The 64825-nt window shown below is 42.0% G+C and overlaps 1 protein-coding gene across 2 annotated transcripts; it reads left to right on the forward strand.

Moving 5' to 3' along the window:
* The first annotated feature begins 34277 nt into the window (after positions 1 to 34277).
* On the forward strand, positions 34278 to 60639 carry LOC128847051 (cytosolic phospholipase A2 gamma-like). Of its 2 annotated transcripts, none has more exons than XM_054046379.1 (16): positions 34278 to 34448; positions 36198 to 36348; positions 37497 to 37613; positions 38563 to 38705; positions 42073 to 42271; positions 43600 to 43717; positions 45749 to 45889; positions 47768 to 47821; positions 48983 to 49039; positions 49503 to 49559; positions 50896 to 50958; positions 53941 to 53985; positions 55390 to 55485; positions 57077 to 57231; positions 58320 to 58488; positions 60106 to 60639. In XM_054046379.1, the coding sequence occupies exons 2-16, from the start codon at positions 36325 to 36327 to the stop codon at positions 60276 to 60278; spliced, it is 1611 nt and encodes a 536-aa protein (XP_053902354.1). In that variant the 5' UTR covers positions 34278 to 34448; positions 36198 to 36324; the 3' UTR covers positions 60279 to 60639. The 2 variants fall into 2 exon arrangements, with proteins under 2 accessions (XP_053902354.1, XP_053902355.1); XM_054046380.1 differs by lacking the exon at positions 34278 to 34448 and adding an exon at positions 35589 to 35740.
* Positions 60640 to 64825: the final 4186 nt, after the last annotated feature.

The raw sequence follows: 64825 nt of genomic DNA on the forward strand, positions 1-64825 counted from the left end.
ACCGACGAGGGGGGAGGCCATTTTGGATTTGGTTTTAGTAGTGAGGACCTCGTTGAGGAAGTGGTTGTAGGGGAGAACTTGGGCTCCAGTGATCATGAGCTAATTCAGTTTAAACTAAATGGAAGGAGTAACACAATTAAATCAAAGACTAGGGTTTATAATTTTAAAAAGGCTAATTTTAACAAATTAAGAGGACTGGTAAGGGAAATGGATTGGGCAAACATATTATTGGATCTAAAGGCAGATGATGCCTGGGATTACTTTAAGTTAAAGCTGCATGAGCTGTCGGAGGCCTGTATCCCAAAAAAGGGAAAAAGATTAGTAAGCAAGAGATTTAGACCGAGCTGGATGAGTGACCGTCTCAAAGGGGCAATTAGGAAAAAAACAGAAAGCGTACAAAGAGTGGAAGAGGGGAGGGATCAGTAAGGAAATTTACCTTAGAGAAGTCAGAGAATGTAGAGATAGAGTGAGAAAGGCCAAAAGCCATGTAGAGTTGGACCTTGCGAGGGGAATTAAAAGCAATAGTAAGAGGTTTTACAGCCATATAAATAGGAAGAGAGCAAAGAAAGAAGAAGTCGGACCGCTGAAGACTATAGCCGGAGAGGAGATTAAGGATAATCTAGGCATGGCACAATATCTCAATGAATATTTTGCATCGGTGTTTAATGAGGCCAATGAAGGGATTAGGAATACTAGCAGCATGACAGAGGGGGATACTGGAGGGGGGATTACCGTATCCGAGGTAGAAACAAAACTTGAACACCTTAATGGGGCTAAGTCGGGCGGACCGGATGATCTTCATCCGAGAATATTGAAGGAATTGGCGCGTCAAATAGCAGGCCCATTAGCGATAATTTTTAATGAATCTGTAAACTCAGGGGTGGTTCTGTTAGACTGGAGAATAGCTAATGTGGTTCCTATTTTCAAGAAAGGGAAAAAAAGTGACCCGGGTAACTACAGGCCTGTTAGTTTAACATCTGTAGTGTGCAAGGTGCTGGAGAAAATTCTGAAAGAGAAAGTAGTTGAGGACCTTGAGGTTAATGGCAATTGCGACAAATTACAACATGGTTTTACGAAGGGCAGATCGTGCCAAACAAATCTGATCTCCTTCTTCGAGAAAGTAACAGACTTATTAGATAAGGGAAATGTGGTGGACCTAATATACCTTGATTTCAGTAAAGCGTTTGATACTGTACCGCATGAGGAATTGTTGGTTAAACTGGAAAAGATGGGGATCGATATGAAAATCCAGAGGTGGATAAGGAATTGGTTAATGGGGAGAATGCAGCGGGTCGTATTGAAGGGTGAACTGTCAGGTTGGAGGGAGGTCACCAGTGGAGTTCCTCAAGGTTCGGTTTTGGGACCCATTTTATTTAATCTATTTATTACTGACCTCGGAACCGATTGCAGGAGTGGGCTGATAAAGTTTGCGGATGACACGAAGCTGGGAGGCGTTGCCAATTCGGAGGAGGATAGGGATATTCTGCAGGGAGACTTGAATGAGCTTGTGAATTGGAGTATCAGAAATAGGATGAAATTTAATAGTGAAAAGTGTAAGGTGATGCATTTAGGGATGACTAACAACAATTTTAGTTACAAGCTGGGGACGCATCGGTTAGAAGTAACGGAGGAGGAGAAGGACCTAGGGGTCCTTGTAAACCGCAGGATGACTATGAGTCGACAATGTGACGTGGCGGTAAAAAAAGCCAATGCGGTCTTGGAATGCATTAGGTGATGTATATCTAGTAGGGATAAGGAGGTGCTGCTTCCGTTGTATAAGGCGCTGGTGAGACCTCATTTGGAGTACTGTGTGTAGTTCTGGTCTCCCATGTTTAAAAAAGATGAACTCAAACTGGAATGGGTACAGAGAAGGGCCACTAGGATGATCAGAGGAATGGAAAACCTGTCATATGAAAGGAGACTAGAGGAGCTCGGGTTGTTTAGTCTGACAAAACGAAGGCTGAGGGGGGATATGATTGCTCTCTTTAAATATATCAGAGGGATAAATACAAGGTAGGGAGAGGAATTATTCCAGTTTAGTACCAATGTGGACACGAGAACGAATGGATATAAACTGGCCGTGGGGAAGTTTAGGCTTGAAATTAGACGAAGGTTTCTGACCGTCAGAGGGGTGCAATATTGGAACAGCCTTCCGAGGGAAATGGTGGGGGCGAAGGACCTGTCTGGTTTTAAGATTAAGTTAGATAAGTTTATGGAGGGAATGGTTTAATGGAAAAACATGATTTTAGCCAAAGGAATACCGTGCCATTGCAGGTAAATAGAATAATGGGTAACAAGGGGCAGGCTGGAGACTCTTACCTACGTGCTCGGGGGTTTTACTGATCGCCATATTTGGGGTCGGGAAGGAATTTTCCTCCAGGTAGATTGGCAGAGGTCCTGGAGATTTTTCGCCTTCCTCCGCAGCATAGGGCGGGGATCGCTAGCAGGGGGGTTCTCTGCCAATTGAAGTCACTAAGCCACAGGATTTGGGGACTTCAACAGCAGAGTCAAGGGAAGGGGTAGGGACGGCTTTGTGGCCTGCAGCATGCAGGGGGTCAGACCAGATGATCATAACGGTCCCTTCTGACGTTAAAGTCTATAAGTCTATGAGAATGCCCCCCCCTCCCCAAAGATTGAACTCAAAACCCTGGGTTTAGCAGGCCGTTGATTTCACGGAGGGAGGGGGAAGCAAATGAATACAGAACAAATCTGGTCCATCTATTTTTTACATCTTAAGCTAGCAGCAGATGGTGCAGCATGACTGACAGCCATCGGCATCTTCTGGGTGCTTGGCAGAAAATGCTGTACTACGACTGCTAGCCATCATCATCAAGATGGTTCAATAGGTCTGGAGACAAAACATGTCTGCCGAGGTGCCTCTGATTGAACTCACTGAGGAATATGACGATGATGGATACCAGTTGTAATACACCATCCACTGCCAAAGGGCAAGGAGTTGCTGCTGTGTAGCAATGCAGCCCCACGTCTGCCAGCACCCAGATAGCCGATGACGGCTACTAGTCATACTGCACCATCTACTGCCAAAAGGCAATTAGCTGCTGCTGTGTAGCAATGCAGTACCACGTCTTCCAGCACCCAGATGACATATGGTGACAGTGAGCTGAGCTGAGCTAAGCGGGCTCCATGCTTGCCGTGGTATGTTGTCTGCACAGGTAACCCAGGTAACCAAGGTAAAAAGGCGCAAATCGATTGTCTGCTGTTGCTTGGTTGGAGGGGGAGGGGACTGACGACATGTACCCAGAACCTCCTGCGACACTGTTTTTGCATCATCAGGCATTGGGATCTCAACCCAGAATTCCAATGGGCGGTGGAGACTGTGTGAACTGTGGGACAGGTACCCACAGTGCAACGCTCCAGAAGTCGACGCTAGCCTCGGTACTGTGGACGCGGTCCACCAATTTAATGCACTTAGAGCATTTTATGTGGGGACACACACAATCGACTGTATAAAACCAATTTCTATAAAACCGGCTTCTATAAATTCGACCTAATTTCGTAGTGTAGACATACCCTAAGATGTCTATTAGATTTCCCCTCTATGTTCCCTCTTGTGTCTCCTTTGTTCATGCTGTGATGTCCCATGTTTCCCCCAGATTCCAACCCTTCGCCCAGGTCTCCATGTTCTGGACTACCGGTGGGATTTTGTTTCCTGCCCCCTTCAAACTTAGTTTAAAGCCAGCCTCACTAGGTTAGCCAAACTGTAGCCAAAGATACTTTTTCCTTCCTTCAATAGATGGACCCGAACTCTGCTCAGCAGCCCTTCTTCTCAAAACAGCATCCCATGGCTGAGGAAGCTGAAGCTCTCCTGGCGACATCATCTACGCAGCCAGGCATTCACCTCATGGATGTGTTGGTCTCTGCCTGGGCCCCTATCCTCATCCGGGAGGATGGATGAGAACACGCCTGCACCCCCAAATCCTTTACACTCACATCCAGAGCCCAGTAATCACAGCTGGTCTGCTCAGGGTCATACCTCACAGATACCATTACTTCCTACATAGATATAGTAGTAGTAGGCAGAAACTAACACTTCCCAGAAACTAATTGTGTACTGAGTATTGGTTATCCATTACAATAAATATTAATACTCATATTCTCTGTTTGAAACATGATGTCTCAAGAAGAAGCCATTTTGCAAATATATATATTTTGTATTTATTTGTGCTAATCAACCAAGCAGACCAGGTCATTTGTTTGTTTGTGTGTGTGTGTGTGTGTGTGTGTGTGTAAAAAAAATAGCTTTTGATTAAATGGAATGCAATCAATTAAAAAATATAAAATTTCAGTTTTCATTTAAATTTTTGGGATTTTCATAAAATAATCCCTGACAACCCAAACTCTCCAGAACCTACTTTTGCAGCTAAAAACAGTTTTGTCAGAAAACTTTCCAACAGCCCTAGTGCTGATGTCGTCAATATTGCCAGAGAACGAGGAAGATGATATAGGTGTCAAACTTGGACCGACCAGGGGCGGGATTCATGAATGTATTGAGGAAGAAGATGCAGTAGTTGATAGGGGAAATTATATACTTTAGACACTGATTTTAGCCATGTGGACACACAGAAAAAGATATTTTTTGATACATTGAAAGGAAAAGAAAATGCAAAATATGGAGACATCCCCGATTAAAGGAAGGAGAAGGAAGATTTTATTCTTCAATATTTCAGCTAATGTTTTTGTCCTTGGGTTTCTGGAGAATATATTCAATGTAATCTGAGTGTTCTTTCTCAGGGCTTGTCTACACTACTACAGATGCTACAGTGGCACAGCTATAGGGCTGCATCTGTGTCACTGTAATGACTCATTGTCAATATTTCCTACAGGGATGGAGGGGTTTTTTCCATCGTTGTAGTTAATCCATCCCCTCAAGAGGTGGTAGACAGGCTGATGGAAGCATTTTTCCATCAACCTAGGGGTGTCTATGCTAGGTCCTGGGGCTGGTTTTGTTCAATATCTTCATTAATGATCTGGCGGATGGCACCCTCAGCAAGTTTGCAGATGACACCAAACTGGGAGGAGTGGTAGGTACGCTGTATGGTAGGGATAGGATACAGAGGGATCTAGACAAATTAGAGGATTGGGCCAAAAGAAATCTGATGAGCTTCAACAAGGACAAGTGCAGAGTCCTGCACTTAGGATGGAAGAATCTCATGCACTGCTACAGACTAGGGACCGAATGGTTAGGTAGCAGTTCTGCAGAAAAGGACCTAGGGGTCACAGTGGACGAGAAGCTGGATATGAGTCAACAGTGTGCTCTTGTTGCCAAGAAGGCTAACGGCATTTTGGGCTGTATAAATTGGAGCATTGCCAGCAGATCGAGGGACATGATCATTCCCCTCTATTCGGCATTGGTGAGGCCTCATCTGGAGTACTGAAGCACTGGAATGGGTTACCTAGGGAGGTGGTGGAATCTTCTTTCTTAGAGGTTTTTAATGTCAGGCTTGACAAGGCCTGGCTGCGATGATTTAGTTGGGGATTAGGTCCTGCTTTGAGCAGGGGGTTGGACAAGATGACCTCCTGAGGTCCCTTCCAACCCTGATATTCTATGATTCTATTCTAAGTTAAAACTGAAATTCAATGTCATATGAGTGTTATAAACCATATTGATCCCAGTGATTTCCCATATGTCACATAGAAAGGCTTTGGTAAATCCAGGAGTAGAATTGACTTGAGTTAATTCCCAATCCACTGCCTGATATTGACACTTGAATACTGTGTCCAGATTTGCAAATAGGACATTGAGACATTGTAGATGGAAGCAAAGGAATGTCACAAAAATGTATTCCACGTCTTTTACAGTGAGGAATTTAAGGAGCCCAGACTTTTTAATGTATGAAAAAGAAGTCCAAGAGGTGATTAGATTATGGTGTTTAAGTACCTTCACAGTAAGGAAATGCAGGCATGGTCTTTAATCTATCAGGGGAATGGCATAAAAAGGAGCAGTGGCTGGAAGTTAAAGTCAGGCTAATCAAAATGAGAAATAAGGCAGTTAGGATTAAGGATGAGGATGATTAACCATTGGAACAAAGTCCCAAGAGAAATGGTGGATTCTCCATTTCTTTATGTCTTCAGAGTCTGATTGGATGCCTTTCTGGAAGAGATGCTTTAGTCAAACCCAAGTTACTGGGCTTAGTGAAGAGTAACTGGATGAAATTGTGTGACTCATGCTATACAGTAGATCAGACTAGATGATTAATGGTCCCTTCTGGCTTTAAGCCATATACACCTCTACCTTGATATAACGCTGTCCTTGGGAGCCGAAAAATCTTACTGCGTTATAGGTGAAACCACGTTATATTGAACTTGCTTTGATCCACTGGAGTGCGCAGCCCATCCACCCCCCAGAGCACTGCTTTACCTTGTTATATCAGAATTCGTGTAATATCAGGTCGCGTTATATCAGGGTAGAGGTATATATCTTTACAATTGTGTCTATAGAGGAGCAAAGCTTATAGGCTTTTGCATTCTAGAGTCATATGCTTTTCTCTGTGACAGTGGCATATATTGGAAAGAGGAAGTCATTGTAGTTACTATAGATTTACCCATCAGTAAATTAGGGAATAACTTAGCTTATTGCATTTTGCACAGTTCTCTGGATGTCATCTCTTTCAGTCCTGCAGAGCAAACAATAATTCTCACCCTCATTGTCTCTAGGTGACACATCTAAATCTCTATTAACACAGTTCCTGATGTTTCCTAGGACCAAATATCACAGCACACTCCCACAGCTTTAAAGTCCAATGGGGTTTTGTAGAGATTTCCTGTACTGTGTGGCAGCCACCACTCAGTAATTGTGAGTTCCTGGAAATAAACACAAACTCCTTCTCTGTGGGGAGGTGGAATTGTCATTGTCTGGGACACTACTTCTAAAATATTTAGGAAGAACTTTCTTTGCACACAGATAATATGTACTCACAAAGCACATGGCAGGAGTGTGGTAAGCAAGAGAGAAGAAATAATACTTCCGCTCTACTCAGCACTAATAAGTCCTCCGCTGGAGTACTGTGTCCAGTTCTGGGCAGCAAACTTCAGAAAATATATGTACAAATGGAGAAAGTCCAGAGAAAAGCATCACAAATGATACAATAGCTAGAAAACAGGATCTATGAGGGAAGATTGAAAAAGTTCACTTTATTTAGTCTGGAGAAGATAGGACCGATGGTTGTCAGGACAACTGTTTTAATGTGCATAAAAGGTTGTTATAAAGAGGAGGGTGATAAATTGTTCACCTTAATCACTGAGGACAGGACAAGAAGTATTGTTCTTAAATTGCAGCAAGGGAGATTTAGGCTAGACATAAGGAAAAAACTTCCTAACTCCCAGGGTAGTTAAGCCCCGGAAAAAATTCCCTAGAGAGATTGTGGAATCTCTGTCACCGGAAGTTTCTAAGAACAGGTTAGATAAACACCTGTCAGGGATGGCCTAGATTAGTGGTTTTCAAATTTTTTTCTGGCAACCCAGTTGAAGAAAATTGTTGATGTCTGTGACCCAACGGAGCTGGGGATGAGGGATTTGGGATGTGGGAGGGGCTCAGGACTGGGGCAGAGGCTTGGGGTGCAGGGGTGAGGGCTTCAGGGTGGGGCCAGAAATGAGGGATTCAGGGTGTGGGAGGGGGTTCTGGGCTGGGGCAGGGGGGTAAGGTGTGGGAGGGGGTCAGGGCTCTGAGCTTGGGGTGCAGGCTCTGGGGTTGGGCTCAGGATGAGGGGTTTGGGGTGCAGGAGGGGGCTCCAGGTTTGGGGGGAGCTCAGGGCTGGGGTACGGGCTTACCTCCGGTGGCTCCTGGTCGGTGGCGCAGCCGGGGTGCAGAGGCAGGCTTCCTGCCTGCCATGGCACTGCAGATCATGCTGCACCCCAGAAGCGGTCAGCAGGTCCGGATCCCAGGCGGAGGCATGCAAGCAGCTCCACGTGGCTCTTGCTGGCAGGCACCACCACACCCAGCTCCTGGCCAATGGGAGTGTGGAGCCAGTGCTCGGGGTGGGTGCAGTGGATGGAGCCCTGTAGCCCCCCAGCCTATGAGCCGGACCTGCTGCTGGCTGCTTCTGGGTAGAGACTATTAGTTTTACTACTTGTTTTTACTGACTGGCCGCCAGGGTCCCTGGGTACTGAGCAGGGCAACCCAGTGCCTTGCATTCCACAACCCAGTACTGGGTCACAACCTGAACTTTGAAAGCCACTGATCTAGAACAGGGATGGGCAAACTTTTTGACCTGAGGGCCACATCTGGGAATATAAATTGTATGGTGGGCCATAAATGCTCACAAAATTGGGGTTGGGATGCTGGAGGAGGTGAGGGCTTTGGTTGGGGGTGCGGGCTCTTGGGTGGGGCCAGAAAGGAGGAGTTCAGGGTGCGGGGCGGGGCTCTGGGGTGGGGCAGGTGGTGAGGTGTGGGGGGTGAGGACTCTGACTGGGGGTGCGGGCTCTGGGGTGGGGCTGGGTATGAGGAGTTTGGAGTGTAGGAGGGTGCTTCAGAGTGGGACCAAGGGATTTGGAGGGTGGGAGGGGGATCAGGGCTGGGACAGGAGCATGGGATTTGGGGTGATGAGGGCTCCGACTGGGGGTGCGGTCTCTGGGGTGTGGCTGGGGATGAGGAGTTTGGGGTGTAAGAAGGTGATCCGGGCTGAGACCAAGGTGTTTGCAGGGTGGGATGGGGATCAGGGCTGGGCCAGAGGCTTGGGGCATGAGGAGAGGCTCAGGGGTGCAGACTCAAGCGGCTCCTGGAAGCAGTGGCATGTCCCTTTCCCGGCTCCTACATGCAGGCACAGCCAGGCGGCTCTGCACATGGTCCCGTCTGCAGGCATTGCCCCTGCAGCTCCCATTGGCTGTGGTTCCCGGCCAATGGGAGCTGTGGGGGCAGCACTTGGGGTGGGGCAGCATGCTCCTACGCATAGGACCTGGACAGGGGCCATGCCGCTGATTCCGGGAGCCACGTGGAGCAGCCCCTCTGGAGCACTGCAGCAGAGCAAGCCCCAGACCCCGCTCCCCAGTGGGTGCTTGAAGGCTGGATTAAAATGGCTGGCAGGACGGATCTGGCCTGCACACCTTAGTTTGCCCACCCCTTGCCTAGATAATATTTTGTCCTGCCTGAAGTCATGGAACTGGACTAGATGACCTATTGAGACCCCTTTCTGTCCTACATTTCTATGATTCTACGTAAGTAGCCAGGGCTAAGTTTGACTTTCCAGTAGAGTGAGGGTAATACAGGAGGAGGGTAATAGAAGAGGAGCAACTGAAATGAGACCTCCCTGTACAAGGGCCAAAGTTCTGTGTATTTCCTTTTTTCCAGACCCATCTACCTCAGAAAGCTCTGCCAAGGCATAAGGGAATGTTCTCAGAAGGGTGAGTATGATTTTCACAAGTTATTTCCAAACAGCTCTCAATGAGCACAAAGTGGCTCTGGACAACAAGAGGCAAGCATTCCCCTGTTGCTTCAACTTGCCTCTATCAGGTCCTTAGTGAATAGGGTTCATAGTGGCAGGGTTTTCAAAGGACCCTAACAGAATTAGGTATCCAAATTCCATTGGGATTAAATGAGATTTGAGCACTTAACTCCCTTTGAAAATCCAAGCTGGTGAGTATAGTTTCATTATCATTGTCTGGACTGGAAATGGTCATGGTATCTTTGTGCTATGGCAGCCATGTACCAAGTGAGATTTCTGCTTCTGGATTCCCTAATCCTGTCCAAGTAGTCAATGATGAATTTGTGAGGGGCATTGGAAAAAAAGGAAGAGAATTTTTGTTTCTGTAATATGCGAGGCAGCTGCAATGGAGAGATTCAAGGAGGGCAACTACGAAACAGAACCACAAGCAAAGGAAGGTCATTTTAGCAACTGAAATGGGGATGGATTGGAATGTAGTGGGTGCAGACACTCTCTGTGCATTAGGGAAGCTCTAGAGAAGCTCACAGTGACTGCGAAGAGAGATGGTGGAGACTGGGAAAAGGCTTTTAGGAAAATGGTAAGGTTAGAAGGGATACACTGTAGATATATTATGAGGAAGAAATTGGCAAGACATTGACGCAGCCTAGTACAGGAATGGAATCTACTATATATTAGATTGTACATTTCTACCACATCTTTACTTTCTTATGATACTTACAACCTGCAGGAAATGTTAACTTGGCCTTAATCATTGTATCCTGAATGTTGTGTCCTAGGTGATTGCATTATTGTCCATGAGAGTATGCAGTGACTAATAATCCAAATATATTTTTCAGATACTAAAAACAAGTCAATTACTGAAAACATTAAAGGCAGAGTAGGTAAATCATTTTAATCCCCCATGCATTGAGTTTGAATCTCCTCTTGCATACTGGTTTCATAAGGAGTTATTGGCATCTTTGTGAGAAGAGACTTTAGCCCAATCTACTTCAGAAGTAAACAAATCCTTCAGCTCTGGTTCACCCTGCCTCACAAATAATAATTCTTATGTTGTCCTTTTTTGACAAATGTCTGCTCTGGACAAAGCCATTCGGGACTAGCCCTATATATGCTCAGGGTTTTCTGTCGTGCCCTTTATGAAAGTTTCTGAGCCCCTTCACCAATATTGTGTAACCCCTTTGGGGTTTAGAGAGCATGGCCCTTTAAATCTTTTTCCTAAGTGGGAGGGGGAGAGTAAGAAAAAAGGAGGGAAACTCCAGGGGGCAGCGCTGGAGCTCCAGGGAGAGGGAGAGGCAGCCTGCAGGCCCTTGAAAAGTGAAGCAGCAGAGAACCTGCCTGAAGCCTGGGAAGGACAGGGCTGATCGGGGACCCCCCAGCACAGGAGCCAGGAGGAGCACTGTGCCAGGGAGGAATCACCCGAGAAGGACAGGCCGGAGCTGGACCCAGTATCACGGCTGCCCAGAGCTGCATAGGGCTGTGAGTACTGGGGCTTGTGACTCTGCATGGGGGACAAGAAGGGAGGTTGCTAGCTTGTTAAGTGGGGAGGTGGTCGCTCTGTGTGGCTTTGCAGAGAGCTGCAGAAGAGGGCACCGGAGGGGTTTGTTGGGGGGAAGTTCACTGGCGCCGAAGACGACCAGGAGCACCCAAGACTCACCCCTGGACTGGAACTTTGCTCAGGACTCCTGAACTCTGTGTGCAGACACATTGCTCAGTGTCTGCCCTTCCAGACTGTGCTACCACTGGGTCCGTGGGGCCTTGGTTTGGATGCAGCCCTGTCTTACTGTTGCCAGCACAGAGTGCCCGAGGCAAAGCAACAGCGGGTTCGTTTCCCGGTGTGCTTCGCGTCAATAAACACACCAGGTGGAGAAGCAAACAAAGTTTATTTGGGATCCCAAAGCGGTGCAAGGAGACTGGCAAGTCTCAAATCAAGCACATTAACAGGAACAGTTTTTCTTCTTTTATACATTTTGCAGTTAAGCCTCCCCCCCCTTTCCCCTCTAGCCCTCCCTTTCTCCCCCCCATTCCTCCCTCTACCCCTCCTGTCCCTGGTAATAGTTAAGTCGTTCTTGGCAGCTATAAGCCTAGCTTGTTAGTAACTTCTTTAAACCGTTATCTTGTCCTTTTTCCCTTCAGCCAGAAACATGCAGGCCTCATTATTACCGCTTGAGCAGGAGGTTGCACACAGATAACTGGTTGCTTACATATTCCAATTGCACCTGGCTTTTGAGGTTGATTAGAGTTTAAACATGGAAGGATAGAGTTTGGTTCACTTAGGCCTAGTGCAGGAAGGCTTCATTGACACTTAGGCCTTGGCTACACTTACCCGGTAGTTCGACGGCTGGAAATCGAACTTCTGGGTTCGACTTATCGCGTCTAGTCTGGACGCGATAAGTCGAACCCGGAAGTGCTCGCCGTCGACTGCGGTACTCCAGCTCGGCGAGAGGAGTACCGCGGAGTCGACGGGGGAGCCTGCCTGCCGAGTGTGGACCAAGGTAAGTTCGAACTAAGGTACTTCGACTTCAGCTACGTTATTCACGTAGCTGAAGTTGCGTACCTTAGTTCGAATTAGGGGGCGTAGTGTAGACCAAGCCTTAGTGGCCTTCCACCCTCCCGAGTTACCTAGGGTGAGGCTTAATGACGTCAACATTACTGCTCCCCCTATATTTCCCCTTGTTGTTTTTCTCCTCTCATCCCTCTGTAAATAAATATTTCCCTTGTTATATCCACTGTACTTTTCCTGTGGGTGTGTGTGTTCACTCTGGGGGTTTTGGAACAGGTGCACCTATGGTGGAAGGAATTTCTCCTGCTGCATTCCTGCGCACGCCTTCTCTTGGCCAGAGCTGCCTGCAGAGCAGACTCCATGTTGGCCACCAGGTCGCTAAAGTTACAATTAATTAATGTGTTTTCAGAATGTCCATTTCAGCTGGGGCAATGTGATTATTCCTGACTTACAGATGTGGATCTGAGGCACCATGACAGATGTATATGTTTTCAAAGGGCTTTTAAAGGAGGTCAGATAACAATCCCTGTTGACTTGCAGTGGGATTTATGTACCTAAATCACTTAGCACCAGATTTGTAAATGTATCTAGGTGCCTAGTGGTATTTTCAAAAGCACTTAGGCATCTAAAACCCATTTTGTATTGACCAAAATGTTTAGACTGTCTCAAAATGACTATTTGTGGGTCGGGTTTATTTTGATTTTGACCATTTCAGGTGTTCTGGCTCTGTCGGAGAAAAACAGAGTTCTCACTCTTTGGTTGGGTGCAGCAAAGTCAGATACTTTATTATCTCTAGCAATTGCCTGGAGGGAGAGAACTAAACAGGTCTCTCTACAGGTAAACAATTACAGCAAGCATTTATACCTTTTGTTACATACAATAATAAGCAACAGCTGCATTTTGTTTATACATAGATCATCCTGATATCTTATTTTTCTCACTTCTATTTAGACTATAGTCTACATTCCATATCTAACACAAGGTCGCAACAACTTCTCACACAGTTCTTTCCCATTCACCTCACACAATCCTTGCTGCTACAAGTCTCGCATTATTAGGGTTACAGCTAGCCTGACTCTTGCTCACAGAAGGGACTGTTTGCATTGAAATCCCCTTCAAATCCCTGTCAGGCCTTGCTCTACTTCCACAGCTGTGTGTGTGTGTGTGTGTGTGTGTGTGTGTGTGTGTGTGTGTGTGTGTGTGTAGAAACTGGCCAGACTTAAAAATGAAATGCCGTTTCAGATCAATGGATTGAAATGAAATATTTTGACTTTTTCAAAATCATACAACCTCAATAAAATATTTTGAAATGGACAAAATAAAATATTTCATCTCTTTACATTTTTTCCCCAAGAAAAACTATTTGCCAAATTCAATCTGAATTCAGCAAATAATTTGGGGCCATGAAAAATACATTTTTCAATGGGGGAAAAAAACTCAAAATTTGCTGTAAAATGTTTGCCGAGCTCTATTTAGGAGTCTTCTTCCTCTAAGCTAACACAGCTGACCTTTAGCAACAGCTCTGTTTCAATTCACTTCTCAGTAATTCCAGTAAGTATTGAGTCGTATATGTGGGAGAGTCTTCAAAATTTCCAAACATCTGTGATAATTACTGATAACAATGGAAAGCTCTGTTTCCTCAGTTCAATCCAATTCCAATGGGAGTGAAGGGAACTCAGCACTAGAAGTGGGTGAAATTTTTCAGAGGATTTTTTTATTCTTGAAAAATGTAGATTGGCTCAGCCACAACATTTCATGAATATGTGTTGAATTTGCTGAAACAACTACAATTTATTTACAACAAAAACAAATTAGGGGGAAAAAAACCAAAACATTTCATACAGAAATTTTCAAAGTGAAAAGTTTTAATATTTTGGTTTAAAATAACTTTTAATTTAGAAATTTAGTTCAATTTCACTTAAAAAAATAAAAACTCAAAATAAAATGCAATGTTTCATTGTGAGTCAAACCAAACATTTAATTCTACCTATTTTTTTTTAATTTTTCTGTTCACTGAAATTTTTTAAAAAATCATTTGGGGATTTTTTTAATTTATAATTTTTTATTTAGCCATGGAACCAAAAAATCAGTTATTCACACAGCTCTACTCAGCAGCTAAAAGAACTGGGCCACATAGCTCACATGGTGTAATGTAGGAAATGTTTTATGACTTCCATCAGTTGTTCTGTGCAGGGGAGAACTTGGCAGCTGACACATCTCAATCCAGAGAACCACGTGGGGGTCATTCTGTGGCATAGTGGGGGAATCCAGGATGCTGAAAGTATCACAGCTTCTGTCTGACTCTGTCAAGGCTGTATCCCCACTTTGAACTTTAGGGTACAAATGTAGGGGCCTGAATGAAAACTTCTAAGCTTAACTACCAGCTTAGCTCTGGTCCCGCTGCCACCATTTCCAATGGATTCCCTCCCTGGGAAGCCTTGAAAAGCCTTCACCAATTCCCTGGTGAATACAGATCCAAACCCCTTGGATCTAAAACAAGGAGAAATTAACCATTCCCCTCCTTCCTCCCACCAACTCCTGGTGAATCAAGATCCAAACCCCTTGGATCTAAAACAAGGAAAAATCAATCAGGTTCTTAAAAAGAAGGCTTTTAATTAAAGAAAAAGGTAAAAATCATCTCTGTAAAATCAGTATGGAAATTAACCTTACAGGGTAATCAAACTTAAAGAGCTCAGAGGACTCCTCTCTAGTCTTAGGTTCAAAGTACAGCAAACAAAGATAAACACTCTAGTAAAAGGTACATTTACAAGTTGAGAAAACAAAGGAAAACTAACACGCCTTGCCTGGCTATTTACTTACAAGTTTGAAATAGGAGAGACTTGTTTAGAAAGATGTGGAGAACCTGGATTGATGTCTGGTCCCTCTCAGTCCCGAGAGCGAACACACTCCCAAACAAAGAGCACAAACAAAAACCTTCCCCCCCCCCCCCCCCCCGAAGATTTGAAAGTATCTTGTCCCCTTCTTGGTCCTTTAGGTCAGATGCCAGCCAGGTTACCTGAGCTTCTTAACCCTTTACAGGGAAAAGGATTTTGGAGTCTCTGGCCAGGAGGGATTTTATAGTACTGTACACAGGACAGCTGTTACCCTTCCCTTTATAGTTATGAAAGACTCAAGTAAAGAATTCCCTTTACTTTCCTGACAATCAACTTTGCTTTGCAGTTTTTGCTCCATTTAGAAGACACACTGGGATTTTCCGCACAGCTCCTTGTCTGCATTAGCAAATAAGAGATAAGAGAAACTCTGCTCATTTTCAGAAGTTCTTGAACATATTTAAGTATTTAGATCTGATATTTTAATTCTGCATTGTGCCCTCTAACAGGCTTGGCAGTGGATTTAGCTAGGATGTGGCAAAAAACCACTCAATATTTCTTGAACTGGAAGTGGGGAACCAACAGTAACTTTCTTTATGAATGTTGTAAGTAAAATACAGGTTTGTGAGTCTGTGCTGTGCATGTCTCCTTTTCCTAAGGTTTTGTTTTGCCAACAAATACATCATACAGAAACTTATGGGAAAGGTATACTTCCTATACAGTATTTTTAGGATGGAAGGATTCAATTTTTTAATTTTGACAGACAATATCAATGCTTATTTTAAGCATTTTAAAGATTTGTTTTTAATTTAAAATTTCACAGTTGCATGGAATTATCATTTTAACCATTTTTTATTTATTTTGATTTAAATCTGAACACTTAGGGGAGAATCAAATGATAGTTTGATGACAGCAGACACTGAGAGTCAAAAAGTTAAACTTTAGAAACCATTAAAACACAAATTGTCAACATCACATGTCAAAATATACAAATTAAATATCCTTAAATCAACAAATCATAACTGTTTTAATATTCATTCACTAGTCTATTTTATAACTACCCTAATTCAAAAGGCTAAGTCACTGAATTTTGACTTTTATTTCTCAAGAACCATTTTTCTTATTTTGCTCATCAGTGACTTTTGATTATCAGTGGAAATAGTTTTTCATTGGTTTCACTATATAAGTGAAATCCCTGTTTACTGATCAATAAAAATATAATACATCCAAGCCAAAGTATTATGTACTAAATACTATGTTACGATTGCAAAGGCAAGCACTCAAAGGTCAGGACAGATCCGAATTAAGCTTCCCCATGAAACTGTCATAAAGATGCCTTCATAGGCATTATGATATAGCTTTAATTACTTGATTACTCATTTCTTCTCCACAGACTCATAAGAAAATTGAAAACAGGATAATGGGAAGTGTTAGGCAACGTTAATTATAGGTATTGATTCCAGTCGTGCCTATAATTATGGCCCATAGATGAAGGCAGAAGCTCAGGAATGAGAAAGTTGTGGTTGGATGGATCAAGAATAAGATGGGGTGAACTATACAGTATAACCATCATTAGGAGCAGCAGTGAGTGAGAGTGAGTGGTGGGAAAGGGGCAGTTATACTGTATAATAGGCATCAGGGGCAGCAGAGAGTGGGGGTGGGAAAGGGATGGCTATATTGTGTAACGGGCACAGGATACAGCCTCTTTGCGAAAGCACAGCTGCAGTGAATAATGTTTATTAATCTTGTCCATGTGTCACTGGTCAGGTGCAGATTCTAACTAGAACTCTATTTGTGAATACATTCCTTTAGCTGCTTTTGACTCCACTAAGCTGAATAAGGATAAAGTAATCTTCTTGGTTGATGCTGGAATAGCCATATACTGTGCTTACCCCTTGGTTCTCTGCCCAGACAGGAAAGTGCAACTCCTTTGACTATAGCCATGCAAAACCATTTGAGGTAATGTCTATCACTGATCCATTTTTACAGTTGCTCCAGTTAGGACTGAGAGCCCATTGTGCCAGGTCATGTTTGAAGGCAGAAAAACACATTGTCCCTGACCCCAAGAGATATGAGTCCAACAAAAGAATTTAGAACCTTTAAAAAACAAACAAACATTATTTTCTTTACTTCATTGCTGGAGAACAGATCAGGACAAGAAGGGTGCAAGGAATCCCAGACCCTTCTAACCTGCTGGGGAAATGTTTAATAGGAAGTTGGTCAACACACTTAAGTCAACCCTAATCCTTTTGTGAGGTGTCCAAGGGCCCAATGGATCTCTGCAGGAGGAGATTTTCAAATACACAACGGACAGTTTGGTGCCTTTATCAATGGAAGGTGGGCAACAAATTTCCATGTGTGCCTTAGAAAATCCACCCCATAGTGATCACAGTGAAAGAAATCTGTTTTACGCTTTAACTGAAAGATGAAACTTTGATGTGTCAAAGTAGCAGGGTGAATATTGACTCATAGAGGAAAATGTCTCGTACTGAACCAAGGTGGTTATTGGACCGACTATTGTTGGTGCAAGAGACAAGCTTCTGAGCTTATGCAGAGCTCTCCTTTGGGTCCTACTGAACCACTCAGATCTATCCCTATTGAACAGATCTGGGCTGCTTTGAACCTTCTACCTTTGAGCTGGAGTATTGGACTCAATGTGCTATGTTTGATCCATGGTTATGTCTGTGGGCTGAGATTTTTAATTGCGCTGAAGTGAGTTAAGTGCCCAGCTCGTATTGAATTTTCCAGGGAGGTAAATTCATGCTTCTTTAAGCTTCTTTGGAAGTCACAGCGATGGGGTGCATATGTAGATAGGCATGGGTTGCTACACAATTATTCTTCCTATCCCAAGAGCAGAGGATATGGTTTCCACTGGAGTTTTTCTGCTTAGATAATTTAGTAGCGGACTCAGAGAGAAAGTTAGATTTTTTTGTGTTTTTGAGCTACCTGATCTTGAGTATTTGATTTTCTGTGGACAGCAGTTCTTTTAAATAAAATAATCATGATTCTCCCTCATTCTTAGACACTCAAGAAAGCTGCCAAATATTGTAAAGAAAACTGCATCCCATTTCCTGAGATAGATGAGAAATTGCTCCAAGAGCCAGATAACCCCTCCGACTGCTACATCTTCAGAGGAGAGGGTGCACCTACCATCAAGCATTTCCCACTTTTTAACACAGTGAATTGCCTGGGTAATTTTAATTTCATGCCAACATTCTTAAAGACTCCTGACCTCACTCTCATTTCACTTGCACAGGTGACTTAAATACAGCTGAGTCTGGTTTGCTCTGGGGTAAGATAGCAAAAGGGCACAGGGATTGAGATAAAACATCAGATCGATCTAGTTCAGTGTCCTATGTTAGAGGGTACCCAGCATCAGAAATTTAAAGAGGAAGTTGGGAGAAATCACAGAATAGGTAGATATGGAGTTATTTGCCCATAGAGGATGTTTGTTAATGGCCTCTGGTTTTTGTTTTTGTTTCTTGTTTTGCTCTGATTTGTAAACAATTTTAAAAGCTATTTAGGTGCCTACAGATGCAGGTAAGATATCCTTCTCACGACTGCCTGGGAATCCTAGAATGTAATCATAATAATAGTACTAGTTGTTATTGACACTACATTAGTAATATTAATATCCGCATCCTAAAAATGTATTCACATCTTTTCTCTCTTTGCTTTCAGCCTATGTGTGTGAATGGAGATTTAGATTCAACATTGTTCACTTTTTCTACCATGAGGGAGATGTCCACAAAAACCTCCAGTCAGCCAAACTGAATGTGTCAAACAACAAAGACAAGATCCTGCAGGAGATCAAACACATTGTGGCTCGTGCCAACAAGAAGGCAAGGTCTTAGGAAGACACTTTTATCTATGCCCTGCATATGTTAAAGCCACCCAGTAGATTTTGCAAACTACAGAATTGTCACTTGGTTGGAAAATGTCATCATTTGGGATCACAGTGAGGAGGGGAGTCTTAGCTTCTGCTATGAAAGCACTAGTACCTAGCTCATGAGTTAACCCCATAAATGGACTGCACTTTACTTCAGCAATTCTGACTCTTCTCATGAGTCAAAGAAAAATTCTCTCTTGGTATTCTTTGCTTGCTGTTTTGAATTATTGTTCAATCTGTCTCTGCTCTGTGTGATGCCAGATGCCTTTGTCTCCTGATGCACAATTCATGTTCAATCAATAAAGCCTATAAAATCACATCATTTGCACACAGTGTCTCCAGCCTAGAAATAGTCTGCAAAAGCACAAACACATAAGATCTGTGGTAAAAGCCATCTGCCCTAGCTCTTATCACACTATAGTTTTGTGTGTGGGGGGGTGTTTGCCCAGAGGGAAATCCTCTGTGGTTTGAATCTGATTGCCCTGTGAGATTATCTTCCATTCTAAATTTACAGAGGTGCTTCTTCACCATCCTTAGAGGTTTTTAAGGCCCTGCTTGACAAAGCCCTGGCTGGGATGATTTAGTGGGTGTTGGTCCTGCTTTGAGCAGGGGATTGGACTAGATGACATCCTGAGGTCTCTTCCAACCCTAATATTCTATGATTCTATGAGTCTTTCATAATTAATAAACTTCTAGACTTTGACAATGATTCTAGAGAAGGGGTGGGCAAATTATGGCCCGGGGGCCACATCCATCCCTTCAGACATTTTAATTCGTCCCTCTAGCTCCAGCTCGGGAATGGGGTCCTGGGCTTGCCCCACTCCATGCATGCTGGGGCTCCACCTATAATTAAGTCAGTACAATATTTTGAACATTACACATTTCCCATGCATTACACATACTGGGTTGGATTTCCAAAGAAGTCTAAGGGAATTTATCATCGCTCACACTGAATTTCACTTGAAATTAGGCATTAATTTCTTTATCCCATCCATTAGTTAGAGTGAATCAACACAAGAGGATAAAATCAAATTGCTGGCTATTTATTATCCTGAATGCATGGCAACATTTTTAGGATATATGACAAAGACTTGTTGAAATTCTTAATATTTCAATCTGTTATTATTCATATGGGAAACCACCAGACACCAATTTATCCATCAATTCCTTTATTAAATCTAAAGGCCAAATGGTATTTTACACAATTGTTCTTAACATGCGCACCCACCTAAAAATAAGCAGTCACTACCCCCAAACAGTAAAAAAAATATTTATAAGCATTTGACCTGTATTGGTCAGCTCCAATGTGTTTGTGAGGGTAGTGGCAAGAAGCCTTTAAGAGTTGAGTTTTTATACCTTTTAACAAACAAGGGATGTAATTCTGACTTCAGCTAAAAAACAACTTGAGACAAAGCACACTTATTTCCAGACTTAAGAGAGAGAAGATTTACAACCTCCTTTCTTCCCAAGACCTTTCCTTCCTATCTCCTCCCCTTCTTCTTGCTTTCCTTTACCCTAGGGTTCATGTAGTCCCTGATGTTTGAGATAACATTAGTATGTGGAGGGGGAAGGGACATGTTGGCTCATTTTAAGACCAATTCTTTTTGTGTTATTTAAAATAATTTGCATCCATGCCAACCTGTCAGAGGCCTTCTTTTTAGAAACTGCCCTTTATTTCATTAGTTAATCTTTGAACCAGAAATCCTCACTATTTCATTCCTTCTGGCCTTACAATGTATTATTTTCAAGGCCTTCCTTCTACTGGCTAGTCAGGGCCTCTCTTTACAACACATATTTCTTTAACCAAGCTTACACTAACTCTAATTCTTTAATTTCATAATTATCCTACAAGAGTCATACAGTTTAAGGCTAGAAGAGACCACCACATCATCTTATCTGATCCACATGCATATCACAGGCCGTCACTCAGCACCGGCACATGAAACCAAACAACCAAAATCCGACTAAAGTATCACAACCCTCAACATTATTGTGTGCCACAGGCAGCGAATAGGCAGACCATAGGAGGGGATTTTATGTTAATTTAGTTGGAATATATGGGCCCAAAGAGTCAAAGATGTTAACATAACCCTGTAAATAACCGACATTAAACAGTTTTTAAAACGTTCAAGGCTTGGTACACAGAGACATCAACCTGCTTAGCATCATCGCAAACTCACCATTAAACATTCCCTTAACCCTTTATTAAAGATTTGGAAAAGAAGGAAAACCAATTAAAGTATTTTAAATGTAAAGTATTAAATAAGGCTTTCATGCTAACAACATCTGTTGTTCCCTTTCCTTTTAGCTATAAAGAGAGTTTAGTAGTAAAACTCCTAATCTGACATTCTTTTAGATGCTACTTAAGATGGTAATAACTAAAAGAGAATAAGTTTAGTTGAGGTGGGCTGGGACTGTCATGGCAGCTGTTTTTAAAGTGTGATTCCTTTTCCGAGAAACCAAACATGACAAATACACACATAAGAGGAGAGTGAAAAACAGCAAACGGAGAAAATGCAGCTTCTCTCTGTGGTGTTGACGCTCCCTTGCAATATTACTGCTGGAGAAACACAAGCCCAGCATGTGGACTTATCAGCCACTTTCAAACAGGGCAAATTTGTACCAGGTTGTACTGTTTGGATCACTGCTTTTAGCTGCCTCTTTCTGGTCATAGGCTCACAGCAGTGTTGCAAAATATACATCCTGTGCTGGCTAAGCCAGATTCTTGGAGAAGGAGAGAGATAGGAAAGAGAAGAAATAAGGCAGGGAAGGAAAAAGGATGTAGAGGGGAAAAGGGGAGTTGCAAATTGTCACATCCCAGGTGGTGGTAGGGATTCAGCCAGAGCTGACAGAGGTGCGGTGTTATCTGGATCCCTCTTTCTGGCCTGGTTTCATCAAGACTTCTCTCAGGTTCATGATGACAAAGGCCCAGCAATGTCACAGTGCAGCCTAAAGTCCCAGGAGATTGTCAGGGTGGCCGCCATGATGGTGACACTCAATCCTCCCCCCTTCCCCCCATTTCAGTCAGCACTTTTTGCTCTCACATTTCTCTCCAAAATCTTTTTTTTTAAGGACGCCAAAAGGGACTGATGGGTGGAAAATTTCACTCTTTGGTTATTTACTTATGTCCAGCATTTCTTAAGCCTATGGCCTAATATAGCTAAGCTAAAATCTTACAGGCCTCAGCCTGTGGGCCTTGCATTTCAGCCGTGATTTACCTAGCCGTGCTTTACTAGATACCTAGTGCATACTTATCACTTCTAAATACTTATCAATCTTATCCTTCTATAATCCAATAACTTAAATGTATTTAGCATACAATGGTAATATATGACATACCATATGAGTTGATTATAGCATCTAACAACACCCTGTAAACGAATATTAAAATAAATGTAATTGGCTACAGCTTCCCCCTAGACAGGGTGGTTATTATGAAACAAATGAAGCATAATAAGAACCCAGTCACGCACATATTACCTAATTATAAACAGCAAATGTAATTTGTATAATAATAAAACATATATGTAACTTAAATCTATGTGTAACTTTATTGTTTTATACTTATTAGGGATTAGTTATTTCTCTAGGGATCATGTTAAGTGATGGCTCTATTGTTTCCCTGGACATTGGTGCAGCTGCATATGCAGACTTTGGAACTTGATGTGGGTTTATGCAATACATATCCTCATAAAGTGTTTAGTCTCTTACCGCAGTTCTATTTGATACTGGTGAGTTCCCTGTAGATAAAAGGACCATGGAAATAGGTTGGACTGAACAAGACTGGGCTTGACCCTTTATTTCCTTATGGTTCTATGTTTTTCTGTATAAGATAACATAAAAATAATACCCGCAGTGAGGATACTATGGATAACAATCCATTCCTTCCATCCAATTTCCATCCCTCTAGGAGTCGTGAATATTCCATTTGAGCTGCTACTCCCCAAATTTTATGTGCTTGTCTGCCTTATTCCTGTCATCACTAATTTCAATTTAATGTGAATTTCTTCTGTCTAACAACTGTTTTAGCTATAAAATTAACGGTGGTATAAATGCACGAAACACTGGAGTACTTTGTTTGATAAGATTTTGATAATTCAGGTTGCTAAGAATAACCGTTTCATTTTCAAAAAACAGTACTGGGAATTATTGTTGTGTGCCTAAAAATTGTAGGTACTTGTGGTTTAAAACAAACATTTGGATTTATGACCACACATCTAAATTGACCATAATAAAATTACTTCTGATTTGATGCTACACAATAGCGTTCCTGTCTGTCATAGGTCTCCCGTTACATACGGGATCTCCATTTGGTTAGTTGCAACTGGACATGATTCCAGAGTTGTGTTGACTTACAGGAGATTCATTTGGTGCCTTTCCAGCTGGCTACATCGGGGAAGTGTTACCTCAAACACATTGCACCTGCAGATCCACTGAAGCCCGCATTGAGAGCAAGAAGTCATCTGTGGGACTTTCTGTGTTTGGGCGTTGTGATGATATATCACCAGCGGAAGTACTGTCATGCATTCTCTGTAGATGTTGTCTTTTAGGTGACCCAGGGAATGGACAGCAGCTAATTGATTAAAGCGACAAAAAGTCCTGTGGCACCTTATAGACTAACAGAAGTATTGGAGCATAAACTTTCGTGGGTGAATACCCACTTCGTGTTGACATGCGTCTGATGAAGTGGGTATTCACCAACGAAAGCTTATGCTCCAATGCTTCTGTTAGTCTATAAGGTGTCACAGGACTCTTTGTTGCTTTTTACAGATCCAGACTAACACGGCTACCCGTCTGATACTAATTGATTAAATACATCCTTATTTGGATCAAACATGGGTAATGATAATTTGAACGAGACATATAAGGATTTTGAAATAGCACAGGTTTTCTTTAAATAACATGTCATGATTTGGATGTGGTATCCCAGATTCCAAATTTTAAATTGAACCAAATGATATTTTTTTAACATTTAATTTGACATTTGACTTTTACTTCTCTGTGTTTTTGAATACTGATTTGAAATCTATTTACCTTTAATTAATTCTGGTACTTTTCTTAATTTCAAGAATTATAAGGTATTATCAATACTGTTTATTACATATTCACCATAAGCTGAACAAATGATTTCTTTTCCAAAATAGTTATTTTTTCCTAATCATTATTTGATTGTATTTTATCAATTGATTCATCTGATTTTGAGTTTTATTAAACAATTTGGTTATTTCATGCATGTAAATCGTTCTTGAGTTGCTAAATCATACATTTCTTTCAATATTGAGTCAACTACTTGATTAGTTTCTTCCTCAACCACATAATGGATATGTCTCTTGATTTTTTCAACAACCACCTTATTTCATATTGACATTCCTGTACCAAAGAAACCTGTAATATTGTTAAAATTCCAAAAGGATTAAGCCCTCATTTTCTTCTGGGAACTGAAAGGTTGTATTTATATTGATACTTAAATAGGTAATATTTTGTATTTGTTGCTCATAAAAAGTAAGCTTACTTATAAGGAGTACTAGGAGTACTGAAAAGAAAAATCCAACTTTAGTATCCTTGCAATAACTGAATTTATTCATTTGCCAATTAGATACATTTCACACATCAGTGATATGCATAAATTGCACTTGTTTAATTAGTACCCCTGGTATAGACATGGCAGTAAGAACACTAACAAGGCCTTCTTGTAGAACTGGACATTCCACAGGACCAGCTGTTCAGCAACCCATAGTCATTTTTCACTACTATTGCCTGTACCTCTATTTTAAAATATTTGTTAATAACTTTTACACTACTCAAAGACTTAATTTGGATACAGGTTTCATATTCTCCTTTATTTTTATATTCTAAGTTATATATGGTCAATGCTCCATTTTGTTTACTGAGCTTTGGCATTTCGTTTTGTTTTTCCATGATCCATATGGGATTTCATCACTTGTTGGTGAAGATTTATCTTCAGTTGTAACATATGTTTTATAAGTTTCAGAGTAACAGCCATGTTAGTCTGTATCCGCAAAAAGAAGAACAGGAGTACTTGTGGCACCTTAGAGACTAACAAATTTATTAGAGCATAAGCTTTCGTGGACTACAGCCCACTTCTTCGGATGCATATAGAATGGAACATATAATGAGGAGATATATATACCCACATACAGAGAGCATAAACAGGTGGGAGTTGTCTTACCAACTCTGAGAGGCCAATTAATTAAGAGAAAAAAAAAAACTTTTGAAGTGATAATCAAGCTAGCCGAGTACAGACAGTGTGATAAGAAGTGTGAGAGTACTTACAAGGGGAGATAGAGTCAATGTTTGTAATGGCTCAGCCATTCCCAGTCCTTATTCAAACCGGAGTTGATTGTGTCTAGTTTGTTTTATATCCTCCCCGCTCTGGATTGCTTTTAAGGGAGAGATTTTTCCTTCAATTTACCAAAGTCGTTTGATCATTTTTTTCTATGTCATATTCAAGAACAAGTTTCTCACCTATTACTCCTTTAACTTTTGATTACATTTGTTATGAGCAGTTGGAAGAAGTGTTTGACCAACTACATTTTTTTGGAAAGTAATTTACATAGCTTCCTCCAAATTTCTGGACCTCCAATGGAAAATCCTTCCACAATATAAACTTTTACTCATCTTTCAATGCTAGATGTACTGCTATCTATACAGACTTGACAAATGAGTTTGCACCTTATGTATTTTTTAAAGTTGTACCATTAGTCCATGCGGTAAACAGTATTTTATCCCAAGTCTTAGTTATAAATTGTTCTTGTGCTGATTGATATCCCATTCAAAGAAAATTTCAGTTGAAAGGTGTGGTGTAATCCCGTTTAGTCCTTGAGGATGGAGCTCAGCTGTTCTGAGTAGTGGCAGATGACAGAACAAGGAGCAATGGTCTCAAGTTGCAGTGGTGCATGTCTAGGTTAGATATTAGGAAACACTATTTCACTAGGAGGGTGGTGAAGCACTGGAATGGGTTACCTAGGGAGGTGGTGGAATCTCCATCCTTAGAGGCTTGACAAAGCCCTGGCTGGGATGATTTAGTTAGTGTTTGTCCTGTTTTGAGCAAGGGGTTGGAGTAGATGACCTCCTGAGGTCTCTTCCAACCCTTATCTTCTATGATTCTATCTTGGTGTATTCGTTCTTGTCATAACTATAAAGGGAAGGGTAACAGCTGTCCTGTGTACAGTACTATAAAACCCCTGCTGGCCAGAGACTCCAAAATCCTTTTTCCTGTAAAGGGTAAAGAAGCTCAGGTAACCTGGCTGGCATCTGACCTAAAGGACCAAGAAGGGGACAAGATACTTTCAAATCTTGGGGGGGGAAGGCTGTTGTTTGTGTTCTTTGTTTGGGAGTGTGTTCGTTCTCGGGACTGAGAGGGACCAGACATCAATCCAGGTTCTCCACATCTTTCTAAACAAGTCTCTCCTATTTCAAACTTGTAAGTAAATAGCCAGGCAAGGCGTGTTAGTTTTCCTTTGTTTTTCTCAACTTGTAAATGTACCTTTTACTAGAGTGTTTATCTTTGTTTGCTGTACTTTGAACCTGAGACTAGAGAGGAGTCCTCTGAGCTCTTTAAGTTTGATTACCCTGTAAGGTTAATTTCCATACTGATTTTACAGAGATAATTTTTACCTTTTTCTTTAATTAAAAACCTTCTTTTTAAGAACCTGATTGATTTTTCCTTGTTTTAGATCCAAAGGGGTTTGGATCTTGATTCACCAGGGGTTGGTGGGAGGAAGGAGGGGAATGGTTAATTTCCCCTTGTTTTAAGATCCAAGGGGTTTGGATTTGTTTTCACCAGGGATTTGGTGAAGGTTTTTCAAGGTTTCCCAGGAAGGGAATCCCTTGAAATGGTGGCAGCCGAACCAGAGCTAAGCTGGTAGTTAAGCTTAGAAGTTTTCATTCAGGCCCCTACATTTGTACCCTAAAGTTCAAAGTGGGGATCCAGCCTTGACATGGTGGATAGCGGTGGGATCATTTTAAACCCAAAAGCCAGTGAGATTTTTTTTTCCTTCTAGCTGCTTGGAAAGCCGAGCTGGAAGTAGATAGATGCATATCTTATCTCTCCTTGCCTGAAGGCAGAGGTGTTAAGTTTTTTTTAACAGGTCCTTTGTTAAGAGAAGGGTTCAATTAGCAAACTTGACTGGTAAAAAGACTTTACAAGCTGAATTGTTTTTTTTTTCTTTTTACATCCTCGGGAGTAGCTAGTTAGAAAGTCTCTGTTAACTCAGCAGCAGCCAGAGCTGAGAGCTTCCCAGTTTCAGTCAACTGCAGAGGGGGTGTCCCAGCACAAGAAAACAGGAAAATGACTACCAAAGAAGTAGCTAAAAAAATAAAACTGGCCAAACTAGAAGCACAAGAAAATGAAAGAAAACATCAGAGACTGCTTCAATTAACAAAACTCGAGACAGAGCAGAGAGAAAGAGAAGAAAAGGCCAAAAAGGAGGCCCATGAAAGAGAGATGGAGCTGAAAGAAAAAGAGATGAAGATGAAAGAAAAAGAGATGGAGGAGAGAGAAAAAGAAAGGAAGCATGAACTGGAAGTAGCAAAGGCTAAGCAGGATGCACCAGCCAATGCTAACAACCCCCCTCCAGGTACCACTTCCCATCCCAGAAAATTCCCCACCTACAAGGCAGGCGATGATACTGAGGCCTTCTTAGAAAATTTTGAAAGGGCCTGCCTTGGATACAGCATCGTTGCAGACCAGTACATGGTACAGCTGAGGCCGCAGCTCAGTGGACCCTTAGCAGAGGTGGCGGCTGAAATGCCTAAGGAACACATGAACAGTTATGAACTTTTTAAAAACAAGACCAGACTCAGAATGGGGCTAACACCCGAGCATGCCCGTCGGCGGTTCAGAGCCCTAAAGTGGAAACCCGATGTGTCATTTACCCGTCATGCCTACCACATTGACAAAAATTGTGATGCCTGGGTATCAGGAGCAAATGTTCAATCTCTGGAAGATCTGCTTTCCCTAGTAAAAATGGAGCAGATTTTAGAGGGTTTTCCTGAGGAAATAGAAAGGTACATCCTAGATAGGAAGCCCAAAACTGTAACTGAGGCGGGGGAGATTGGAGCCCAATGGGTGGAGGTGGCAGAAAAGAAAAAAACTAGTAGCAGTTGGAGCGAATATCAGAAGGGGCAAGCCGAAACAAAACCTTACCACCGGGGACAACCCAAGGCCCCACCCACATCCCAAGGGAAAGCCCAGACGCCTTCTCACCCCACCACACCAGTCTCCACCAACCAACATCGTTCCGGTGATACCTTAGCAGGGCGATGTTTTAAATGTAATGAACTGGGACATATAAAGGCTCACTGCCCCAAGAACCCCAACCGATTACAGTTCATTACACCCCAATCACACCAAAGATCCCCAAACCCAGATGCCTCTCTCATACCCTCAGAGCGAAGGGAAACCTTGAGAGTGGGCGAAAAGAAGGTTACCGCTTGGAGGGACACTGGGGCTCAAGTGTCAACTATCCACCAATCCCTAGTGGACCCCAAACTCATCAACCCGGAGGCTACAGTGACAATTCAACCCTTCGTGTCACAGTCTGTAACCTTGCCTACAGCCACGTTGCATGTCCAGTACAAGGGCTGGTCAGGAATGTGGACTTTTGCAGTCTATGACAATTATCCCATTCCCATGCTGCTGGGGGAAGATTTGGCCAACCATGTGAAGGTAGCCAAGAGGGTGGGAATAGTCACCCGCAGCCAGGCTAAGCAAGCTTTCACCCCCATCCCTGTTCCTGAGCCGTCCACCAGGGCCCCGTCTGTGTTACCGGAGACCCAGACAAAGGTGGTGGAACCGGATCCCCTGCCAACGACTGCAACAACCGTAGTGGATCCAATCCCAGAGACCCAGCCAAAGCTAGTCCCAGAACCGGAACTGGCAACGCAACCAGCACCAGAACCATTGCCAGCCCTGAGTCCAGCGCTTGCAAACCTGTCTACAACTCCAACGCCAGAGGGCACCAGCGAGCCTGAACTGGCAGAAGCAGCAGATAACCCTACCCAAGAGGCTCAGCCAGAGCCTGAGATACCACATAGTGCACCAGCGGACAGCGGTTCACAGTCAATGGAAACAGCCCCAGCACCTGCATCGCTTCCAGAGGGACCAAGCCCCAGTCCACAGTCCAAGGAGGAACTGATGTCTCCAGCATCAAGGGAACAGTTCCAGGCCGAGCAGGAAGCAGATGACAGCCTTCAGAAAGCTTGGGCGGCGGCGCGGAGCACCCCACTGTCTCTCAGCTCTTCTAACCGATCCTGGTTTGTTGTAGAACAAGGACTTTTATACAAGGAGAGTCTTTCTGGTGGGCACCAGAAAGACTGGCATCATCAAAAACAGTTGGTAGTTCCCACTAAGTATCGGGTAAAGCTCTTGAGCTTAGCCCATGATCATCCCAGTGGCCATTCTGGGGTGAACAGAACCAAAGACCGGTTGGGGAAGTCCTTCCACTGGGAGGGAATAGGCAAGGACGTTGCTAAATATGTCCGGTCTTGTGAGGTGTTCCAACGAGTGGGAAAGCCCCAAGACCAGGTTAAAGCCCCTCTCCAGCCACTACCCATAATTGAGGTCCCATTTCAGCACGTAGCTGTGGATATTCTGGGTCCTTTCCCAAAGAAGACACCCAGAGGAAAGCAGTACGTACTGACTTTCATGGATTTTGCTACCCGATGGCCGGAAGCAGTACCCTTAAGCAACACCAGGGCTAAAAGTGTGTGCCAGGCATTAACAGACATTTTTGCCAGGGTAGGTTGGCCCTCCGACATCCTTACAGATTCGGGAACTAATTTCCTGGCAGGGACCATGGAAAACCTTTGGGAAGCTCATGGGGTGAATCACTTGGTTGCCACCCCTTACCACCATGAAACCAATGGCCTGGTGGAGAGGTTTAATGGAACTTTGGGGGCCATGATACGTAAATTCATAAATGAACACTCCAATGATTGGGACCTCGTGTTGCAGCAGTTGCTTTTTGCCTACAGGGCTGTACCACATCCCAGTTTAGGGTTTTCACCATTTGAACTTGTGTATGGCCGTGAGGTTAAGGGGCCATTACAGTTGGTGAAGCAGCAATGGGAGGAGTTTACGCCTTCTCCAGGAACTAACATTCTAGACTTTGTAAGCAACCTACAAAACACCCTCCGACATTCTTTGGCCCTTGCTAAAGAAAACCTAAAGGATGCTCAGGAAGAGCAAAAGGCCTGGTATGATAAACATTCCAGAGAACGGTCCTTCAAAGTAGGAGACCAAGTCATGGTCTTAAAGGCGCTCCAGGCCCATAAAATGGAAGCGTCGTGGGAAGGATCATTCACGGTCCAGGAGCGCCTAGGAGCTGTTAAATATCTCATAGCCTCCCCCACCTCCAACATAAAGCCTAAGGTATACCATGTTAATTCTCTTAAGCCCTTTTATTCCAGAGAATTAAACGTTTGCCAGTTTACAGCCCAGGAAACAGATGACGCGGAGTGGCCTGAAGGTGTCTACTACGAAGGAAAAAAGGATGGTGGCGTGGAAGAGGTGAACCTCTCCACGACCCTTGGACGTCTGCAGCGACAACGGATCAAGGAGCTGTGCACAAGCTTTACACCAATTTTCTCAGCCACTCCAGGATGGACCGAACGGGCATACCACTCCATTGACACAGCTAATGCTCACCCTATTAGAACCCCACCCTACCGGGAGTCACCTCATGCCAAAACTGCTATACAAAGGGAGATCCAGGACATGCTACAGATGGGTATAATCCGCCCCTCTAAGAGTGCATGGGCATCTCCAGTGGTTCTAGTTCCCAAACCAGATGGGGAAATACGCTTTTGCGTGGACTACCGTAAGCTAAATGCTGTAACTCGTCCTGACAACTATCCAATGCCACACACAGATGGGGTATTGGAGAAATTGGGACATGCCCAATTCATCTCTACTTTAGACTTAACCAAGGGGTACTGGCAAGTACCACTAGATGAACCCGCTAAGGAAAGGTCAGCCTTCGTCACCCAGGCAGGGGTGTATGAATTCAATGTACTCCCTTTCGGGTTGCAAAATGCACCCGCCACCTTCCAAAGACTTGTAGATGGTCTCCTAGCGGGATTGGGAGAATCTGCAGTTGCCTACCTTGATGATGTGGCCATTTTTTCTGATTCATGGGCAGAGCACATGGAGCACCTGGAAAAAGTTTTCGAGCACATCCAGCAGGCAGGACTAACTGTTAAGGCTAAAAAGTGTCAAATAGGCCAAAACAGAGTGACTTACCTGGGGCACCAGGTGGGTCAAGGAACTATAAATCCCCTACAGGCCAAAGTGGATGCTATCCAAAAGTGGCCGGTTCCAAAGTCTAAGAAACAGGTCCAATCCTTCTTAGGCTTGGCTGGATATTATAGGCGATTTGTACCCCACTACAGCCAAATCGCCGCCCCGCTGACAGACCTAACCAGAAAGAAACAGCCAAATGCAGTTCAGTGGACTGATGAGTGTCAAAAGGCCTTTAACCAGCTTAAGGCAACACTCATGTCTGACCCTGTGCTAAGGGCCCCAGACTTTGACAAACCGTTCCAAGTAACCACAGATGCGTCCGAGCGAGGCGTGGGAGCAGTTTAAATGCAGGAAGGACCGGATCAAGAATTCCATCCTGTCGTATTTCTCAGTAAGAAACTGTCTGAGAGGGAAAGCCATTGGTCAATCAGCGAAAAGGAATGCTATGCCATTGTGTATGTGCTGGAAAAGCTACGCCCATATGTTTGGGGACAGCATTTCCAACTACAAACAGACCATGCTGCGCTACAGTGGCTTCATACCGCCAAGGGAAATAACAAAAAACTTCTTCGGTGGAGTTTAGCTCTCCAAGATTTTGATTTTGAAATACAACACATTTCGGGAGCTTCTAACAAAGTGGCTGATGCACTCTCCCGGGAAAGTTTCCCAGAGTTAACTCGTTAACAATTGTTCTTGGAATGAAACATATTCTTAGTTTTTATATAATCAGTAGTATGTCTAAAGGTACATGCGTCTTATTAACTTTGTTTTCTCCTAGAACTCCAGGAAGAAATCACAGCCAGTGCGGAACCGAACGTCCAACACTATCTGTGATTTGGGGGACGTGTCATAACTATAAAGGGAAGGGTAACAGCCCTCCTGGGTATAGTATTATAAAATCCCTCCTGGCCAGAGACTCCAAAATCCTTTTCCCTGTAAAGGGTTAAGAAGCTCAGGTAACCTGGCTGGCATCTGACCTAAAGGACCAAGAAGGGGACAAGATACTTTCAAATCTTCGGGGGGGGGGGGGGAAGGCTGTTGTTTGTGTTCTTTGTTTGGGAGTGTGTTCATTCTCGGGACTGAGAGGGACCAGACATCAATCCAGGTTCTCCACATCTTTCTAAACAAGTCTCTCCTCTTTCAAACTTGTAAGTAAATAGCCAGGCAAGGCGTCTTAGTTTTCCTTTGTTTTTCTCAACTTGTAAATGTACCTTTTACTAGAGTGTTTATCTTTGTTTGCTGTACTTTGAACCTGAGACTAGAGGGGAGTCCTCTGAGCTCTTTAAGTTTGATTACCCTGTAAGGTTAATTTCCATACTGATTTTACAGAGATAATTTTTACCTTTTTCTTTAATTAAAAACCTTCTCTTTAAGAACCTGATTGTTTTTCCTTGTTTTAGATCCAAAGGGGTTTGGATCTTGATTCACCAGGGGTTGGTGGGAGGAAGGAGGGGAATGGTTAATTTCCCCTTGTTTTAAGATCCAAGGGGTTTGGATTTGTTTTCACCAGGGATTTGGTGAAGGTTTTTCAAGGTTTCCCAGGAAGGGAATCCATTGAAATGGTGGCAGCCGAACCAGAGCTAAGCTGGTAGTTAAGCTTAGAAGTTTTCATGCAGGCCCCTACATTTGTACCCTAAAGTTCAAAGTGGGGATCCAGCCTTGACAGTTCTCATGCCCAGATCCCTGTTATCTTTGGATCCTGAGCCTCAAGAGGCAAGTTTGAGGCTTGTCCCAAAATAATCCTCATTTGCCTTGGCGGTTCTTGTTTTACTGGCACAGTCTGTGGTTGTTTGGTTTGAAGTGCAGCGTTACAGCGGTAATGCAGCATCAGTGTTGTTATGACATGCATTTTTTTTCTTTTCCTGCTACTAGGCTGTCTGTTTCTAATCCTCCACTTCCTCTTTTGCAGTCAATGTCTCTGGTTCCTCTGCCTGTGGAAATATATTTCTTTTATGGTACAATCTTAAGTGATTAGCATGATAGAATGTATTCACCTTTCTTTTCTCTTTTGTGATCCTAATTCTGAATATAGAGAGGAACTGAGTTTATCCATAATATAGTGTGGCCCAGTTCATTGGTTACATAAATTGCATTCTGGTACAACATATGATAGGAGCATCATCTGATCTCCAATTTTCCAAGTGTTCTCTCTTTCGCCTTTATCAAAGTAGCCTTTTGTCTTTTGTTTGGATTTTCCCAATTTAAGAGCTACCGGCAAGTGAATCTGATTAAATGTTCCTTTAATGATTGCAGATAGGTCTCCAGTTTGACTCCCTCTAACTGTGTGCCACTGGCATGCCTCAAGAGATGCTGCAGCATTCACATGGTTGGCCCAGTCATTACCTCAATGGTTGTATGGCCTGTGGAGGGAGTTGGATTTGCCCTGAGTGTCATTAAAATGAGTGGAATTAGACTGTCGCCATTGCATTCAGTTGGAATCTACCCAGTTCCACAGCATTAGTTTCATGGTGCAATTTGTTCACTCTACCATCCCTGATGATTTAGGCCTATTTGGAATGTGCAATTTTTTTGCACTCCCAAGAACTGCAAACCCATTTGGAAGACTTGCGCAGTAAAATGTGATCCTTTGTCTGGCTCTGCCCAAGTGGGGAGTCTCCAGTGAGAGAAGACTAGTTCCACTAAGATCGCTGTTGTGGCTAAAGCAGCATTTGCCTTAAGGGGAATTCATCCACCTATTTAGAGAGTGGATCAACAATAAGGCTATATTTTAGTCACAGGTGTTTTTAGTAAAAGTCATGAACAGGTCACGGGCAGTAAAAATAAATTCACAGACCGTGACCTGTCCATGGCCTCTACTATATACCCCAGACTAAATCTTGTGGGGGGTGACAGTCCATAGGGCAACACGGCTGCTTGGGTGGGAACAGCCTGGGAACCCCGGTGGTTGTGGACGGGGTGATTGGTGCGGTTGGCAGGCTCCCTACCCAGCTCATCGTGTCACTCCCTGGAAGCGGTGACATGACCCTCCCTCCACACGCTGTCCCTACACCAAGTGCTGTCTCCACAGCTCCCATTGACAGCTGCAGTCACTTACCATTAGACAATATAGGTCACAAAACCAGAGCTGAGCATAGAATGAGGCACAGCCACAAAGTGTTTCTAGATGGAGCAGGCCAAGTAGAAGGTTCTCAGGGTTATTAAAGGTCATTAACAAAAAGTCAAGGGGTTCCAAGCTAGCGCTTTGACAAAAAGCTCATTAGGGAAGCTCATAGCTCTTAAGGAAACAACTGGAGTAAGCATGTGGGAAATGTTGACAGTATCCAAGGATGAGCTAATGCCTGACAGTGAGCATGTGTTATCTAAGGTTAAGAATAGATCGTATAAAAGAACTGAAGGCTAGGACAGTATAAAAGGTAGACCATCGACAGGCAGAAGACAAGCAGGTGCTGGCCAGAAGAGCTCGTAGAAAGAAGTTAAAAGCTGCCGAGAGACCTGACTGCAGACAGAGAAGCAGAGCTGACAGGCCAGAGCTGACGAGGAAGAAGCAAACGCTGCAAGCAGCAGACAGCAACAAGCAAATAATACGGCAAAGCCAAAGGACAGAGTAAGCCTGCTAGATTTTAATTATAGTATTTCATGAAAGTTAAGAACTGCTGTCTGTGATTTGTTATGGCCTGGCCATCTGTGCACCGCTTAGAATCATTTAACCTGTGCACTCTTGTGGTCCAGGTGCTCTTTAATTTACAATAAGGGAATTTTAGATTACACTGTAGTAGGGATTATTAGATACATTAGGTTGGCTTGAAAATCGTAGGATGAACTATCTATCTATCTATCTATCTATCTATCTATCTATCTATCTATCTATCTATCTATCTATTTTCTGCTGTCTCTCTGTCTGGCTTCTATTTATCTATCTTGTATCATCTATATCTTCTATCTATGTGTTTATTTATATTTCTTTATAATTAACTTTAAACAAATTGAAGGTGTGTGAATGTAGACATTCTATGTTCTTTTGTAGCAAGAGGGCAATAAATTACTAATATGGCTAGAATTTTCTGCAGAACCATGAGAGTTGGGTGCCCAAATCCGATTGAAATTCAAAAGTAGTTGGGTGTCTGAAAAAAAATTGGCTGCCTTCTACATCCCAGGATCTCTCTCTCTCTCTCTCTTTCTCTCCCTCTCTTTTCTATCTCTCTATCTTCTATCTGTCTATTTTCTATTGTAGACAACTATTTTCGTTTATTGTTCATTTATTGCGTGATGTTATAATTAACTAACATATTATATCATATATTATCATTATATGCTAAATTGAGTTAAATTGTAGGATTATAGAAGTATAAGATTGATTAGTAGTTAGAAGGGATAATTATGTATTAGGTATCTAAGTAAGTAGGGTTGAAACAGAAGGCATGTAGGCTCAGGCCTACAAGATTTTAGCTTAGCTATTTTAGGCATTGGAGCTAAGAAATGCTGATATAAGTAAGTTACTGAAGAATAACCCGATGCCCTAAGGTTATGGGGAAAGAGGAACCAAGTGGTAATGTTGCAAAACATTACCTGGAAGATTAATTTTATCTGTTTCCGACATGCCTTAACCACAGGATACAGGTTGTGCGTCAATGCTAATGAGAATAAAGAGAACCTACACAACCATAGAAATCAGGGTCCCTTAGGTTTCTAGGGGTCATCAGACCAATAAGGAAAAAGAGGGTTGACACTTTTATGGACATGCACAGAATGTAAGTATAGACAGACTCATGTTAGAAAAAAGAGGGTGCCAACAGCAGGAAAATTCAGCTCCCTCTGGGAAATTCCAGCATGAATCAACCCTCTACTGATGATCAATCCATGAGACACCCACCAGACCCTAACACTATTGTTAAGACTGTGAGTATAACTATATTTGTAACTTGTGCATAAGTCTGTATAGAATTTCTATATGCTTGCGTAGTCATAGCTTTACTTGTAACTTTAACAAAACTTGTAAAAGAGACTAGGCCTTGTACTTGTGAATGTCTGTGTAGTCACTACCGTTGGTATTTATGTGTTCCTAGAGACTCTAAATCTCAAGCAAGTAGCAGAGGTGACTTTCACTCTCTTAAGCTTGAAAATGTAGCCACTCGAGCCATTACCACATTACAAAAATAACTTTAAATAAAATAAAAGACTTCTCTCTCTCCCCCCCCATCTATCCCCACACACTCTGAAATACTCTGAAATACATCTGGTACTGACCAAGGTCCATGGTAGCAGTCAGAGCTAGATGGACCTAGAGTCTGATCCAGTACTTCAGCACTTCCTATGTCACTATATTAAATGTTCATTTACTCTTGTATACTTTAAGGCAAGGAAGAATAAATTAGATGTTGGCCTGAGCTTTTGGAAGTCCTGAAAGAGGTGGAGTTTTCCTTTTTCACTGACGGAGGAATTTGAAATCACAGGGCATCTCACAGAGAAACAGGAAAGCAAAAATGGAAATATTTCATAAACACAAGGTATACCATTCCTCTTACATTTTGCAGTTTCACTTCCTATTGTTACTTGGAAATGCTGAAATGCTTCATAACACTTCATATTAAAGGTACATTCACAAACAGTTTATAAAAAGTTCATAAATGATGAATAAATTTTGTTAATAAATGGCTACTCAATTATTATAGGGTCCAGCAGCTCAACAGGTTGTTTTAGTCATAGGGTATAAGCAACGATAATATCTTTTACTGATGTGCTTATCTATAATGTGTCTATAATGCCCACTGCTCCTGTCTGCAATGAGCTTATAACATCTATTAACCATTTATTAACTAATTATAATATGAAAGGTGACCAAGCAATTTCATCTCCAGCTTTTTTTGTGCAATTTTTTCTGAAGTTCATGTGTTCCATTTACTCAACAACAATGCCACATTGCTTCATAGCAGCTATGTAATACAGACTCGGGCCCAATCTTGCTGTATTTGGTGGCACCTAAAATACATCTTAAACTCTGAACAGTAGGGTTAACCTTGATCAATACTTATTTCCTATTTACCCTCGGTGATGGGGTGTATCAACCCTGCACCGGCAATGCAGGAGTTAAGAAACTGCTTTGGGCCCAAGAGGCTCCACCCCTTCACCCTTGCTGGCATGCTTCCAATGAAGGGAGCATATAAAAGGAAGCAGCTCAGCTCCCTCTGGGTTGGCTGAGGAGAGATCAGGTGTTGGAAGGTGTCCATGAGTTTCTCAGCTGTTTTCATTGTAGTTGTAGCCGTGTTGATCCTAGGATATTAGATTTTGAATGATTGCTTTCAACATGTGTTAACTCCTTATGCTTAACAAGCTGTTCCACCTTGTATTTAGTTGTGACACTCTGAGTACTGTTCCCAGATCTGAAGAGGAGCTCTGTGGAGCTTGAAAACTTGTCTCTCTCCTCAACAGAAGTTGTTCCAATAAAAGATACCTTCTCACCCACTTTATCTCTCTTTCTCCTCATAGAGTTTTCCCCCCTGTTGTTCCAGTGTAGGAGAGATGTGTGAAATCTTTCCGAACAGGCTTTGGGTTGCCCCTTGAGTATGCTTTAATGGATTGTCTGGATCTCTGTACATTGTCCATCCCTGACAGATTTTTGAGAGATGATACATTCTCTTGACGTTTTTTTCCCCAGGGTGAAAGTAAAATCCGAATTTCCCGTGAACTCTCAGAAGGGGAAAAATTAGGAACAAGTAACAGAAAGGTGCGGGTGAAGAAATGCCTGGATAGCCTTGGGATTCCCTGTAATCTGGTAAGAGTCTATAAATGTCTTATAGAATTATAGAGAAACATACAGATCATTGACAATGGTAATGATTACTTATGCAGAGCTGGTGAAAATGTGCTCATCAAAAAGGTTTTTTGTTTTCTGGGTTTTTTCAAAGCTTTTAGAATAAAACAAACTGAATCCAATGGGACATAAGTGAATGGCTAAAATTAAGTGCATGGTTAAGTGCTTTGCTGATTTGGGATGAACTTAAATACATGTTTAAATATAAATGTTGGAAAGAACAGGTTCTGAAAAATGAAGAAAACATTTTTTTTCATTTATGTAGAATTTTTTCACAATTCTTTTAAAACTTCAAACCTGATTTTTTCTGTTTCCTAAAATCACATATATTGTGGTATTGAGGTCTCTCTCTCTCTCTGTGTGTATATATATATATATATAATCAGTTTTGATTCTTAAACAATGATTTTTTCCAGGTTTTGGGGAAACCCCTAAAAATATCAGTAAAAAAATTCCTTTTAAACCAAAAGTTGTTTTTATCACCAAAATCCCCCCACAAAACAAAAGGAAACAAAAACCCTGATGAAATATTTTCCAGCATTTCTGATAATTAACAGTATTAATGCTACATGGATTACATAATTCATACAAATATCATATATTATAGCAGCTATTGGAGTTATTCTTTAGATGAAGAGGTAAAATCAGGCCTCATTACTGCAATCAGGAAAGCTTGTGAGTAAAGTTACTCATGGCAGTTGTCTCATTTCAACCCGTAGAAATAAAGACACTTACATGGGTGAATGCTTGCAGAATTGGGTCCTACAAGATATTCTTTTAAATTACATGATGGGCGATATCCTAGGTGAGAATGGCAGGTGTTTGACTGCAGGTACCATGAAAGTAACTTAGACGAGCAATTCCTCAATAATCCCAGTTTATACATTGTCATCTCTTTTCCTTTCCTCAGGATGATGTGCCCAATATCGCCATCCTGGGAGCTGGTGGAGGTCTTCGAGCCATGATCGCCCTTCATGGAACCCTGCAGGAGCTACAAAAGCATGGTCTCTTGGACACCATCATGTACTTGTGTGGGGTCTCAGGTTCAACTTGGTAGGCACTTGTCAAGAGTGAATGAAATTGTGCCCTTCTATAGAACTGACAGCCAGGGGAAATTATTGCTCTTGTTATTATTAACAAAAGACATGCTGAGTACTTCATCTCCAATAGGAAAACACTGTCTGTCCATTTCCTGAGGAGGTGAGAATACACGTTACCAGCACAATCTAGGGCACCCCACCTTTATCCTACCATGGGCTCAAGGCACAACCCAGTTAATTTAGTGACCCCACCCTTTCCTGGCATGGGCTCGGGGCATAAGGCATTCACCCTTACCAGTCCTGGGCCCAGGATGTAACCTGCTGGGGGTTCATGGGCTCTTTTATGAGTAAAAGAACCTTACACAGTAATATCCTTAACCTCTATTTATTAACAGTTACCAAAACAGAATACACATGCTACATATACAATTCTCACTACTCCTAATAAGGCAGATAAACTTTACTCAATGGCCAATCAAGATTAGATCTTCCAGGGCTCCAGCTTCTGCATGGTATTTTTGCCAGTTGCTGAGGTCTGGCAGCTCTGATCTTGAGCTGTGTCTTGGAGTGAGGATCCAAAGAACTTCCCTTTGGACTCGAGTTTATATAGTTAAAACTGGATTCTACTTAGCTATACCTTAATCAATCATTTTAAACTAAACAGTATTTTTCACCAATCCTAGCCCATTATGAAACAATTCTTTAACCAATCACACTTCAACACCTTAGCTGATTTAAATCTTGCAGAAATTATTTATGCAATGGACAGAAACAATAAAATAATTACACAGGGACCATACAAGCAATAGAGAAGTAGGGGCCATAATGGCAAATCAATAGAACTATAGATTTAACCATCACAACTGTTGATAAGTGGTTTCCTTGCAAACAGAATACTATCAAACAAAATTGTCTATAAACATCCTAAGATCTGTTTCTTTATCTGGTGATGGTGGGTACTATTAGGACAGGAGTGCCTTCTTAACAGCCTGATATTATATTGTTTTGATGCAAATTAGATGGGGACGTTACTCCCTGCTTCTTAGCTCCTGGTGGCTATTGTCCTATGGCTTTTGCTTCTTACTGCAGAAAGGCCTTGGCCTGCATACATTGCAATGTAAATCCAAGGTTCAAACTCAGGCTAAAACTCAATACCTCTTCCATCTACACACAAATCATGCAAACCCAGAGCTTAGACCCAGGGTCCCAGGACTCCATGAGGGTAGAGGGTCTGAGCCTGAGTCAGGCCAGAACCCAGGGTTCAAGATCTATTGCTTTGCAGTGTAGACACAGTCCCACTGGACTCATGCTCTGGGAGTCAACCAAAGATGTCCCACGGGTTGATGTCCTTTTTCCTATTGACAGTCAAGTTTTCCCACACTGCACCACAAACAAAGGGCTAATGCAGCCACATTTTGGGAGGGCTCTAGAAAGTCTGGGATATGGGTGGCAGAATATGGTCCTGCATAATGCAGTGTAAACTCTGGTGCCCCAGATTGGGACCCAGAGTTCAACAATTCCAAACCTGAGGTTACAAATGAGTGTAGATGCTCAAGTCCTAGGTTAGCAGACCCAGAGCCTGCTAACCTGAGTTCTACTAATCCTGGGCTTACATTGCTGTATGGACATGCCTTTTAGGTCTGACCCTCCTAAGATTTCTACATGAGCAAAAATAATAGGGGCCAAGCCCTATACTTCTAACTTAATATTTATAGATCTTGCAGTGTCATTGTGAATTGCTTGATATCTGGTATTTCCCTTAAAGGCCAAAATCCTTCAGTCATGGGTCTTTTGTGAGTTTTATGGCTTATTTACCCTTAAAACGCTACAGCTGCTGCAGTTACGCCGCTGTAATGCTTCATTGTAGACACTAGCTACACCAGTGAGAGGAGTTCTCTCGTCAACGTAGGTAATCCATATACTTGAGAGGCAATAGCTAAGGCAGCAGAAATATTCTTCCATTGACCTTGCATTGCCTACTTAGGGACATAAATCAGCTTAACTATGCCACGCCAGAGTGTGGATTTTTCACACCCCTTGAGCAACAGTTATGCTGGCCAAACAGTCTAGTGTAAAACAGGCTTTAATTATATTATGAAGCGTAAGTGTCTAGCTCTGGTGGTTGTGGAGAAAAGCTTGGAAATGTGAACCCTACCAGCTCAAATGCCAGAAGGCAAGTAAAAAGAACCCATGTTTTTAAAGGTTTCAGAGTAGCAGCCGTGTTAGTCTGTATCCACAAAAAGAACAGGACTACTATTTTAAAATAAATCTCATGATTTTTAAGCCAAACTCAGGATCTTCTGTGACCTGACCTGTGATCTTTGGCACACTTGTTGTTGGCATTAGTGCTGAAAGCAGGATAGCAGAACGGTGCCTACTACCTTCTGTTGTCCCTTTCTCTCCAGTCGAGGGCCAGCTATGTTAGTTGTCGTTAAAGAGGGGCAGAGTGTGTACAATGGTTTGGGCCATGGGAATAGTGAGAAGTGGACATAACTGGGGTTCGGTAAACTGGAACAAGTGACAGGGTGTAACACCAGATGGGGATATCCAGGTGGAAAAGAGACAATAATGGTTGCAAGGTTGCAGGATAGGGTGGAGAGTTAGTTTCTCAATGGAAAAGGAGACTGTGTCCTTCAGAACATCCAGCTAATCTGACAGGGCCACATACTGATAGCCTTATTCACAGTGCGTAGCAATTGACACAGGAGCCTAAGGGAGTTAGGCACTCTGATGTTGATGCAATTCAAAAGGAGACTGATACCAGTGGGCGACTTCCTAATTATCGTAGTTACTTATCTGCCTCACATTAACATAGTATCTGAGCACCACTGCATTTATTTTCAGAAAACCCCTGTGAGGTAGGAAAGTGTCTGTATCTCCCTTTTCCTATGGAGAACCAGGGCTACAATCTCTGGGAGAGCAGGGAGTGGAACCCACATTTCCCAAGTTCTAGACAAGTGCCCTAAGCACTGAACCATCATTCCCTTTCCAATCTTTCTGCACAAATAGTCCCACCGAAGTCAATGTTAGGGCAGCAGAGTCATGATGGGCTGGGCAGATCTGTGGATGTTACAAATGTCCTGAATGTAACCAGAGCTGTTCAAACTCGGTATCAAGGACCCTGTGTATTGCTAATGGAGATTCTCCATTTGCTCAGCCTGGTAAGGACCTGGGGGATTTGGATTTTATCTCTGCTGATGCTGTGACTCTCAACAGCATCTATCCAGCCAGCCATGTGATCCTTGCGGGTTACAAATGCATTGCAATGATGGAACTATGAGTGAGAATATTCTAATAAATAACTATGCAGATATTGAAATGGCTGGGGAAATAGCCCATATCCTGTTCTCCTTACCATCTGTGTTTTGTCTCTGTAATAGGTGTATGTCGTCTCTCTACAAAAATGGGGACTGGACAGAGAAATTGCAGGCCTTGGAGGAAAGTATGTGTGCTAGACTTTCCAAATACACCTGGAGTGTCCCAAAGGCAACAAAAATGCTTCTCGAGGCAGCTAAAGATGAAAATTACTCCCTGACTGAGTTCTGGGCCTACACTGTGGTCTATGGAATGTTACATGAGGTGGGTGAAAAACTTTCCCTTTTGTAACTTTCTAAGGTCCTTGTCTGGCCCCACTCACCAAAGTACCAGGGTGCTTCCTTATCTTTTACTGTGTTTAGCCTCACAACATCTCTGTGAAGAGGGGAAGTGTACAGAGGGGAAACTGAGGCACCGAGCACCCAAAGGCCAGATTTTAAAGGTATCACCTTGTGGGATGAGCATGCAGGCACCTAGCACCCATTGATTTCAATGGGATTTAGGTGCCTACATGCTTCTGAAAATCCACCAGGGTGCCTAAATAACTTTAAACAACTGGCCCTGCTTGATTTGCTCAAGACCACATATGGTATGTCTACACTGCATTGTAAATCTGGGTCTAGTGTACCTGACATTTCCAAGCCTGGGCTGGAGTGTCCACACTGCAGTGTAAACCTGGGCAAAGAATAACCTGCAATGCTGAGTCTCAGGGCCTGGATCAATTGACTTGGACTCATGGAGCTCAGGCTTCTGGGTTAAAAATAGTAACATAGGTTGGGGCTGGAACTTGGGCTAGAGCTGGGCTCTGAAACCTGGTGATGGGGGTGGGTCTCAGACCCTGGGCTCCAGCCCACAGGAGAACGTCTATACTGCTGTGTTTAGCTCCACCACTCAAGCCCCATGACCCAAGTCAATTAACCCCAGGCTCTAAGACTTGATGCTGTGGGTTTCGCTTTGCAGGGCAGATTTACCTACAGCTGCTGGACTAGGTGTCACAGCCATGCTAATGTGGTCCTATTGTAGTACCCAACCTTCTGACTCGAGACTGTGGCTTGATTTGAGTCCACACAGGAAAACAAGAGGGCTTGGACCCAAGTCGCTGTGGGACACTGGCTCTGACCCAACCCTCTATTAAGGACCTAAGACCTTGGGTCCTGAGTCCATGCTGAGCCAAGTCAGACTGATTTGTGTGTGCACAGAAACAGGTCTTGGGCTCACACCTGATTCAGATGCCGGGCTTAGTGTAGAGTGTAGACATACCCTCAGGGAGTCCGCAGGGGAAGTGGGGATTAAGTCTTAGGCTAATGGCTTGACCACTTAGTCATAGAGGAAGTTTGGTCTCATAAATAAATAAATGCTGAGTGGCTCCACTGAATTCTGCAGAGTTACTTGAGTTACTTCATGTATACCCCTGGGTGACTGAGGGTCAACTCCACATCTGTCTAGCTATCATCTCAGCATGTGGATATGTATTGGCTCCTTGAGCTCAGGCTTGGACTGAGCTGTCAGGGCAGGGACTATAGGCAATGTTACAATCATAGTTTTAAATTAGGAGTGTGTTTGTCTGAACCTATAAAATCTTGTCTTTACAGCTGGACAAGGGACACTTGTCTGAGCAGCAGAGTGCTTCTGAGAATGGAAATAACCCCTACCCCATCTATGCAGCAGTGGATGAGCGAAGTTTTTCCAAAGTAACTGAATACTCTCCAGGTAAAAACAAACAGCCAAATCTGCAGGTAATGTCAGTGGAAAGAAGCCTGACATTTATTTCATCAACATGCAACTCCTCGAGCCAGCAGAGATGTAAAGGTTGTCTTTAGAGGTGACTGAAAATGAAAAAACAAATTGTGAAAAAAATTCAAAACATTTAAATCTTTTATGTTCAGCAGGATTATTAATGGGCCCCTTTTTCACATTGCATAACATTTTCTTTAATATTTGTTTCCTGTGTTTCCCCTAGAAATTTTATCTAAAACATATTTTCATTTGATTTTCTTTAGCAAAAATCTTGATTTTCAGTAAGAAAGGAGTAAGTGAAACAAAACCTTAAAAAAAATCTTAAAATATCAGTAAAACTATGGCAGAAAATTTCACAAAACATGGAAAATCCAGGTAAGATCTACTACTGCTGGGAATAAGTTTTCTTCATGCAAAATCTTTTTTTTTTTTTGAGAAAAATTCAAACTCACTATTGTTTTCTTTTCCCCTTTGTCCTAGTTTAGTCTATCCTTTTAGGTGGAGGCACACTTTATTTATTATTTTATTTACTTATTTAGATTTAACAATATAAAATTATGCATCTTGAAGCTAACATCATTAATAACACAATAAAATTCCTGGAGCATGAAAGAATAATTTCACAAGAAACTCACCAGCAATCGCTCCATTCACTTTTAGCTATAACTTGAGCTGATCAAAAATGATCCAACAAAGTAAAAACTTTCCATGAGTATAGGTTAGTTTTGACCCCAAGAAAATCATGTAGAAAAATACCAAAATGAAGCCTTTCAACTTTTAGTTTGAAGAAGACATTTTGCTTCAAAATTAATTTTACAAAAAATAAATTAACATGAAATAAAAAGTCAAAATCACAATGAAACTTTTTTGATTGACCAAACTAAAATTGTCTTGAACACTTCTTTTTGCAGGGAATTTTTCATTTTGTTTTGTTTTCATTCCAATTCAGAACAAAACAAGATTTCACAAATGTGGAGTTTCCCTCCAAATGGGAAATAACAGCTTCTGCACAGCCCTAGATGTGCCAAGAATTACTCTTATAATTTGGACATGGTTTAGAACCAGGTGGTAGCTCACACATTTTGGGGAGGTGCTAAGGGACTAAGATGCGGTGAGAACCAAATGGAGGAATTGTAGATGAATTAGGGGATCACATGGGCCTTCTGGAACACTGAGAGAACTCTGCATGATGGGGCATCCTGGAAGATAGCATGAAGTTGATAATGGGAGAAGGTAAGGTAGGAGGTGAGGAGGTAGGAAATTCAACGGTGGAGCAAAGGGGATGATCAAGTCAAGCTGGGAGAAATATTTTCAATAAATAGTTTTTTTTTTCACTAAAAATGCATTTTCAGACCCCTTTTTGTTGAATTCTAATATAATGAATAGTTTCCGTTGGGGAAACAAATGTTAAGTGTAAAGCATTTTGTTTTTACTGTTTGATTTCAAATGGTCTTTTAATTTCAAATGTGGTCATTAAGAAAAGTGAAAACCGATTAATCAAGGAGGAAAGAAATGAGTCAACTAAAATGTTTTGAGGGACTTGAAATGAATAAAACAAAACAAAGTTTCATTTTCTGTCAACTCAAAATGATTTATTTATTTACTTTTTAATTTGGTGAAAAATTAGGGTTGTTTTTTTCAGTTTGAATCAAACTGGATATTTCTCCAGAGTTTTTGGTTCAGCCACTGAATTAAAAATTACATTATTTGCTCAGCTTTAGTGGTAAGAACTCTGAACGGAGACACAGGTGGTGTGGTGTTGTAGTTGGAGCCTGGGAGGTTAGGACCAACAGCTTTATACAGAATGTGAATAGGAGTCAAGGATGGATGTGAAGATGCGACATCATGGATGGAAAGAAATATTATTAATGTAGACATTGTTTGAAGCACGCTCACATTCCCCTGAGTTATGCATACCTCATGCCACCCTTTCCTGCTGATTCATCTGCCACCTCAAAACTGTTGCTGGGCTTTGTTTCCAAACTCTTTCTTTTTATTTTTCAGCAACCTGGTTTGAGTTCACCCCCCATGAAGCCAGCTTCCTTGGCTATGGAGCAAGTGTACCCATGGAATACTTTGGAAGTGAATACAAGAATGGGGAGCTAAAGAAGCAGAAAGAAGAGAAAAGCATGAGTTACCTACAAGGTGAATGATCATACCCCTGTTCCTTAGCAGATGGAGACAACTGAGGGTGGTTAGATGCATAGATATCAGAAGTAAACCATGGAATTCTAAAATGGAGAAATATTTACACATATTAGAGAGCTTTTATGTAGATAGTTGAGCGGGGTAAAAAACAGTTTTCATAAGCCATAAAAGATTTTGAGTTATCAAAAGAAATTCCTTTCCTGAAAAAGAACAAAAAATCAAAATTATTTTTTTTTCACAAAACAAAAATAAAAAAACAGTTTTGTTTCAGGTGGGTTGAACTATTTCATTTCAATAAGAACAGCCACAATGGGTCAGACCAAAGGTCCATCTAGCCTAGTAGGTCCATCACGCCTAGTATCCAGGCTTTCAACAGTGGCCAATGCCAGGTGGTTCAGAGAGAATGAACAGAACAGTCAATCATTGAGTGATTTGTCTTCCTATTTTCCACACCCAGCTTCTGGCAATCAGAGGCTAGGGACACACAGAGTATGGGATTGCATCCCTACCCATCATGACTAATAGCCATTGATGGACCTATCCTCCATGAACGTATCCAAATCTTCTTTAAATCCCATTATACTTATGCTCTCCCACCGACATAGCTACCGCTGCTTTTTGGGCATGGTTTATGCTGACGGGAGAGAGCTGTCCCATCAGCATAGAGCAGCTACACGGGAGACCTTACAGTGACATGGCAGCAGCAGTACAGCTGTGTCTCTCTAAGGTCTATAGTGTAGATATAGCCTGAGTTGATAACCAGTGTTTGTGTTGCTCGGCCTTTTATGCTCCTTTGAAAACCCAGCCTTAACCAACAAGCTTACCTTCTAGGGATTTTAAAAGGAGATAGGTTCCCAAATTTCAATTTCATTGGGAATTGGGCATCTAACTACCTTAAGCTCCTGTGTAAATCCCAGCAGTATTTTTTTCTTGCTCTCTAGAGGATATGGGCCAATTTCTACTCTGTTACACCTCAGAGTAACTTCATTGACTTGAACCGAGATTCTTGTGGTTTACTCTAGTGTAATTGAGATCAGAATTTGACCCTTTGCTACATTTTGGGCCATCTGGAGGACAGTCCATTGGATATTGGTGAGGAATCTAATTAATGAATAACCTTAATTACCACACTCCTACATGTGGTGGTAATATGGAACCATTACATGTTATCACAGTTCAGTCTTCTGAGGATTGTGATACTTTAGTTTAATTATGGTTGCTGGATTTAGTGGGTCTTCGGTAGTGTTTGTGGCATGTGGTTTGCAGGAGGTCAGATTTGATGATCTCATGGTCCCTTCTCCCTCAAGGTCTATGACTGCAAGACTTTAAGATCTTTGGCATGTGTTTCCATGGTTCTATTTCTTGACCCAAACTAGAGACCGCCTTACATAGCAGAATAGGTTCTTAACATGGAACTAGTAATGGTGGGGATTTCTCTCCCCCGCTCTGGAAAATGTGATAATATTTTTTTTAATTACTGTGAAAATGTTCAGTGGAAAATTTTTGCCTTTTCAGAAAAGAAAGGAAAAGATAACCTCCTCACAATAAAAATGTTCAGCGCAAAAGCAATAAAAACCAAAACTTAGTTTTGAAAACCATAGAAAACCAAATCCTTTTGAAAACCAAAAAAGTAAATAAATTCAGTTTTCAACCAATAAATTCATAAATGAATACATAAAATAAAAATTAAAAAAGTTTCTAATGAAAAAAACCCTTTTCATGAAAGCAGATATTTTACCTGGCATTTTCATTTTGACAAAAACCCAACTTTCTCAAAAAAATAACATGAAGAAAACACCTTGATCAACCCTAAGTAGAACCTGTGTAAGTAAACAGAGTCACAGCCTTTTATACTCTTTTGCTTCTTGTTTTCAGGTTTGTGGGGAAGTGCCATTGGCAGCAAAACAGAAAATGAAAAAGTCCTAAAAGGTATGCCAGTTTCTGTCCTCATAGCACACTGGAGTCAGAGCTCGGTCCTCAACTTTGTGCTGGATGGGACTCTCTAGAGTGGAGTCTTCTTTATCAACTCCAGAACAAGCTTCCTGCACTGCTCTAAATAAACCCAGGTGTAAGGACTTTTACAGACCACTGCAAACTGCATCTCTTTGTGTGTGCTGCTGAAGGTGATGATGTTTCATGTTCTGCAAACTTTATTTATTTAGCTAGTTATTCTATTTTAGGTTCTATCAAAGGTTCTTAGACTGGCTGTTTTTAATTTTTATTAGAGGAAGTCAGAAACCCACAATTTTCGGTGGGAAAAAAAGTCCAACTTTTTCTACTTGGAAAATAGTAAAATAAGTGTGAAAAATTGGGATTTCCTCCACTTTTCTCCCATCTTTTTATATTTCTCCACCTGCCACTTCCCCCAGTGAGTTAAGAAAAAGAGGATGAGAAATACAAAAGGAAGAAAGAGATTGTAAAATGCAGTGAAAATTCAAACACCAAAAATAGAAAAATGATATTTTTTTGGTTTCTAAAATGAAATAAAGTGTCATCTTACATTCTTTTTTCTTTGTTTGTTTCCTTCTATGGTTTCCTACTGGAATTTTTTTTAAAAACAAAAGAAGATCAAAACTGATATTTAATGGAAGTTTTCAACTTTGATGAAGCCACATTTTCAGATAGGAAAAAATGTTGGTCAAAACATTTATATCAGCTCTAGTTTTATATATTTAAAAAACCCTTAATAAGTCAATATGTCAAATGGGAAGTAACAGGTCTAGATGATGGTTTGAGTCATATGGGCAGACAGAAAGGGATATATAAGCCACTCCCACTCCAAGTGTCACTTTGTCCCCCGTTAGTTCAATCACAAATAGAAGTGACATCAACTTCTGTAAGTGTCCTAGGCACCTCTAGAGGGGACACAGCAGCACACTAAGCGAGTGTTCAACATGGGATAATGATAAGCTAGATATTTAGTGACAAGATTGGTGGGGAGTAGACAGAAATGGGTGTGGTATAATTTCATCAATATATTTTTTCTCCTAAATCATAGTGGCCTAAAATTTGTGTTCTAAAGGACTGAATTATTGTCAATGTATTGTGAAATAACTGACTTGCCTACTTGAGGGGTTTTTTTTCTTCCAGATATATTCTTTGGCTTCTTTAAGGGAGAAAAGGAATCACATTCACCATCTAAAGAAAGTAGGTCATTATAGTCCGTGGTCACTCCAATGATACAAGTGGAATTACTTACCAGATGTGCCTACTGCTGATGTCTATAAAGGATCATTCCCTTCCCCTCCGCCGGGGGGAAAATACTGGTTGTTCACTGAAATACCAGAAATCAAAAATATTTCATTAACAATTTTCTAAAAAATGATTTTTTTTATCAAAACCAAAACAAATTTACTGGAAAAAGAATCAGTTTTCTTATTCTAGTCATTCATGAAAACAATGAAAAAATTCAACCCCCAACTTTTGTTTTTGGTTGAAAAACTCTTTCAGATAAAAAAACTTGGATTTCCTCTACTTTCTTCCAATTTTGTTCCTTATGAAACTTGAAAATCTTGACCGTGATCTTTGTAACCTAAATGTTGCTTCCTCAATGATTATGTGATTGTCCATGGGTATATGAAATGACTGATAATCCTAATGGTATTTTCAGGTTGCCCGGAAGGAATAGTCAAGGGGTTTCCAGCACCCACCATTGAACCTGAAGCTGGTAAGTGTATCTATCTATCTATCTATCTATCTATCTATCTATGGCTGCCTGTTTTGTTCTAAGTCATTAGCCAATAGTTGGGGCCTTCAGGGCCATGTTATTAGGGGGAGGAATAGATGATACAAGTCAGGTACATTTGGTCTAATCTTTATTTACAAAAAAAAATGTACAGTAAATCATGTCTCCCTGAACAGAGTAGGAACAATAAAACCAGCAGTTTCCTTGCTCAGAAATCCCCATGTCTACCACTCAAAGAGTTCTGTGCCCAAGCAGCTCAATCTCTGTGCTTCCTTTTCACAGTCACACTCACAACTCCATCTCTTGGCTTTCTCCTCTGTGATACCCAGCCTTCAATGAGTATTGCAGCCTCTGCACCTGCAACCATAGTTTGTAAATCTGTACATTTTTATTTATGGAATTCATTATAGTGCTAATCAAGACACTAGACCATGTCATATGTGTGTGCGCATGTGTGTATGTGAGAGAGAGAGAGAGAATAGCTTTTTGATTAAATGGAATTATTTTAAATATATAAAATTTCTGTTTTCATTGAAATTTGGGGGATTTTCTTAATAATGTCGGTAACAACCCAAACTTCTCACACCCTTATTTTGCAGCTAAAAATAGTTATGACAGAAAACTTTCCAAAAGCGAGCTGATGTGGCCATATTGCCGGACAATGGGGAAGATGATATTAGGGGTAGAATTTGAACTGACCAGAGGGGGATTAATGAATGTTTTTGTGAGGCAATAGGGGAAGAGGCTGTAGTAGTTAAGAAGGGAAATAATAAAGTCTGGACACTGATTGTAGCCATGTGGATACACAGGAAGGGATAATTTTTTTATAAGATGAAAAGAAAAAAAAATGTGGAGACATTCCAGACTAGAGGTAGGGAAGGAGAGGGAAGAATCTATCCTGAGCTATTTAAACTAACAACTTTGTCCTTGGACTATTAGAGAATATCTCCATTGTTATCTGTGTGTTGTTTCTTAGGCCTTGTCTATACTACTACAGCTGTTACAATGGCACAGCTATGGCGCTGCAGTTGTGTCACCATAGTGCCGTCTTGTCAATACTTCCTGCAGTGATGGAAGGGGTTTTTCCATCATTGTAGTTAGTCTACCCCCTTGAGAGGAGGTAGCTAGGCTAATTCTTCCATCAAACTATACTGGGGCTTCGGTCAGCTTTACTAGGTCTCTCAGGGATTTGAATTTTTCACACTTTTGAATGAGGTAGCTAAATTGACCTAAGTTTTCAGTTTAAACCAGCCCTTAGATATTTGTGTTATTGTCTGTGGCTGTGTGAAATGACTGGCAAGCCTTATGACATTTTCAGGTGATATGGAAGGCTCATTGCAGAGTGAGCCAGCAGGAGCTTCACCAGGAGGCTTTTCACCAGGTAGGTGTATATAATCCTGGATCTCTCACTCTGACCCTATAGCTGTAACTGCTTTTATGTTCATAGCATTCAAACAGGGAAGTTGGATAAAACATTAAATACTCTTGCTAGAAGTTTGCAGTGTAATATTACTTTATTTGTTTAAAAAATCCAGAACCTTAATATTCAGTAAATAAATATATAGAGAGAAAAAGCAGGCTGCCCCCTAAGACAGAGAGGCAAAACTCTCCCCACCTTGATCTAGGCTGGCTTTATTCAGAATGACTTCTTAAAAACCTAGATCACATGCCTCCCTTAGAGCCCCATAGCCTACAAGCCGGATCAGGAAACCCCTTACAAGTAAAGTGATTGCTAACACATATTCAGACTAGCACCACTGCATTGACAGCAATGGAATTGCTTCTGATCTACTCCTGCTTGAGAAGATAATCATATCCAGATTGTTAATTACATAGTCTCATGAGTAATTCTCATGTTCTCTGTTTTCTGAGTGTGTGCTCAGGACCGAAGCTTCCTGGGAAGCTCCTGTTTCTTAAATAATATAGGCAACTCTTTGATGGTCACTACCGAAGTATCTGAGAAGCTTTCAAAAATTCAGGATGGGGAACTGAGGTTCAATGAGAAATAAAGTGGGGAAATTCAAAGGAATCTCAACATGTTAAAATTGATATTCAGTGGGATATGAGTGTTTAATACCTTACAAATCCCAGCCTAAGTGACTTCTCAAATATCACCTAGAAAACTTTTGGCAAAGCCAGGAGTAGAACTGCCTTGAATTGATTCCCAATCCATTGCCTGAAAGTAATACTTGAATACTGTGTCTGATTCTGGTGTCCATATTTGAAAATGGGACATTGAGACATTGAAGCTGAATGCAGAGATGTGTCACAAAAATGATGCCAAGTCTTATACAGTGAGAAATTTAAGAAGCTCAGTCTGTTTAATATATGAAAAAGAAGTCCAAGAGGTGATTAGATTATGGTGTTTAAATACCTTCACAGTGGGAAAATACAGGCATACTCTCAAATCTAGCAGGGGAAGGGCATAAAAAGAAGCAATGGCGGGAAGTTAAAGTCAGACAAATCAAAGTGAGAAATAAGGCACACATATTAATGATGAGGGTGATTAACCATTGGAAGAAACTCCCAAGGGAAGTGGTGGAATCTCCATCTCTTTGGCTTCAAAGTCTGATTGGATGTCTTTCTGGAAGAGATGCTTCAGTTAAACACAAGTTGACAGGCTTGGTGAAGGTAACTGGATGAAATTGTGTGGCCCATGCTATACAATAGATCAGACTAGATGACCTAATGGTCCCTTCTGTCTTTTAACCTACCTACCTACCTACATATATATATCTTTACCAATCTGTCTAATGAATACTGAAGCTTATAGGACTTTGGCATTCTGTAGTCATATGCTATTCTCTGCAACAGTGGCATACGTTGGGAAGAGGAAGTCATTGGAGTTACTATAGATTTTACCCATCAGTAAATGAGGGAAGAATCTAGCTTACTGCATTTTGCCAAGATCTCTGGGGGTCATGTCTTCTAGTCTTTCAGTGCAAACAATAATTCTCACCCTCATCATCTCTAGGTGACACATCTAAATCTGTATGAACACAGTTCCTCATGGGTCCTCGGACCAAATATTCACAGCCCACTCCCAGAGCTTTAAAATCCAATGTTTTGTAGAGATTCCCTGTCCTGTGTGGCAGCTACCACTGAGTAATTGTGAGTTACTGGAAATAAAAAGAGACTCCTTCTCTGCACGGAGAAGGAATTTTCATTGTACTCCCAAAATATTTAGCAAGAGCTTTCTTTGCACACATATTATGTGCAATCACAAAGCACATGGCAGGAGTGCTATAAGCAAGGTACAAGAAGTAATATTTCCATTCTACTTAGCACTGATAAGGCCTCAGCTGGAGCACTGTGTCCAGTTCTGGGCAGCAAACTTCAGGAAAGATACAGACAAATGGAGAAAGTCCAGGGGAGAGCAACGCACATAATTAAAGATCTAGAAAACAGGACATGTGAGGAAAGATTGAAAACATTCACTTTATTTAGTCTGGAGAAGAGAAGACTGAGGGGGTTATGACAACAGTTTTCAATTCGTAAAAGATTGTTATCAAGAGGTGGGTGATAAATTGTTCCCCTTAACCAGTGAGGACAGGACAAGAAGCAATGTAATTAAATTGCAGCAAGAGAGATTTAGGCTAGATATTAGGAAAAACTTCCTGTCAGGGTAGTGAAGCACAGGAATAAACTCCCTAAGGAGGTTTTGGAATCTCAGACACAGGAAGTTTTAAAAAACAGATTAGACAAACACCTGTCAGGGACGGTGTAGATAATACTTTGTCCTGCCTCAGTGCACAGAACTGGACTAGATGACCTATCAAGGCTCGTTCCTTTCCTACATTTCTACGATTCTATGTAAGTAGCCAGGGCTAAATTCGTCCTAGTTTGGCTTCCTAGTAGAGCCAGAGTAGTAGAGGAGACAAAGCAAACAAATGTGGAGACTCTTGAAACTGAAATGAGACCTCCCTCCACAAGGGCCAAAGTTCAGTGTATTTTTTTTTCGAGATCCATCTACATCAGAAAGCTTTGCCATGGAAGTAGGGAATTTTCCTAGAACTGATGAGTATGATTTTCACAAGTTATTTCCAAAGAGCTCTCAATGAGCACAAAGTGGATCTAGAGAATGAGAGACAAGCATTCCTCTATCCCTTCAACTTGCCTCTGTCAGGGTGAGACTTTAGTGAATAGCATTCACAGTGACTGGGTTTTCAAAGGATACTAAGAGAATTAGGTACCCACATCCCATTGGGATTAAATGATATTTGAGCACCTAACTCCCTTAGACTCTTTAAAAATCAAAACTGGTGACTATAGTTTCATTATCTTTATCTGGATTCTTGCCTAGGTGATTGCATTATTGTCAATGATAGTGTGCAGTGACTGATAACCCAAATATATTTTTCAGATACTAAGAACAAGTCAATTACTGAAAACATTAAAGGCGGAGGAGGTAAGTCATTTTAATCCCCTGTGGATTGAGTTTGAATCTCCTCTTGTACACTGGCTGCATGAGGAGATATTGGCATCTTTGTGAGGAGAGACTCAGGCCCAATGAACTGTTCAGTTAAAAAAATCCCTTGGCTCTTGTTCACCCTTCCTCATCAATAATAATTCTCATGTTTTCATTTTTTGACAAATGTCTGCTCAGCACAGAGCTGTTGTGGACTAGCCCTGTTTATGTGTAGGGATTTCTGTTGTACCCTTTATGGAAGTTTCTGAGCCCCTTCATCAATATCAATGAAGGTGTTTTCAAAAGGCATGAACACAGAAAATAAGCCCTGTTGACTTTCGGTGGGACTTTGCTCCTAAGTCACAAAGCACCAGATTTTCAAAGATATTTAGGTGCCTAGTGTTATTTTCAAAAGCACTTAGGCATCTAAAAGCCATTTTGTGTTGTCCAAAATGTTTAGATTGACTCAAAATTATTATTATAAGTGGGCCATGTTTGGATTTTGACCATTTTGAGTGTTTAACAATTGAAGGTTGTGTTTCCTCAGCTCAAAGCAATTCTAATGGGAGTCGAGGGAACTCAGCACTAAAAAGGGGTGAAATTTTTCAGATCAATTTTCTTTCCTGAAAAATGCACATTTGGGTCAGCCATAATATTTCATGAATTTGTGTCAAATTTTCAGAACTATTTATTTTATAACAAAAATAAATCAGAAAAAAAACCCAAATATTTCATACTGAAATTTTCAAAGTGAAATGTTTTGATTTTTCAGTTTCAAACAATTTAGAAAAAGAATTGGTTCAATTTCACTTAAAAAACTTTTAGAACTCAAAAAAAAATTCATTCTGAGTAAAGCCAAACATTTAATTCTCCCTAAAATTATTTTTTTGTTTACTTTCTCTTTTCACTGAATTTTTTTTTTAAATATTCATTTGGGATTTTTAAATTATAATTGTTTGTTCGACAGTGGAACCAAAAAATCCATTATTTGCACAGCTCAAATCAGCAGCTATAGGAATTGAGCCACATATCTTACATAGTGAAATATACGAAATGATTTATACTGCCATCAGGTGTTCTGTGCAGGGGAGAACTTGACAGCTGACACATCTCAATCCAGACAAGTGTGTGTGGGTCATGATGTGGCACAATGGGGGAATCCAGGATTCTGAGAATACTACAGCTTCTGTCTGTCTCAGTAAAGAATGACCTTTATTTCCTCACAATCAGTTTTGCTTTTTAATTTTTGCTCTATATACAAGACACGCTGGTATTTTCCCCCACAGCTTCTTGTCTGCACTAGCAAATAAAAGATAAGAACATCTCTGCTGATTTTCAGATGTTCCTGAATATATTTATATATTTAGATCTGATATTTGAATTCTGGTTTGTGCCCTCTCACAGGCTCAGTGGTGGATTTCGCTAGAATGTGGCAAAAAACCACTCATGGTCTCTTGACCTGGAAATGGGGAACGAATAATAACTTTCTTTACAAATGTTGTAAGTAAAATATGGGTTACTGACTCTGTGGTGTGGATGTCCCGTTTTGACAGTAAATACATCACACATAAACATGAGGTTTGTAAGGTTAGAAGAATTACATTTTTATTTTTCAATTTTGACATATGGTGTCAATGCTTATTTTAAGCATTTTTTTTATTTAAATTTTCAGTTGCATGAAAATATAGATTTTAAGCATTTTTTTATTCTTATCAATTTAAATACTAGCAGCTGATGAAAATTAAGAGGAGAATCAAATGAATATTTAATGACAGTAGACACAGAGATTAAAAAAATAAAACCTTTAAAAACCATTAAAACACAAATTGTCAACATCATATGTCAAAATATACAAACTTAATATCCCTAAATCAACTAATGATATCAGTTTTTAATATTCATTCACTAGTCTATTTTATAACTATTCTAATTTAAATTCTCAAGAAGCATTTTTCTTATTGTGCTTATCAATAAATTGTGATTATCAGTAGAAACAGTTTTGTATTGGTTTATATAAAGCAGGGGTCAGCAACCTCTGGCACGCAGCTCGCCAGGGCAAGTACCCTGGCGGGCTGGGCAAGTACCCTGGTGGGCCGAGCCAGTTTGTTTACGTGCTGCGTTGGCTGGTTCGGCCGATCACAGCTCCCACTGACAGTTCCAGTGACCCAGAGCGTCCTCTGCAGGCTGGTGCCTCGCTGCCACTGGCCCCAGTGTCCCTCCTGGAACTGGTGCCCCTTGTCCTCGGGCGCTGCCCCACGGCAGTTCACCCGTTCTCTAGGTCTCCCCACCCAGGGGAACTCCCACCCACTATCCCCACCTCGCCTCAGCCTTGGGCTACTGCCAGTCACCATCTAGCCCCTGCTCACTGGGCAGACTGCAGTGTAAAAGCCACTCATAATAGGCAAGGGGGGGTTGGACCGGCTACCCCTGCCTACCCTGGGCTGCACCCTTGCACCGTAGTACCTTCCTGGCCTTTGACAAGGCCGCAGCCTGGGGCTATTCCAGGTGGGAGCTGGCCAGCTCCCTTGCCCTATTCCCCAGCCCTGCTCCACTCAGGTACCCTGTTCAGCCTCCCAGCAGCCAGGCCATTCTCCTTCTAGAGACTGTCTGCTCCTGGCCCACTGCCCTCTTATAAGGGCCAGCTGGGCCCTGATTGAGGTGTGGCCATAGCTGAGGCAGCTTCTCCATTCAGCCTTCCCCAGCCACAGCCCTTTAAGGCTGGAGCGAGTCATCACTCCACTGCAGCCTATAATGATGCCCTGTAAATGGCAGGAAGGAGAAAGTGGTGGTTGTACTGTATAATGGCCAGTGGATGGAAGGATCAAGTATAAGAGAACTATATTGTATAATGGGCACTAGGGGCAGCAGAGGGCGAGAGGTGAGGAAAGGGCAGCCATACTGTACAATGGGCACTAAGGGAAGCAGAAGGTGAGGGGTGGGGAAGGGGTGGTTCTACCTTATAAGGGCACAAGACACAGACACTTTACCAAAGCACAGCTGCAGTGAATATTATTTATTAATCCTGCCACTGGCAAGGTGCACATTCTAATCTCTTAGTATGATAATTTTATCTTTGGATACATTCCTTTAGCTGCTCTTGACTCTACTGAGCTGGTGAAGGATAAAGTCATCTCCTTGGTAGATGCTGGAATAGCCATAAACTGTGCTTTCCCTCTGGTTCTCCGCCCGGAAAGGAAAGTGAAACTGATCCTCTCCTTTGACTATGGCCCTTTTGAACCATTTAAGGTAACTCCTATCATTGTTATATTTTTACAGTCAATCAAATTAGTAATAAAGGGCCCGTTTGTCCAGGTGATATTTGAACACAGAAAAAATACATTGTCCCTGACCCCAAGAGATAAGAATCCAACAAAGAAATTTACAATCTTTAAAAAACAACCAAGCAGTATTTTCTTTACTTTATTTCTGGAAAACAGTTCAGGATAGGAAGGGAGCAAAGAATTCCATCCCCTTCTACCCTGCTGGGGGAATGTTTAGTGGAAAGAATCCTACCATCCAAGTAGCAAGTTGGTCAGCCAACTTGAGTCAACACTAATACTTTTGTGAGGTGTCCCAGGGCCCAATGGATCTCTGCAGAAGATTTTCAAATGCACAATGGACAGTTCGGTGCCTTAATCAATGGAAGTTGGACAACAGATTCCCATGTGTGCCTTAGAAAAAGTACCCCATAGTGATCTCAAGGAAGGAAATCTGTTTTTCACCTTAAGTGAAAGATGAACCTTTGGTAGCCTTGAGCTTTCATGTGTCGAGTACGGGGGATGAATGTTGACCCATACAGGAAAATATCTCCTACTGAACCAAGGTGGGTGATGTAATTTCTTTTACTGGACCTACTAGCGTTGGTGCGAGAGACAAGCCTTTGAGCTTACATGGAGTTCTCCTTTGGGTCCTACTGAACCACTCAGATCTATCCCTATTGAACAGTTATGGGCTGCTGTGAACCTTCTAGCTCTGTTCTTGTGTACTGGACTCAATGTGCCATGTTTGATCTATGCTTATGGCTGTGGGCTGAGATATTTAAAGGCACTTAAGTGAGTTAAGCCAACCCATATTGACTTTTCCATGGAGGTAAATTCTTGCTCCTTTAAGCTTCTTTGGAAATCCCAGCTCTTTATAGACAGTCATGTGTTGTTACACAAACATTCTTCCTATCCCAAGAGCAGAGGGTATGGTTTCCACTGGAGGTTTTCTGCTTCATCAATTAGTAGAGGACTCAGAGAGGAAGTTTGGTTTTGAGTTATCTGTTTTGAGCTATCTGGTCTTGTGGACAGCAGTTCTTTTAAATAAAATAATCATGATTCCCTCACTTACAGGCCCTCAAGCAAACTGCCAAATACTGTAAAGAAAACTGCATCCCATTTCCTGAGATAGATGAGAAATTGCTCCAAGAGCCAGATAACCCCTCTGACTGCTACATCTTCAGAGGAGAGGGTGCTCCAACAGTCATGCACTTGCCACTTTTCAACAGAGTGAATTGCCCAGGTAACTTTCATGTCGCCCATTTTCTAAAATTCTACTGACCTCACTCTCATTTCACTTACATGGATGACTTAAATACAGATGAGTGTGGTTTGCTCTGAGCTAAGGTTGCAAAGGGGCATAGAGATTGGGATAAAATGTCAGATTGATCTAGTCCTGTGTCCTATGTTAAAGGGTATGTATTGATAGAAGCTTAAAAGGAAGTTGGGATAAATCACAGATTAGGTAGTTATAGAGTTATCTGCCATAGGGGATGTTTGTCAGTAGCACCTGTGGGTTTTTTGGTTTTTTTTTTGCCTCTGATTTGTAAACATTTTGAGCCCAATTTTCAAACATATTTAGATGTCGACAGATGCAGGTAGGCTCCTAGTGGGATTTATAAAGTGCCTAAGTGAATTAGGTATGTAACCTATTCAGCTGCTTTTGAAAATCTCACCAGTCGCCTATTTGTATCTTTCCACACCTCCATACATTTCAAAATTTGGCCTGTATTCCTTCCTTTTTTTAAATTTTAACTAATTTAAACGTGAATCTTGAAAATATCCATAAATATCGACATGTTTTGAATCCTACCATGCTCTTGGCTTTAATGTTGTGTGCAGTGAGTCCCATAGTTTTGTTGTTGTTGTTGTTGTGTATAAATAAAAGTATTTGCTTTTATGATTTTCACATTTGCAGATTTTCAGTTTCATCAAATGACTCCTTGAGCTCAGAATCAGGTAACTTCTTTCTTTAGAACTAGTGAAGACACAGAGGCAAATCTTCTCTCTGTTACACAAGTGAAGTCGAAGGAATAAATGTAGATTTACACTAGTGCAATGAAGAGATGAGTCTGGCACATAAGGACAAATTCAGAGAGGAATTTATAGTAATTTAGAAGTTGGAAAACCTTTAACCTTCTCTCAGCTGTCTGGGCATGTGAGTTACACCAGCTCAGACACCCGTATGTTCTGCACACGTTCTATTTCTCTTGATTTTTGATCCACTGTGAATGCAGAGTGTCATGACATTAAAAGCTCTGTTCCTTTAATGATGGGAGTCTTATAAGAACTCAGCGGCAATATTTTTAAGGGAGCCTAATGGAGGTAGGCACCCAAATGCCATTGTTTCCATTGAAATCCCTCGATAGGTAGATGCATAGGTTGTACTCTAGGTTAATTTACCTTAGTGCAAATGAGAGCAGAATCTGCTCCTTGTTTTTTCACAAACATGCTGCGTATGGGACACTACAGAGAAAAGCAAGAAGACAAAAGAATAGCTGGGGGAGAAGTAGAAGGCAGGGAAAATAGGAGAATGAATTAGATAGAATTAAAGGAAACTGTCTGAGTCTGTAGACAACCTGATTCAATAGCTCTGAGAAGTGCAAAGTGATCGCTGTAGACAAAACATCCAGATGCTTTGGGATTGAGAGTAGAGCATTTGTGAAACCCTTTCCCCCATACATGAGCCTCACTTGATTCTTCTCCTTAAGTCTCGGAAGCAAGATATTCCTCTCACGACGGCCTGGGAATCCTAGAATACAATCATAATAATAGTTCTAACTGTTATTGATACTACATTAGTAATATTAATATCCTCATCCTAAAAATGTATTCACATCTTTTCTCTCTTTGCTTTCAGCCTATGTGACAGAATGGAGAATTAGATTCACCCCTGTTCGCTGTCTCTACCATGTGGGAGACATCACCAAACTCCTTCAATCAGCCAGACTGAATGTATTGAACAACAAAGACAAGATTCTACAAGAGATCAAATACATTGTAGCTCACTCCAGGAAGGAGGCAAGCTCTTAAGAAGACTTTTTCATGTATTCCTCACATACGTTAATGCCACCCAGTAGATTTTGCGAACTACAGAATTGTCACTTGGTTGGAAAATGTCATCATTTGGGATCACAGTGGGGAGGGGAATCTTAGATTCTGCTATGAAAGCACTAGTACCTAGCTCATGAGTTAACCCATAACTGGACTGCACTTTAGTTCAGCAATTCTGATTCTGTGCATTAGTCAAAGACAAATTCTCTCTTCGTATAAATCATTCTTTGCTTGCTGTTATGAATTATTGCTCATTCAGTCTCTGCTCTGTGTGATGCCAGATGCCTTTTGTCTCCTGATGCACAATTTATGTTCAATGAATAAAGCTTATAAAATCTCACCATTTGCACACAGTGCCTCCATCCTAGAAATAGCTTGCAAAAACTCAAGTATCTAACACCTGTGATGAAAGCTATCGCCCCTTGCTCTTATCACTCTATAGGGCATTTGATACATAGAAGCAGTGGTCCCCAAACTTTACCTTGCACACCCACTTTCCCCTGTCTGTGCCACCCCACACAGAGCAGGGAGTGGAGTCGTGGCTCTGGGAAGGGAGGACGTGGACAGGGCTAAGGGGACCAAGGTTGGGGCTACAGCTGGGGGTGGGAGTGGGAGCAGACTCTCAGCCAGAGTGCAAGACCGGCAGTGCTGGCTAGGCGTGGAGCCCTGGGCACGGAGCAGACAGCTGGGACTCCAGGGTCAGCAGCAGAGCTGGGTGGCATTCCCTCTCCACCCCCTGTGGAGGATAGACTGGCCCCCAGCTGTGCCCCCGATCATAACCCCACGTCCTTCTAGGGTGGTGCTTTCCACAAATTTAAGACCTTCACAGGGGTAAAAAATGATAAACTAGTGGGGAGGCACATTTTTGATTCAAAGGTATGGAGGGGGGGTTGTGAAAAATTTTTCACAAAAAAACCCCCACACACCTTTGAATCAAAAATTATCTCCCCCCCACAACTAATTTATCATTTTTACCCCTCTATACGGAGGTCTTAACTTGGGGGGGGCACCACGCTAGAGGGAATATTGAAAATGTTATTGAAATAATTATTAACATTTTAACCTAAATTAATATTTTGGATTAATGCAACAACGAAAAGGAAGAAGAAGAATTAGTAATTATTAGCTTTCTGTTCCAATCCAGCATGGCTCCATTTGAGCCATAGAATCATGGAGTATCAGGGCCTGCGATCTAGCAACTTCTTTTAGTTGCCGGAAGAAAGCCTCGTACACCTCATCCCCCTTGTCTGGTGGTCTATAGCAGACTCCGACCACGACATCCCCCTTGTTGCTCACACTTCTCAACTTTATCCAGAGACTCTCAGGTTTTTCTGCAGTTTCATACCGGAGCTCTGAGCAGTCATACTTCTCTCTTACATACAATGCAACTCCCCCACCTTTTCTGCCCTGCCTGTCCTTACTGAACAGTTTATATACATCCATGACAGTACTCCAGTCATGTGAGTTATCCCACCAGGTCTCTGTTATACCAATTGCATCATAGTTCCCTGACTGTGCCAGGACTTCCAGTTCTCCCTGCTCCTCAGGGAACTGATGGGCAGGATCCCTTGGGAGAATAATCTGAGGGGGAAAGGAGTCCAGAAGAGCTGGATGTATTTTAAAGAATCCTTATTGAAGTTGCAGGAACAAACCATCCCGATGTGTAGAAAGAACAGTAAATATGGCAGGCTCCCAGTTTGGCTTAACAGTGAAATCCTTGCTGAACTTAAACGCAAAAAAGAATCTTACAAGAAGTGGAAGATTGGACAAATGACCAGGGAGGAGTATAAAAATATTGCTCAGGCATGCAGGAGTGAAATCAGGAAGGCCAAATCACACTTGGAGTTGCAGCTAGCAAAAGATGTTCTGAGGAACAAGAAGGGTTTCTTCAGGTATGTTAGCAACAAGAAGAAAGTCAAGGAAAGTGTGGGCCCCTTACTGAATGAGGGAGGCAACCTAGTGAGAGAGGATTTGGAAGAAGCTAATATACTCAATGCATTTTTTGCCTCTGTCTTCACAAACAAGGTCAGCTCCCAGACTACTGCACTGCGCAGCACAGTATGGGGAGAAGGTGACCAGCCCTCTGTGAAGAAAGAAGTGGTTCAGGACTATTCAGAAAAGCTGGACAAGCACAAGTCCATGGCGCCTGATGCGCTGCATCCCAGGATGCTAAAGGAGTTGGGGAATGTGATTGCAGAGCCATTGGCCATTATCTTTGAAAACTCATGGTGATCGCGGGAGGTCCCGGTTGCCTGGAAAAGGGCTAATGAAGTGCCCATCTTTCAAAAAGGGAAGGAGGAGGATCCGGGGAATTACAGGTCAGTCAGCCTCACCTCAGTCCCTGGAAAAATCATGGATTATGTCCTGAAGGAATGAATTCTGAAGCACTTAGAGGAGAGGAAAGTGATCAGGAAGAGTCAGCATGGATTCACCAAGGGCAAGTCATGCCTGACTAACATAATTGCCTTCTATGACGAGATAACTGGCTCTGTGGATGAGGGGCAAGCCGTGGATGTGTTATTTCTTGACTTTAGCAAAGCTTTTGATACGGTCTCCCACAGTATTCTTGCCTCCAAGTTAAAGAAGTATGGGCTGGATGAATGGACTATAAGGTGGATAGAAAGCTGGCTAGATCATCAGGCTCAACAGGTAGTGATCAATGGCTCCATGTCTAGTTGGCAGCCAATATCAAGCGGAGTGCCCCAAGGGTCGGTCCTGGGGCCGGTTTTGTTCAATATCTTCATTAATGATCTGGAGGATGTCGTGGATGGCACCCTCTGCAAGTTTGCAGATGACACAAAATTGGGAGGAGTGGTAGATACGCTGGAGGGTAAGGATAGGATACAGAGGGACCTAGACAATATAGAGGATTGGGCCAAAAGAAACCTGTTGAGATTCATACAGGGACAAGTGCAGAGTCCTGCACTTAGGATGGAAGAATCCCATGCACTGCTACAGACTAGGGACCAAATGGCTAGGCAGCAGTTCTGCAGAAAGGACCAATGGTTACAGTGGGCGAAAAGATTTATCTGAGTCAATAGTGTGCTCTTGTTGCCAAGAAGACTAATGGCATTTTGGGCTGTATATTAGGGGCATTACCAGCAGATTGAGGGACGTGATCATTCCCCTCTATTCGGCATTGGTGAGGCCTCATCTGGAGTACTGTGTCCAATTTTGGGCCCCACACTACAAGAAGGATGTGGAAATATTGGAAAGAGTCCAGCGGAGGGCAACAAATATGATTAGGTGTCTGGAGCACATGACTTATGAGGAGAGGCTGAGGGAACTGAGATTGTTTAGTCTGCAGAAGAGAAGAATGAGGAGGGATTTGATAGCTGCTTTCAACTACCTGAAAGGGGGTTCCAAAGAGGATGGAGCTTGACTGTTCTCAGTGGTACCAGATGACAGAACAAGGAGTGTAATGGTCTCAAGTTGCAGAGGGGGAGGTTTAGGTTGGATATTAGGAAACACTATTTCACTAGGAGGGTGGTGAAGCACTGGAATGCCCTACCTAGGGAGGTGGTGGAATCTCCTTTGTTAGAGGTTTTTAAGGTCAGGCTTGACAAAGCCCTGGCTGGGATGATTTAGTTGGGAATTGGTCCTGCTTTGAGCAGGAGGTTGGACTAGATGACCTCCTGAGATCCCTTCCAACCCTGATATTCTATGATTCTGTGGGAAATCCCACCTTAAGGGTTTGACAGGCAGCAACCCCATGACTCCTGTTTGGCTTCCTGCCCTATAAACCCAAGGGGCTTTCTGGGAAGCATCAAGGCAACAGTGTGGATCTTCTGTTGTTGCTAAGACTGTTCCTTCTCCTTGCTCTACAGCTCCTGGCCTGACCTGATCTTCTTTCAACTCTGCCTCCTGACTCGAACCCTGAAACCTGAGTTGGACTCTGACTCTTGTTATCGATACTGGCCTGGAACTAACCAGAAACTCCTCAGCTACTCCTAGCCGCAGGTTTGCCCCGGCTCTGACCCTTGGTGCTGACTGCTCTTGGAGGGAACCCGGTGAACACTCTGTAGCCTAGTGCTTAGATCACTGAGGTGGGAGACTGGAAATCCAGAGCCTCTACACCAGTGATTTTCTTTTCAAAGTATTTTTCCACTGTGGAACAGCTTCAACAGGAGAGACTGAGAGAGACCCTTGCCCACTCATTTGGGCACTCTCCGGAGAGCTTTTAGATCCCTGTTCAAATCTTTCTGTCTCCTTATGCAGTGGAGGACTGAGCACCTCACTGCAGGGTTAAAAGTAATAAGAGAGTTTCTCCTCTTCTCTCCCACCCTCTGCCTCCACCATGGGCCTGTTTTGTGTGAGTTTGCATCCAGAGCCCCGTCTGCTAAGCATGCTCTGAGCATGCCTTCCTCATCGGGCCTCGCAGGTGAATTAGGGGGAGGGACACCAATTTTCCCTGGGTTCATGTATCACTGTGGGGCTTTGGTGTCCAGGAGCCTACAGTGCAGGCAGAAACAGGAGTCCAGCTAGATGAACCATTGGTCTGATGTCGTATGGCTGTTTTAATGATG

The sequence above is a fragment of the Malaclemys terrapin genome, chromosome 12 (genome assembly GCF_027887155.1).
Source record: "Malaclemys terrapin pileata isolate rMalTer1 chromosome 12, rMalTer1.hap1, whole genome shotgun sequence".
Lineage (NCBI taxonomy): Eukaryota > Metazoa > Chordata > Testudines > Emydidae > Malaclemys > Malaclemys terrapin.

Bases quoted from the DNA above. Each gene is read 5' to 3' on its own strand.
- LOC128847051 (XM_054046379.1), top strand. From the start codon at position 36,325: ATGGAAATATTTCATAAACACAAG. The intron at 45,890-47,767 runs GTGAATGATCAT...TCTTGTTTTCAG, and splicing joins AAGCATGAGTTACCTACAAG to GTTTGTGGGGAAGTGCCATT. The intron at 47,822-48,982 runs GTATGCCAGTTT...TTTTTCTTCCAG, and splicing joins AAATGAAAAAGTCCTAAAAG to ATATATTCTTTGGCTTCTTT.